The sequence below is a fragment of the Rhineura floridana genome, chromosome 1 (assembly GCF_030035675.1).
Source record: "Rhineura floridana isolate rRhiFlo1 chromosome 1, rRhiFlo1.hap2, whole genome shotgun sequence".
Classification (NCBI taxonomy): Eukaryota; Metazoa; Chordata; class Lepidosauria; order Squamata; family Rhineuridae; genus Rhineura; species Rhineura floridana.
In genome coordinates, this window is record NC_084480.1 from 33,755,409 (window position 1) to 33,827,497 (window position 72,089).

Here is a 72,089-nt window from a genome sequence, read left to right on the forward strand (position 1 = left end):
AAACTCTGTGGGAAAGGGTGACAAGAGCAGCCAAGCTAGAAGACACCCTAAACCAGTGGAACAATGGAACCACTTTCAGACTTGAGGATGAGATTGGAGGACAGCCTGCAGAGGAACAATTACAGGCTATCTTGTGCAACGGCAAACTCTCAACAAGCTGAAGCTCAATCAAACAGAAGAAATGAAAACACATCCCACTGCAAGAAGGAGAGGAGTGGGAGTGGGAGACTCATTATTGTGTGGGATTGAAATCCAAATATGCTGAGAAGACCCATGGACTCACCTAGTATGCTTTCTCCCTGGAGAATGGATTAGAGATGTGACTGAAGGGTTGCTATCATTCATAAAGCCCTCTGACACATACCCCTTTCTTCTCATCCATGTGGGAATAAATGATACTGCCAAGCAGAGTATCATGTCAGACTTTGAAGCTCTGGAAAGGAAACTCAAGGACTTTGTGGCCCAGATAGTTTTCTCATCCATCCTTCCAGTACTTAGAAGAGGAACAGACAGGGGAAAAAATATTCTGAGCTATGAAGGTAATGCCAATGCGAGAGATTTGGATTCTGGGACCAGGGGCTACATTTTCTGGAAGATGAACTGCCGGCAAGTGATGGTTTGTACCTCACAAGGACTGGAAAGAATGTGTTTGGCCACAGCATGGAAAACTTCATCAGGAAGGTTTTAAACTAAATCCTAAGGGGGAGGTAGATGTAACCTTGGAGTTAATGATTGATGAAGGCTTATGCACAGTAACTGAAATTGAGAAAACAGATCTAATGGGGCCCAGTAATAGTCTTCTTAAAAATGTGGGAAAGAAGGAAGGCCGTAAATCACATGGTCTTTGATGTCTATATAATAATGCCCAGGGTTATAGGAAACAAACAGGACTAACTTGAATTTTTAATACAGGAGGGTAAATACGACTTGATAGGTATAGCTGTAACTTGGTAGGATGACTTCCATGTCTGGAATACAGCAATTGAAGGATATAACTTGTTCAAAAAGAACAGAAGGAATAGCAAAGGAGGCAGAGTTGCACAATATGTTTATATCCCTGCACAGAAATACAAGAGGATGAGTTTAGTAGCTCCACTGAGAGTATCTGGATTAAAATTAATTGGGCAAGGAATAAAAGGAACATGATGGTTGGAGTCTACTACCAGCCACCCAATCAAGGAGAAGACGGGGATGAAACTTTTGCAAAGCAAGTTGCCGATGTTTCGAGGAGGCATGATGTAGTAGTAATGGGGGGACTTCAATTACCCCAATATCCATTGTGAGACAAATTCTGCAAAATATAGCCCCTCCAAGAAATTCCTTCCATGTTGCTGATAACTTTCTCTTACAAAAAATAAGAACATAAGAAGAGCCTGCTGGATCAGGCCAGTGGCCCATCTAGTCCAGCATCCTGTTCTCACAGTGGCCAACCAGGTGCCTGGGGGAAGCCCGCAAGCGGGACCCGAGTGCAACAACACTCTCCCTTCCTGAGGCTTCCGGCAACTGGTTTTCAGAAGCATGCTGTCTCTGACTAGGGTGGCAGAGCACAGCCATCACGGCTAGTAGCCATTGATAGCCCTGTCCTCCATGAATTTGTCTAATCCTCTTTTAAAGCCATCCAAGCTGGTGGCCATTACTGCATCTTGTGGGAGCAAATTCCATAGTTTAACTAAGCGCTGAGTAAAGAAGTACTTCCTTTTGTCTGTCCTGAATCTTCCAACATTCAGCTTCTTTGAATGTCCACGATTTCTAGTATTGTGAGAGAGGGAGAAGAACTTTTCTCTATCCACTTTCTTAATGCCATGCAATAGAGGAAGGAACTAGAGGAGCAGCAATCCTTGACTTGATTCTAACCAATAGAGATGACTTGGTGGATGAAGTGGCAATTACAGGAACTCTGGGGGAAAGTGACCACACTATACTTGAGTTTTTGATTTGAAAGGAAGCAAAAGCAGAGAGTAGCCATATGCATATCCCCAAATTCAGGAAATCCAATTTAATAAACTTGGAACAATGGTAAGTAAGGTTCCATCGCAAGCAACACTAATGAGAAAAGGAGTCCAAGATGGGTGGGAGTTTCTAAAAAAAAAAGGCACAATGGCAAACAATTCCATTAAGGAAAAAAGGGGGTAGAAGCCAATGTAGTTTCACAAAACGTGTAGAGATGACCTGAAAACAAAACAAAAAAGGACACATATAGGAAGATGAATGAAAGCCAGGCCACAAAGGAAAAGTACAGACCGGTGGTATGGAATTGCAGGGATGGCATCAGGAAGGCTAAAGCTGAGAATGAGCCGAGGTTAGTGAGGAATGCTAAAAGCAACAAAAAAGCTTTCTTCAGATACATCCATAGTAAAAGACAGAGAAAAGAAATGGTTTGATGTGGCTAATTTGAGTAGACAACCCAGACCTTTTATCCAGAAACAAAGTCTTGACCAGTAAATCCAACCTTCTTCCTCCCTGCTTGTTGGGGTCCTGGGGCTGTTATCTTATAGGGCACAGGCACACTTAGCTTCTCACAGGGTAGCTGTACCACCCCCTGGCCAAAGTTCATGACAGATGCTCTTGAAGGTCACTGATTCATAGGGTTGCCATAAGTCGTAATCGACTTGAAGGCACATAACAACAACAAACAGCCACTTCCCTTTGGAAAGCAATCTCCATCACCCCTCCTGACACCTGTATGCCTTTAAGGGCTAGGCCAGACCTTGGTGCCACTTGCCCATAGGCTCCATGGGGCGTTGTGATCTCTGTGCCTAAGGGTGCTGGGACCTGCCCTCCAGCAGGTATCACTACCCCTTCTGGCATGATGAGATCAGCTCCCGCACTCTCAGGTGTTGCCTGGAGGGAAAGCACTTCACCTGGTTGACTCTGCCATACCTGCAGATGTTCAACTGGTGTAGGTACTGTGAACCCAATCATCTGCTGTAAGGGTGTCAGACCCCTGCTCAAGGGATGACTATCAAGTTCCCCCTCAGTCTGCTGCACAGCAGTCCCCCCCTCACATTGAGCCCTCTTCTGTGTCATTTGGCAAATGAATTGCAGAATTTGGGCTAGATGGGGAATATGCTGTTGCCAGAAGCCCATCTGGCCCACCAAACACTGGGCTTCTGCCTTGGATGTTGGAGCCTGCAAGGTAGCAATTACACTGAGTACATTCTCAGGCACATGCCTCACAGATAGGGTTGCCAGGTTTAGGGCCTGAGACTGATCCTGTATCTTTAGGAGAAGAGAAAGTGAGCCAACTGCAGGTGTCCTTGCAACACTGTAATGGGAAAAAACACAAGGTGGAATTCTCCCTTCCCCCTGCCCAACTTTTAAAGATATGGAAGACCTCTTGGTTGCCAGGCCTGGCCTCCAAGAGGACTTCTGTATCTTTAAAAATACAGGAAGGGAGAATTCCACCTTATGGTTTTTTCCATTACAGTGCAAGAACACCTGCACTTGGCTGACTTTCTCTTCTCCTAAAGATACAGGATCAGTCTCAGGCCCTGAACCTAGCAACCCTACTCACAGATTCTTCCTAGACCGCTGCTTGGAGCTGCACCTGCTGTGGAAGCCCCTTTAACAAATCCATTCCCATAACACCTTCTGGGATGTGTGCAATTAGGACAGTGGCCCACCTTGGGGACAATTGCCCTAACGCCAAATGCAAGCACATTTGGGTAGTGCGCAGCTCTCCATCTTCATATTCACTGATGTATACTGTTATGTTTGTCTGGACTGCCATGAGTTAAATTCACTTCTGTCCCTGTATTTGACAAAGCCCTCACTAGTTGTGTGTTGCTCTTTAAAGGTAGGTGTGGGCACAGGTCTCCAGGGATAGTTGTCTTTATTAGCCTCATCTCTGGAGCCGTGCCACACCCCTAATCTAAGGGCTGGGGCATCTCCTATCCCCCCATGTCCATAGGCAGCGGGGGATACAACTGTTCTGCGGGTGGGGCTGTTGGGGTAACACCCTTGTCTTGCTGCACCCCTTTCCTCACCCTCTTTTTATTAGCACACTTTTCTTTCCACTTCTCATACAGATCAGCTTGGGGAAGCCCATCAATATCAGCTTTTAACACCCCAATAAATCTGCAAACATTTGTTTCCTGTTCACTTTATCCTTCTGAGGAGGCTGGCTACATTGTGACTGCCCCCCCTCTACTTGCTCTAGTCTGAGGCTTGTGCTCCTTCTCTCTTTCAAGGTCTCCTAGGTGTCCAATCAAGACAACCACCTCCCCCACACTGGACCATTGTGCAGGCGCCAGTAAAGCTAGTAGAGCTCCCCACATGTGATTTGGGGGGCCCTTCATTAATTGTGCTCTCATGCCAGCAGTAAGCAGCTCAGCATCAGGTCCCTGGAACCCAACCTGATAAATTCCTGCCTGCATGGCCATAGCTCTCAATTGATCTGTGGCCTCATCAATCGGCTTAATTGCTGTAAACCGCACAGAGAGCTTTGGCTATGGGGTGGTATATAAATGTAATAAATAAATAAACTGCTCTTCCCAGTCCATTGGCGCAGGATATCTGGTCTGTGCTGCAAGAATGCACCACTCCAGTAACGTGCCCATTGCCCCTGGAGTGGGGTTTCTAATAAAACTGGTTGATTAAAGAGTCCTTTGACAATGCTCCCAATCCAGTTAACTCTTCTGCAGTTATATGAATACTGCAAGTGCCTTGGTCCCATAGTCTCAGCAACCACGAACCCAACCTCTCTCCCTGGCACTGTCTGGCAGACTTAGTGATCTCTGTCAGCTCTTGCTGGGTAAAATCCCTCACAGTTCTAGTCACTTGAGCAGCTTGGGGATTTCTAGGTGGCCCCTTAGATTTATTGGTCACTAAGGGCCTCACTTCCACCTAGTGTTCCTCCACCACCACCTGCTGATCTTCATCAGACTCCTCTGATGAGGAGCCCACATGTTTTCATCCCAGGCTTCAGGAGTTCATCCCTGGGATGTGATAAGAGCTCTAACTTTCTGTGGGTCAGGTATACACCCACACTTTGCCTGCTTTCTATGTTTCAGTTTAACAAATCTAATAGCCATTACTGCAGCTCACCCCTCAGCTTCTTCCCCTCTTCCCTGGGCCATTTTCACAGCACCCCTCAGGAGAATCTGCTGAGCCTTTAGTGCAGCAATTTCCTTAGCCTGTTCCTCAACCTTCTGCTGACTGGCCTCCACCCTCTCTGACATTATGTGCAATGCAGTCAGCAGGACCCAACCAATCCCTGCTACTGCTTTTTTGTCACATTTCTTCTCACCCACGCCCAGGGCCTGCAAACATTTCACCAAGGCACTGGGAGTAGGCTGTGCCAGATCAGGCTGCCAGTCCATAGGCAGAACTAGCCTCTTCAGCACTTGAGCTACTGGCTCCCAGACACTGTTGCTGGGCCAACCGGGGATTCTGTGGCTAATCTCCTGCTCATTAGCCTTCCCTTTCTTACACAGCCAGGGCATGAACTTTTGAAATCCCACCTTTGTCACCATATGTAACACCAAATGCCTAGCCTTTGCCAAGCACAAGACTAATAAGTTTGGAATTTCAAAAGGATCATGAACACAGCTAGCAGCGGAGAAATTAAAGGCTTTATTACAGCAGGATTTACAAATAGCTATCTTTTGCAAGGAAGAAAACACTAAAGTGAAACTAATGGCAAATGGGCCTCTGCATCCCCCCCCAATCTGTCTTTGATTGCTCTTACTTTTGCCCTGCAGTGAGGATTCTCTTGCCTGGGAGGAGTTGTGGCTCTTGAGTCTTGTTCTTGAATCTGGATGTCTGGAGGCTTCTTCAACTCCTCTGAATTCTTGATCTCCCTGATCTAGGGGTCCTGTATTTATCCCCCAAACACTCCCTGGGAGGGGCACCATACACCTATTAGATCATTATCTTCCCATCATTCAAGTAGCTGGTTCCCTCTCAGGTGATGTCTCCTGATCCTGTCCTTGTGACATCTTCAGCTTGAGAATACAGCTGCATTCTCAAAGTTGACTGCTTGTTTTGATTATCAAGCTACTTGTTTACATTAGCCAAGTGAGAACATTCATAAGCCAATTAGCTCATCATCCCTTCAAAGTCTGAGAAAGCCATAAACAATCCAATCTGACATAGGAGAAGCATGGGACAAGTTGCATTGGTTTGGTTACTTGAACAAAACTTCTCAGACTCTGTGTTTTGAACACAGAGGCATAGGGACACTTCCCAAATGCTGTAATTGTGTCAGGGAGCCTGCATTTTGAACTTTCCAGGCTCTAATTCTAAGCAGTAATAGTGTGCAAAGCAATCTGAACCCCAATAACTCAAGGGGTTGGGGCATGAACTTAGGGGAACAGAGGCCATTCACATGCCACTGCTAAGCTTCCTCATTACATCTAGATTCTTCCGGTCATGTGGTAATACATAAGGGAAAAAGTATAACCTCTGAAACTGAGGCAGCAGTGACAGTAACACATATGGGAGTGATGGGGATCCACTTGTTGGGAATGGGTGGTGCCAACTTGGCCCAACCTTCAAACATCGTAAGCATCCGAAAATTGGCAGTTGGGTTCATAAGCTCGGTAAAACATCATGCCAAAGCCAAGGCCACCCTCTGCATTGGACCAAACCTACAACTCGGATTCTAAAAGCATATCTTGCTTCCAAAATGAAACCACATTAAATTCCTGCAAGAAAAAAAAAGTGAACCACATACTTATGCCATCACGCATACTGGCAGTCACTCATATTTCCTGATGCCTGCACTATATCCCATGCATAGTATTGCACAGTCTTCTCAAGAATGCCCTCCCCAGGGATATGACTGGCTGCAAAAACCAGGTGTCCTGCTCATTTGTGCAGCCCATGATGTTGATTCCTTGTCCAGTGCAGAAATCCTAATAATCAAATCACCAATTATATTAGTCTTGGGAGCCTTATGTGCCACCCTCACGCTGAGGGGCAACTCTGGCCATCAGGTCACAATAGTGATCAGACTCAGCTGCCTTTTGCGCAGATTTTCTTGCCGGTGAGGCTGAACTTAGGCCAGCACTTGGGTTCCTAGGAATCACTTGCTCCTTCTTAAGGGCTTCTAGTCATGCTAATAAGGCAAAGACAGACCCCAAGTCCACCTCTTCAACAGAAAATGGAAAATCTTCTTGCTGGAGTGGCATGGCAAAAAAAAGTGAGCCTATCAGGCTTACCAGACAGCTAAAGCTGACAAGGCTGAAAAGGAGTCCTCGCTGTGCCCAGCGCCTGTAAGGCATAGCAGACCCACCAGGTATCAAGGTGATTCCCTGTCCTGGCAACCCCACAATTCCTCCTAAAGGTAACACAGCCAGCCTGAACATCGTACCCTGCCTGGGTCTGCACCACAAAACAAATGCCTGGTTATGAATTCCCACCCCGCACTATAAACCCACTGGTAGCTCTGGAAGGCTTTCCTGAATCCCTGCTGATGTAGGAACAAATTCTGGTTGAAATAGGTGTGCAGCACCCAGGTCATGGTCTTGGTGCTCGTCTTTGAAGCCAGCCACATGCCAGGGCGGGAGGTGCACTAGAGCAAAGCTGGAGAGCCACACTCTTCTAGAGAGTCTCCTCATCACCACAAGCCTTAAGTGCTGCTGCAGCTTCACCTGCAGCTGGCTTGGGGGGGGTGAGTGGAAGGCTGCTAAAACAAGGCCAAAAAGAGGCCCCTGGTCCTCAGACAAGTTGCTTGTTTCTGCAGGCTTCCACCACTGATGCTGCCGCTGCTGCCACACTCCACCTGTGTGCTCTGATGATCCATTCGCTACCTCCCTCACAGGCTCAGTCTGGGCCTGCTTTAGTCTTGGTCGACGCCCACAGCCAACCACATGTCTTTGCCAGGCACAAGCCGAGCCATAAGGAAGACCAGTTAAGGCTACTGAGCTGCAAACCTGAGAGCATGGCAAGAAAAAGGGGGTTGGGGACATGGTGCAGCCTTAAATACAGAGGTGGTTTACCTCTACCTATTGGGCTCCTCGGCCCACATGGATACCTGTCTCTTACCTGAGAGATAGCACCTTCCGGTACGATTCTTCCAGGTAAAGGAGGGTACAGCAAACCTGCCCCCTTTTATGGCAGGATTAGCATTGCCCTCAGGTCCTGCTTGTGGGTTTCCCATAGGAATCAGGTCGGCCACTGTAAGAACAGGATCCTGCACTAAATGGGCCATTGGCCTGATCCAGCAGGCTCTTCTTATGTTCTTATTTGGCAAGCATCCTTGCTGGAAACTTTCAGACATCTCTTCAAGACTTTTAATGCTGACATTCCTATTCAGTTTAATTTTTTTTCAGAATGAGCCAATCATTTTTATGATTATTTTATACTGTTTATATTATTTTATGTTTTATTGCATTTGCATGTGTTGTACATGGCCTTTATATTTTATGAGTGGGCGCTATATAAATATTTGCATAAATAAATAAACATATTCACAGTTATGTTAAAATGGGATCCTCCATTGATAACCAGCTGAAGATAGATATATTCAGTTCAGTTGGCTGGCTAGCCTCTGTTAAAGACAGAGATGGTCTGATCCCACAGTGCTGACCCCACAGATTAGTCAAATATTGCATAAATGGAATTCAACTTTCAGGGTATTAAACCTATACAAATTTTACTTTGAAATTCAACTGTCACATTTAAAATATCGACAATCTTAACATTATTGCTTAAAATTCATCATCAAGCCTAACAATAGTACTGCATTACAATGCTGTCTTCTTCCCTCAAAAAAGATTTTGAATTTTGGCAACCAGAATCGAGAAGTGAAAGTTGGATTCCCACCCCTTTCACATTTTGTTTCAGCTGTAATGTCTGTCTTTTCTTCTGTTCCTCATGGATTCTCCTGTTCCAGTCCTAAGGGGCTGTTTCTCCCCACCCCCATATAGAAAAAAGTGGTGTTCATTAATGCAGACATAGTCCAGAGAAATATAGTACCATTGAAATGACTGGAATTTAACCATAGTGTTAAAACTATAAACTGAGATTTAGAAATGCCTAGTTTCTTTTGATTATGACCCATACAAACATACACATGCTCTCTCTCTCTCACACACACACATGCACATCTCTTTGTGAATGATCTCTCTCTCTCTCTCTCTCTCTCTCTCTCTCTTCTCTCTCTCTCTCTTTCTCGTGTGTGTGTGTGTGTGTGTGTGTGTTTTGGGGGCAGCTACCCAAACAGTCCAGTATTCCATGTTTCCCAATGGGGGTACTCCCTTGTATGTATGCATCCAACATTAAATGTTTTAATTTTTTTTTCACTTTCCATTTCTTATTCATTTATTTTTTAGAGTGGTACAGTCAACCCTTTGAAACTGCTTCAGAAAGTCCACAATAAATAAATAATGTGGGAGTTCTACTCTGATTAATGATGTTTAGCAAGAAGGAAACAAGAAAAATATCAATTAGTTTCTTCTACCAGTCTGCAAGTGTTATTCTTCTCCCCTTCACACACATACAAAGGTAGTGTTTGTCCTTTCTAGAACTTCACTATTTTTGTACTAGCCGGTATAACACCACCCCCTACTGTTCATATTCAACATGTGATTTAAACAATAGTTTCACATTCAGTATATCAAGTTACCTTAGAAAGAGTATGCCAAATGAAATTGGAAGAATAAACATCATTGTTATATTTCCAGTTAAGTATTCATTGAACTATCCATTTTCAATTAAATTAGTCATTATATAATTTGCTTGCTAGATAAAATTTCTGGATAACTAACACTGTAATCCTATACCTGTCTACTCAGATGTTAAGTCCCACTGACTTCAGGGAGACATACTTGCAGGTAAGGGAGTATACCATTGCAAGGTATCAATATAGATAAGGGAGACTAATGTAATTTTGGCTTACTTCTTAAGAATAATAGACTAGAACATAGCTTCATGATTTGTCTTTAGGATGGGATGGACTTTGTAAAATCATTGGTATGTCATACTGTAAAAATATTATCTGGCTATATTCACAGTATACATTTATTCCACTGTTATTCCACTTTAAACACCCATGGCTTCCCCAAAGCATCCTGGGAAGAGTCATTTGTGAAGGGTGCTGAGAGTTATTAGGAGACCCCTATTCCCCTCACACAGCTACAATTCCCAGAGTTCTCTGGGAAGAGTGACTGACTGTTAAACCACTCTGAGAATTGTAACTCTGTGAGGGGAATATTGAAAGTTAACAACACTGCCTGTCAGAATGCCCTGGAATAACACTTTGTAAAGGAGTTCCACTGAGGTTGTTCTTCCCCATAACCAATGCCAGATCAGTTTTAGTGTGCTGACCTTGAAAAAAATTGAGTATCTGCAGAGGTGATCATAACCATAGCCTGAACATCATAACAACAAAACTGAAGGTAGCCATGATGATGACTGTAGAGAATCTGTGCTACTTGAACACATTTTTCACTGAACGTGCTAATGTAGCATTATTTTATTTATTTATTTATATCCCGCCCTTCCTCCCAGCAGAAGCCCATGTAATGTAGTTACATTATTTCCGTGTACATCCTTCGGGCTTTTCTACAACATACTTTCAGTTAGGAACATAGGAAGCTGATGATAATAAGTCACATCATTGGTCTGTATAGCTCAGTATTGTCTGTAATGATTGGCAGCGGTTCTCCAGGGCTTCAGACAGGGACCTCTCCTAGCCCCAGCTGGAGATACCAGGGATTGAACCAGGGACTTTCTGCCTGCAGAGCATGATCATTGCTTTATTGTTTTACAGATTTTTTAAAATGATTTATTGCAAATGTTCTTTTTGTAAATGCTTTATTGTTGTTGCTCTGGATTTTAAACTGTATTTTAAGTTGCCCTGAGATACATGTTTATGAAGAACAAAATACAAATGCCTCAGATAAAGTAAAAATAAAGGATAATATCCAGTCTAGAATTTGCATGTCTGGCTATGCAAAAAAGGAAGGAGAATGGAAGGCAGCAATGTAGTAATTTCCCCTCTATATTTTAATCTACTGCTGCATTGGGAGATTCAGCAGCTATGGTTTCAGCTACCCATTTATCCATCCACCCCAACCCCCATTCCATTATTTTATCATCATTTCATTATTTGCCTCCTTTGCACAGGCAGGATTCTACGAGTCCCACACGGCAGGTGAGAAAAGAAGGGGACAAAAACACCCAGATGGGCAAGACAGGTGGCACAAAGTCTCATCTTATGATTCAGCAGCAGATTGAAAAGTCCAGTGGAAATCTCCATGTTGCATCCTGCCAATCTTACTTAATTTTGGGGAAAGCTAGCTATGATCTTGTGTAATCCTGAATGATTAAAGCTGAACGTAGGAGACTGATGAGGAAAGACCTTGCAGGCTACAAATGTGGGGGCACCATTTGGGTCATTTCTCTAGTATAGGGTATGAATTTCCCATTCCCTTTTTTTGAGGGAAGGGTTTACTGGGATCAACATGTTGTAGTGACATTCTAATATTGCTTTATTATTATTTGGGGGCTAGGGAGGTGGTGCATAAGGAGACACCATTGGCAATGGTGGAAGCACAAAGGTGTTTTTTTTTAAATGTCTTCTCCAGTTCTCCAGGTAAGCTAGCACCCTCTGAGGCTGTCCAGGCAGCAGTCTGAGGTAAGATGAGAGACAGGAACCAGGAGCCAGGAACTGTGCCATGGAATTGGAGTTGAAGGATGAAGCAAGGAGTCAGAACTGGAGAGCAACTCCTGATTAAAGGAAACTAGGAGGCAAGACCAAATAGCAAGCTAGAAGTTGGGTCTGAAGAGCAAGCCAGAAGGACGTAAGGAAAGAAAACAAAGCTCAAGAAGACCATGTTGCTAAGACAAGGTGGAAGTGGAACAGGAAGCCCCCTTATACTCTTTCCTGTCTAGGAGGGTCCAATGGCCAGTCTGGGTGGATTTAGTCAGTCCAGAGCCTGAGGGCTCCTTGTCTAGATCAGGAATGGGAAACCTATGGCTGTCCAGATGCTGTTTGACTCCATTTCCCATTAGCCCCAGCAAGGGATGGAAAGATTGGTCTGTTTCAGTTCTCTCAGTTTCATTTTTTCCAATATTAAATTCCATTCTCTACATTTCTACAGCGATCTGGGAATTTTTTTAAAAAAAATCCTCATGAAAATTCTCCACCATTTTAGCGTGAATTTCTCCAAATAAACACATTTTTGTAGGCAGTTTTGACAGAGCACATTTTTGCAAGCCATTTCTCATCATTTCATGCCTTTCTGCATGTTATTTTCAGTCATGTATTCATTTTTATGCACACTTTCCCCTAATATATACATTTTTGTAAATGTTTAGTTGGCGAACTGCATCCCGAAATTTGAATAAATGCAAATTTCGAAGGATGACTGTGTTTCAGTTCTCATATTGTTTCAGAAATTGTGAATTTAATAAATTCTGCTTGAAATGTGAACTGAAATGAAATTCTTACCCATCCCTAGCCCTAGCCAGCATGACAAGTTATGAGCTTGGAAAAGTTACTTTTTAGAACTACAACTCCCATCAGCCCCAGCCAGCATGGCCACTGGATTGGGCTGATGGGAGTTGTAGTTCAAAAAAGTAACTTTTCCAAGATCTGGTTATGATGATGATGGGATTTGTAGTACAAAACATCTGGAGGTCTACAGGCTTCCCATCCTTGGCTTAGGTAGAGGCAGCAGCATTTATTTGCCTGTCAGCTCTAGTAGTGTCTGAGTTTTTAGCAGTGTCTCTTTTCAGTTTGGAGCTGTGGATGTCTGCATTACATTCATTGTCATTCTTCAGTATGGATATAGGATTATCCTTTAAATGGGGACCCCATTGGTTTACTACTGTTGATTTACCACACTGGACAAACTACTGAGAGGCAGGGCATCACTTCCAGTATGTGCATGTGTGAAATAATTGTTTGTGATAATGGGCTACTGAAGGAAGACCAACTCATGGTCAAAACATCTTTGATGTTTTTAATTTACGAAGTGTTTTTATTACTTGTTCTACTATCACATTAAGTGTTTTGTTTAAAACATCTGTGGCTATCAAGATTACTTTCTAAAGCTGTAAGATGTATTGTACATTTTTGATAGATATTTTAATAACATATGTCCCAAGTTGGTTGGGTTTTTTTCCCTCTCAGTTTTTGTTGTGGGTTTGATTTGCTTCTATTTATTTATTTATTTATTTATTTATTTATTTATTTATTTATTTATACCCAATAGGTAAGCCAGGATTTTAGGACCTGGTGTGTGTATGTGTGTAACACACCAGGTTGTAAAGTGTTCTGTAAATTCATGGAGAAACGTTTTTGAAAGGTAAATGAGGTTACCACAGCAAGGAAATTCATTGAAGACTCATGAGCAAGCTCTGAAGTGAAGCTTATATTTTCCTGACAGTGATAGAATCCAGGAACTTGTTTTAATGTTTCCACACTCTAATTTTTCCCTCAGGCTTCAAAGCAGTCTCCCACGTCTGCCTGAGTGTTACATCAATATGCACAATGTGACTTGGAAAGTAAAAGCAAACAGAAATCTGAAGAAATTGAGGGAGCGTTGACCACTAGGATGGAGGACATACCACGACACAGGACATTTCCTATTCAAGATGTGAGCCATTTGCACAAATTTATTTAGTACCTAGCATTATTTCCCCTCTTTGTTACTTGAATTTGAATTTTGGTTCAGATGAAAGTGTGTGGAGTTATAAATAGCCATTGTGGTGTAATGGTTAGAGTGTTGGATTATGACATGGGAGACCAGGGTTCGAATCCCCACTCGGCCACGAAGTTCATTTAGTGACCTTAGCCCAGTCACCATCTCTCAGCCTAACCGTGGAGTTCCATGGAGAAAAAGTGAGTCATGACTATTGGGAAGAGCCATAGCTCAGTGGTCCCAGGTTCAATCCTCTGCATCTCCAGGTAGGTTTGTAAGAATTCCCTGCCTGAGATCTTGAAGATCTGCTGCCAATCAGTGTAGACAAAACTGAGCTAGATGGACCAATGGTCTGATTCAGTATAATGCAGATTCCTATGTTCCTGTGTTTAGGACAACAATCACCAGAAGATTTACAGTAAAAAAATAATTGTCTTCATGTTTCCATTTCTAGCATTGAATGAATACAAATTCTTCCGACCCCCCCCCCCAAACTGTGCCCTTCTCTCATTCTTAGAGATGGTCAGCTATACGGTCTGAGCATTCTTCCTCTGGCCCTCTCAGCAGCTTTCAGTACCATTTTGAGTATGGGAGGCTTCTGGATAGGCTGTCTGAGTAGGGAGTTGGAAATGACAATAAACAAATTCATAGAGAAAAGGGCGACTAATCACGATGGCTACACCGCTTCTCAGATCTGAGGCAGCATGCCTCTGAAAACCAGTTAATGGGGAACAACACCATTCATGTCCTACTTTGGACTTCCATACATTTCTGGTTGGCCACTGTGCACAACAGGAAGCTAGACTTGATAGGTTTTGTGTTTGATTGAATTAGCAGGGTTCTCCTAGTGTACCATGCTGGGGAAGGGCTGTAGCTCAGTTGCACAGCATCCGTTTTGCATGCAGAAGGTCCCAGGTTCAATTCCAGACCTGCCCTGATAGGACTAAGAAAGTCCCCAATCTAAAACCCTGGAGAACTGCTGACAGTCAACGAAGACAATACTGAGCTAGATGGGCCAATGATCTGACCCAATATAAAGCAGATTCCTATGCTCCTGAGCTGGTTCTCTTCCTGCTTATATGAATCTTAAAAATAAAGAAAAATGAAGGCATACATTTTTCTGTATTGATGCACAGTTAATCCGTGCTGTATAGATGAATCTATCACAGAGATGATGAGTAACCCATTAATTGTACCTGGTGCCCTTCAGATATTTTGGAAAACAACCCATATCATCCCTGAACATCTTCTATGCTGGTAGGGACTGATGGAAGCTGGAGTCTAACAACATCTGGAGGATCACAAACAGAAGGTCCATGTAACAGTTTTCAATTTTCCGCTTACAAATCATTCAGATGAATTGTTGTGGAATTTAACTGTTCTAAAATATAGAAGAGCTTTCTGAAGTGCACAATTAAATGTGCTGCCTTCAGTAGTACTTCAGGGTAATTTTAAGAAAACTCCAGTCCAAAATCGTATATGTCCATGTGAAGATGGTAATACTTAAACATTGGCTCATGTGCTGCTATATTGAACTTTTTACAGAGATTTATGTAAAGAGTTAATCACATTATCATTATTATCATCATTTCATCCAGGGCATTCAACTGATTTTTATGTGACTTTTCTCCTTGTGGATCAAAATAAGCTAGTGATAGCAAAGAAAATGACATTTCTATCAGCTGCCATTAAAATAAAGGCCATGATGATGCTCTCTGAGTTTTAATTTGTATATTTTAAATTTTTATTTAATAATTTTAACTGCTTATTTGTGTTTATATATTTGTACTTTGCACACAAATTGCAATGGCTGGTGGCTGATGAAATAAATATCTATCTATCTATCTATCTATCTATCTATCTATCTTGTCAAATGCTTTGCTGAAATCAAGATAGACTATGTCTATGATATTCCCATGATCTACCAAATTCATAACTACAAAAAAGGAGAAAAGAGTGGCTAGATAAAACTTGTTCTTGTAAATCCATACTGGCTGCTAATAATCAATACATTATTTTCTAGATGCTCAGATATACAAATTGTTTATTAACAATTAATAAGCCCCTCCTTATATCATCTGTTCTATTCCCCCCATGATAAACACAATTGATAAACACACAAAGAGGCAAAATAGGAGTTAAGGAATTTCATATTCTGTCTCCAGTTAATATTTCTCCACCTTCCCTCAGTCAGTAGAGCCACCCCATCCTCATCCTCCTTCTCACTACAAAAATTGCCAAAGAAGTGCTTTCTGTTGTTCTTGGCATCCTTCACAAGCTTCAGCTCATTCTGGACTTTAGCCTTCCTGACACAATATTTCCAGATTTATTTATTTATTTACATTTATATCCCACCTTTCCTCCAAAGAGTTCAAGATGGCATACATGTCATGGTTCTCCCCCCTGTCCATATTATCCTCACGACAACCCTGTGAGGTAGGTTAAACTAACAGATTGTCGCTGAAGGCCACCCAGCAAATTTTGTGGCTTAGGGATTTGAATTCTGGCCTCCCAGCTCCTAGTCCAACATTCTAATTGCTACATGCTAGCTCTCCTCTTAGTCCAAAACTCTAACCTCCATAGATGGAGGACGCTCTTTTGTATTCATCCTTGGTTGTATGTCTCTCCTTCCATCTCCAAGATGACATGGCCACTTTCCTCCATGGTTTCCACCACTTCCACTTTTTCACTGTGATGTTCCATTCTTTTCAGAGTTAAACTTGCAGCAGATGTCAGAATAGTTGATATACCCCATTGCTGCTATAGTTCTCCTCTGTGACTGTTCTGAAATCTATTTAAGGGAAGCATCAGCCATGTCTTTGGGTTGACTGGCCAGTCTGTAGTATACCACCACCGCAATATAACTTTTTTCTTTTTGTAAGGAAAATATGGGTTGTTGTGGTTTTTAAAAACAAGATTGTCCTCTGTTTCTTTATTTTCTTTGAGTAGAATTGCTGAGCAGACTAGTGGTGGTGGTGGTGGCAGTAGTAGTAGTAGTATTTATTAAATTTATAAGTTATCAGTTTAAAACATTCTAAAATCAGTTACAATTAAAATCATTATTTCAGGAACAGTCTTCTTCAACCATTAAATACCTGGGGAATGTTTTCAGATTCCTCGTAAAAGTCAATAATGATGGAGACAGACCTCATGGCATTCCACGAACAGGGAGTCACCACGGAAAATGTCCTCTCATGGGTCACCACCAACTGGGCAGCCGCCAGCAGCACCACCACCAACAAGGCCTCACCGACTGAACATAGGGACCAATATGGTTGATACCGGGGAAGGTGTTCTCTCAGGTACTTGAGTCCCAAGCCATTTAGGACTCTATCTGCTAGTACTAACACCTTGAATTGGGCCTGTAGCTCACTGGCAGCCAGTGCAATGCTTTCAGGACCAGTAACACATGGTTCCATCAGGCTGCCCTACTTACCAGCCTAGCAGCCATATTCTGCGCTAGCTGCATTCTCCATACCATCTTCAATGGTAGTCCCACATACAGTGTATTACAGTAGTCCAAACAAGAAGTCACCAGAGCATGGCCAACTGAGACCAGGCTATCCCAGTCCAGGAAAGGCCATAACTGGTAGATCAGCCTAAGATGGGCATAAGCATTCCTAGCCACAGAAGCCACTTGTGATTCTAGTGACAAAATAGAATCCAGGAGTACTCCCAGACTACGATCCTGTTTCCTCAAGGCGACTGATAGTGACTGTCTGGTGTTACAGTCTGAGAATCATACAAATACCAGACATCTCTGTGTATTCCTAAATGTCCTTAGAAATCAGTATACTGAGCCCACCATCCTTCTCTTCCCCAAGCCAGTGGGAGAAAATATTGGGTTGCTGGTCAGGGAAGGGATTTTATGGAACAAATTTGTATCTGGTTGTGAAGAGGCCAGCTCCATCACTCCAAACATACCTGAATTCTACTGCTGCCATCACTCAGAGCCTGGTCTTGGACATGGTACTTTGAAATAGAGAGGCATACTAGAAACATAAGTGCTAGATGCCTAGTCCTGATGGATGGAGCTGGAGAGGTACACTGCAGAAGCTGGTAAGGTTCAGAAGCTTGACCAGGTGAAGCATGGGGCATTCTAGCTAGACCATGAAGATACAAAACGACAGCTTCTTGCTACAAGGGAAATGTTCCACTCAGTTAGCTCCAAGTACACTGAGATATCCTTGGGGTGGGAAACAGAGAAAATTCCTACAAACTGATTCTAAGGAGAATAGAGAAGCCATGGGAAGATGACAAACCAGGGGTTGAATTCTGGACCAGTCTACCTGCAAAGGGTAGATAAAATCCGCTTAGCAGCAGCAGCTTCTTTAGTTCTGGGTGTGTTACTTCTGGAGGGCTTGAGAATAAGGAGAGGAATAAAAAAAACCCACCTGCCAACATCTGATAAGCAGGGAGGAGCCAAGCTGACAAGGATCAAATATGTGTTTGGAGATACAACATGGACATGAGTAGAGAGCCTGATTTGAAACACAAGCTAGCCATTCTTGATTTAAATTAATTGAAATGCTTTTACTAATGTCCTGCTATGACTTAGACATTTGGATACAGGAAGGAGAGAGTTCTCATCAGAAAAACCATGGCTCTGGAATTCATTTCCCTTGTTGGTTTGACAGAGTCTGAAGCTGTTTACCTCCAGGGCACATGTAAGCCTTGCTTTTTTCCTTCCTTATTTCCCCAAGGGCTTCATGCAGGAAGCTTTGTCTAATGTATCCTAGGAGAACACTGGCCACCAACATGAGGGATTTTGTTGTGTGCTTAAATTATGCACACTCTCAGATAATACTTTATGGGTATGGTTCAATATATCTTATTAAGGCTGCATTCAGACACGGAGTTTATTGCGTTAGTTTTACTTATTATAGTGGTAGCACTTCTGTCCTGAGTTCTAACATTCCTTTCACACTACAGTACCTGTTGCATTATGGAATTGTGGCTTTTTTTGACCAATTCTAAATGTCATTCTAAATGTCATTCACACTAGTGGGCATGGTGTGACACCACAATGATCGTCATTGGGCATGTCACTACTCCCCCACCCTTTCCGCGCATGTGCACTTCTGTTCCCCTATGATTCCCCCATGAAAACAACAGGAAAGAACTGTATGTTGGTATACCACCCCAAATTTTGTCACTTTACTCTTGCAATTTTCTGGGTTAATGGGGTTGCAAATGGATTTTTTCTAGAAGTAATTACCACAGAAATGAATGCTAAACTTCCACTATATTCTGTTAGATTTCCTGAAGTGGTTTTTACATTATGTGAAAGAGCAAATGAAATGTGGAAATTGTCAGGTAAGGAAGTGCCAGGAGAGTGGAATGAACTGCTGCCTGAGTGCAGCCTAAAGCTCTGAAGTTTTATATTTCTATCAGTCTAATCCACTGTGGTCCAGCAATATCTAATGTGTGGCATTTGGACTCGGACAAACCTCATACAGATATTTATTATCCAGTCATCAAAACATATCCAGTCCACACATGCACATGCACACATACAAACTCAAACACTAGTTATTTTCAAGTCAAACAAGTCAAGTTTATTTTCAACTCATCCACTACTTGCTTCAACAGGAAGGCTTTGTATCACTTTTAATTATGTTTGAGCTTTCTTGGAAAAAGTAGCTCCAAAATGGGGTGCATTAATACACAGAACCTGTCTTAATTAGGCCTTGCCACATCAATGGTAGTTGTAAACTGGCAATGGCAGAATCCACTTTATAGGTTGTTTTGAGAATGAAAGTTGCCAAGACTGATATAGCTTCTCTATTCTCTTTTTGTTTTATAGTGCCATCCTGCCCCATACAGTAGCTTACAATATTTTGCCATTTTTAATCCATTGATTGCTAATTGTCCCTATAACATATCTTCCATTCAAACAGTGATCTCAACTTTTGGGAATCCACTCCCTCAACCTTTCGCCTCATTCATATCTCCCCTCTAATGCAAAGACCATGGCATCCCCTACCCAGCTAACTCCCAGATTTGCAGCCTGTGGTTTCATCAACCCAGCCTATTTAATTCCTCTCATTCACATCCAGCTCTACAACAAGTATTAAAACCAAGATCTCATCCACCCACCCAACAGTACAAGATGCAAATGCTCTCCAAATATACAACCCTATTTGGCAGTCACTGAAGATGGTCTCCTCCTGGCCAGTAAAGTCTTAAGGCCTCTGAATGAGGAACAGGACAGGATAAGCTAGAGCAGGGCTGGAGGACTTTGGGGCCTACATATGCTGTTGGATGCCAATTCCCATCAGCCCCAGCCAGTACGGCCAATAGTTAGGGATGATGTGAGTTGTAGTCCAGCAACATCTGGAGGGCCAAAGGTTCCCCAGCTCTGAGGTAGGGTAACTGAGGATCCTGTCAATATATCTCCCTCTCCTTATGAAAAGTACATAAGAAATTATGAGTAGTACCCGTGTTCTGATATTTTATTTATCACATTTATATCATAGGCTTCCACCTAGAATATCAGAGAGCATACACAAGGCCATTTCTGTTGTATCTTCACAACAATCCTCAGATGTAGGTTAGGCTCAGAGAGAGGGATTTATCCAAAACCATACAGGGAGCTTTTTGGATGAGCAGGATTTAAATGGTTCCTCCACAGATGCCTCCATCTATAGCAACATCCAGGCAAATGAAATGCTTCTCAGTGTTGCTATCTTATTTTTTTCAGTGTAAATAACAGAGGGAGGTTAAAGAGAGATTCCCAGTCCTTGGACCTCAATTCAAACTGGCAACCAGAGTCCTGTGAAGGGAAAGATGCACTCATGAAAGCCACTGTTTCCTCACTGCATCAACTCATCACCATTGAATTCAGCCATGCAGTTTCTTCCAGCTGTGCTCACAATTAAGAGCCTTCACACATACGAGCACTCCGTAGAACAGGGCAAAAATATTTTGTAGTTGCTGAACATTTCTGGAGCTTGCAATCAGGTTTTCCTATCTGCACAGTTTTCTTATCCATGCTGGCTATGGTTGACGAGTTGTAGTCTAAAACATCTAGAGGGCACCGGGTTGGGGAACGCAGTGCTATAGCACTGGACTAGGTTATTACCTTAAAGGTAAAGGTGTCCCTGCACTTATAGTGCGAGTCATTTCCGACTCTTAGGGTGACGACTTGCAACGTTTACAAGGTAGACCGTTTATATGGGGTGGGATTGCCAGTTCCTTCCCCGGCCTTTCTTTACCCCCCAGCATATGCCGGGTACTCATTTTACCAACCACGGATGGATGGAAGGCTGAGTGGACCTCGACCCCTTTTACCGGACATTCTACTTACTCCTTCCATTGGAATCGAACTCTGGCCGTGAGCAGAGCTTCGGCTGCGTTACCGCCGCTTACCTCTCTGCACCACAGAGGCTCTAACTATTGTTGATATCCATGGAAATGTCAGTATAGGACTTTTTTAAAAAAGAACCTGTCTGTAAAAATACTGTGACTTTTTTTTTTTACTCGATTAAAACATCTAACTTAAGATGATGAACAATCTTCTTTTAAGGGAGGGAAGAGAGGAATAAAAATCTAAAATATTTGTACACGTGTAAGATTTACCACATGTTCCTCAGTCTTAACAGATAGCAAAAGAGATCCCCTGCTCTGCCATATATGCTTTTATGTTGGTGGCAGAAGGCTTTTCCTCCTTCTCCATTTGCTTCTCAAGTGAAATGCAAAACAGTCAGAGCTGAAACTATAGCAAAATGTAAATATCTCATAGAGTGGCCATAAATTACGAAAGAAAGTCACTTGTAACTTATCCTCCTGTGCCTTTTGAGAAACTTAGCTCCTTTTTATGACCAAAACTTCAAAGGACAAAAGCCACTTCATAAAAAAGGTCTAATGTCCATTCTAAACTGCTGAGGATAACTCTAAACGTTTAAAAGTTTTATAGTTCTTAAATGATTACAAGAAACCCAGCAAGTAGTACAATAGGCATCATTGTTTTTTAACCAAAACCAGATCAAAAACTACTGTATATGATTTGGATTATGAGGGGCTGACCCTCATGGAGTTCAGGTTTTTGTGAACCTGCCCAACTATTTTTAGGTTTTACAGGCGAATTCAGATTTTGGAACTTTTCTTCTGGGATTGAACTTTGTCATTTTCCCAAGTACTTGTGTATAAGTAAAGAATTAGTGCATGCTATTCACAATTATATGCAATAATAATTTAGGTTGAATTGAATGAAATAGGATAGAATTTCATGTTAGGGAACATTAGCAGTAATGGCCTGTGTGTCACCAGTGTCACTGCAACATACCTGGATGTGGATGGGATGGGGCAGGGCAGCGGAAAGAATGGGGCTGCATGGATGTACTAGTACGAGAGCCACCCCAGCTTTGTCCTGGTAAGCTAAAGCTCCATGGCTGTGCCCCACCATGCTGACTGCTACTGATCATTCTCTGAAAGAAACTGAATTACCAATATCATAATTCTTTATAACAGGGAAAGGGCCATAGCTCAGTGGTAGAGCATCTGCTTTGCATGCAGAAGGTCCCAGGTACATTCCCCAGAATCTCCAGGTAGGGCTAGGAAAGTCTCCTGCCTGAAACCCTGGAGAACTGCTGCCGGTCAGTGTTGACAGCACTGAGCTAGATGGACCTATGGTCTGACTCAGTATAAGAGAACTTCTTGTGTTCCTTATGTTCTTATATAAACCAATGGCACAACCGCACTTGGAATGCTGTGCATAGTTCTGCTCGCTGCACCTCAAAAAGGGATATTGTAGAACAGGAAAAGGTGCAGAAAAGGGCAACCAAAATCAATCAAGGAGCTGGAGCAACTGTCCTATGAAGAAAGGTTACAATGTTCTGGATTTTTTCATTGAGAAAAAAGAAGATGAGTAAAGGGGTGGGTGACAGAGGTATAAAAGAATGTTGGAAGGCTCAAGATAGACAAAAGAAAGTACTTCTTCACAAAGCACAGAGTCCAACTATGGAATTTGCTCCCCCAAGAGGCAGTGATGGCTTTAAAGTAGAATTAGACAAGTTCATGGAGGATAAGGCTCTTCGTGGCTACTAGATTCCATGGGCATCCAATTAAGCTGAATGTTGGAAGGTTCAGACAGAAGAAAATACTTCTTCATACAGCACATGGTTAAACTATTGAGTTTGCTCTCACAAGAGACAGTGATGGCCACCAAATTGGATGGCTTCAAAAGAGGATTATTATTTATTTATTTAGTATTATTTATTTATTAGATTTATATCCCGCCCTTTCTCCCAGTAGGAGCCCAGGGCAGCAATTAGACAAATTCATGGAGGATAAGACTATCAGTGGCTACTAGCCATGATGGCTATGCTCTGCCTCCATAGTCAGAGGCTGTATGCTTCCAAATACCAGTGGCTGGAAACGTCAGGAAGAGAGACTGCTCTTGTGCTCAGGTCCTACTTGCAGGCTTCTCATAGGCATCTGGCTGGCCACTGTGAGCACAGGATCCTGTGCTAGGTGGGCCATTGGCCTGATCCAACAGGCTCTTCTGATGCACTTATGTTCTTGTGAGGGCTATGTTCTATGCCTACTAAATACTAGTTGCTGGGAATCAGAAGTTGGAAGACTGCTGTCGCACTCTGGTCCTGCTTACAGACTTACAGGCTTCCTATAGGCATCTGTTGGGCGCAGCCCACAGTGAAAACAGACTGCTGGATGAGCTTTAGTCAGATCCAGCAGACTCTTCTTACATCCTTATGCAAGAGCATGTTGCCCTGTTTACATCTCTGGTTGCCCATGCAGCAGGAGTAATGTTCAGAGAAGCTCAACTCAAAGAGCACCCTAAGATTCCCCACCCCTGCACTACAAGATGGCAAAGGGAACAGAATGTGGCTACTTTTTTTTTATGCTAGCTGTTCAGAGTAACTACCCATATATGCTGATTCTACAGATATTGCCAGTCAGAGAAGGATAAAAATGAAGAAGTAATCTACATAAATGTTTTATTTTTTTCACTCCACATCTCTCTTAATCTTGGTCAACTACTCCATGATGCACAAATCACTAGGTATATTTCTCTGCTACAAATTCATATTAAGGATACTGAAGAAGCTTTTTTCTTTGAGAGAAGTAGTACTCAAGTCAGCTTATACCGGTGAGTGAGCAAGAGAGTTGGGTCAAAGAGCTTCATCCCCTCCCCCTCCATTTCCCAAAATTTGTGAACAGAACCTATTTTAAGGAGCACTCAACAGAGCAACAAGCTGTCAAGAGTCACTCTTCTTCAGCTCCAACCTGTACTGGAATGCAGGTTTATCTGCGATTCCCCTGCTCCATCTTCCCAGAAGGCCCAGTGAAGAACGTTGGAGACATCTGTCAGCAGGAAGGTCAATGACTTCAGTTAGAGCTTCCTGCCTACACCTGAGTGCTATTCATACTCCTGGCCTGATTTGACCCTTGGTGAATCTGTACCTCTTCTCTATCTCACCTGGTCTACTCGCCTCTTCTGTGCCCATTTGTGGTTTTGGCTGTTACCCTCCCCTTATATATTTGCACCACCAACCTACTCTATGGTTAAAATTTATGGGGATGGCATATCACAGTAACCATTATCTGTAAGCATGGGCTAACTGAATCCTTACTGAGCTGTACCTAAAGGATGTTTGAGGAACTGGATATTTCTGAATTCCTCTATGAATTGACCTAATCTCCACTTCTCAGAGAATGTGGTGATAGGAATTTAGCTATCCATTGGATTTAATAATTCTTTGAATGTTTTGACACAGTTGCCAGCAGTTTAAATGTTTCAAAAAAGATTTAAATACATATTGTTATGAGCATGGGGGTTGGAATGGATGATCCCTGTGGGTCCCCTTCCAGCCTCTGATTTGGAATCCTGTGCCTTGGAATGAGGAACTCACTCTGCTGGTCAGATGAGTCTCTCTTTTGTTAAGCTAATAGAGTGGCCAGGTAGGAGAATGGGTCTATCAGTTGCCCAGCAACTGGTGAATGGGCCAGGAAGACCCTTTTGTTATTGAAACTCTTTCCCCCCTCCTGGCTACTAACAAAAGTTTGTGCTTTGAGTGTTTTTAGAAGTGTCTAGAGAATGGCTGGGGCTGGAGGCAGGCAGAGAGGCTATCCCTCTGCACCATGGCTTTAGGATGCCTCCTGTGACACTGATGGAATAGCTGGATATTGAACTGCTGATGCCTTGAACCCCTCCATCCTAAGCTCAGGTTGGAATGTGTGTAAATAAATAAACCATATTTCATAAAGACACTGCAGTCTCCTCTGATCTTCCCAAAGGAAAGCAAACCCTGGATGAGCTCAGGGACCCCGGAAATCTCACCTCTTGGAGATTGGGGAGGCGCGCAACAATATTTTGAGAGGCAAGACACCTTTAAATATACATTCAAAGAGAAAACATGCATTTAAATACTAATTTGAGAGCCCTCTCCCCCCTAAAAAAATTACAGATTAATATGGAAAAAGAACAGAATGGGTAAAAACACAGAAAATTGGCTTTGATACAAAACAGATGGATTTGTCCGTGCCTCATTGTATCTAAGGTATACCTAATAAAATTTTGGCAGGTCAACACATTGACTTACTTGAAACAAATCAATGCATATACATTAAACTGCCATACATGCTTTGTAACATCATGGACTGACTACTGCAATGCATTCTGTATGGGTCTGCCCTTGAAAATAGCCCAGATATCTTCAGCTGTGGAAGAATATGGCAGCTTTTCTTTTATACAAAGAAAATGGAGGAATCACATAAGATCAATATCTCAGCAACTGTATTTTTTTTAAAAAAAATAACAAATGTAATTTCCCCACTTAGCAATATATTCAATTTATCATGTAAGTTGTTATCCCAAGTTGCCCTAAAAATATCAATAAGTATACTAAATGGTTAGGGTCAGGGCCGGTTCTAAAGGGCGGCCAGGTGGAGTTACAGAGGCCCCTCCGCTCCCCTTCCATGATCCATAGGATCAGCTACGGCTCACAGGACAGGAGCTTCTGAGCCACCCACCATCCCCCCGGTTCACCTACCTTTCCGCTGTTTTTTGCGGTTTGCCATCAATTCAGATGGCAGCTGAGGTTTCCCTAAGGGGCTGAAGCTTCTGCCGCCATCTTGGTTGATGGCAAACCTGCGTGTGCAGTGTGCGCAGCCACAAAAAACAGTGGAGAGAAAGGTAGGTGAAGCAGGGGATGGTGGGCGGCTCAGAAGCTCCTCTCCTGCGAGCTGCGGCTGCTTCCGCGGATCGCGGAAGGGGAGCGGAGGGGCCCAGGGCAGGCTGGGGCCCAAGGGCCTCAGCATGCCTGGGGCCAGCCCTGGTTAGGATCAACAACAATTTTAAGGATTTCCATGCAGGCTGATTGTTTTAATCCTTCCCCTAATAATGTCTCAACAGAGAAATGCCGTTATTATATACATGAAAGTTAGACCTGCCACAAAATAAAAACTGCAGCTGACATGCTGAGTAACATACTTATTTACAAAAAGCAGCTTTAAGCTGTCCTTCACAGATCATTAGCTTCATAGGATTAAGCATGAACCATACACAGATTTAGCACTGAATTCTTTCTTTTCAGGATATTGTAACAGGTATGAAACCCCATTCAAGCCATATGGTGGCAGAGGGCAGCATTCCATCCCAAGGGCCTTGTCAGACTTACCCACAATCTATTGTTGGGCGCTGTTGATGAAAATTGATACTCACTTAGTTTAGCTCAACAGAAGTCCCCTTGAAGATAGTATCAAGAGTACAAAGATCACACCAACTGCCTCCCATTTTATGTCAATCTGCCACATGTTTCTCTTCATACTGGTGCTAATAATACCATAAATTGGATGCCTTACTCCTTTCATTTTAAACTGCATGCTGCTTTAGCAGAGCAACTCAATAGCCAGGCATTCTCCAACAGGAAAATGGGATTTCAGTAAGTGTAGAGAAATATTTCTCATGCCAACAACTTTGTTTATTTGGGCAAGGCATTTAGTGCAAGCTTGCACACGCTTGAGAAATACTATGAATTTGAACTGCCAGGCAAATATATTTAATGGTATTCTGCCCACAACCATTCTTCAGTCATATTGAACCATGATTGTAGCTGCTGTTCCTTCTTGTACAATTGTTAGATGGTGGTGGTGGTGGTGATGATGTATTACTACTATTATTACTATTTCTTCTTGGTAGTACTGGTGGTTATTATTATTCTGTTATCTTCTAGGGTGCCTAAGTTAACAATGTGCTGTGTATAAATCAAAATAAGAGGCACAGTTCCTATCTTCAGGCTAAAAGACCAGACATACAAGTGCAGAGGAATAGAGGGGAAAGGACTGTAGTTTAGTGGTAGAGCATCTGTCTTGCATCCAGAAGGCCCCAGGTTCAGTCCCCAATATCTCCAGGTACGACAGGAAGAGACCTTTGTCTAAAAACCTGGGGAGCCACTACTAGTCGGAGTAGACAATACTGAGCTAGATGGATGAATGGTCTGATTCAGTGTAAGACAGCTTCCTATGTTTCTAAGGGAGATCAGCTTAACAATGCCAAAATAAATGCCAGTGGACTTTTTAAAATAAGTACTGTATTTAAATCTAGTCACAGCCAATTGGATCTTTCCTTGTTGGTGTTCCTACTCTGATGGAAGTTATGGAACTGTTCAGCAAGCCTCATCCTCCAGCTGATGACTGAGTCTAGATTAGGGATGTGGCCCTCCAGATGTTGTTGGACTATAACTCCCTTCAGCCCCAGCTAATATGGCTAATGGGGAGGGATGATGGGTCCAGATTGTCCTCTCTTTCTTCCTTCCTTTCTTCCTTCCTTTCTTCCTTCCTTTCTTCCTTCCTTCCTTTCTCCTTCCTTTCTCCTTCCTTTCTCCTTTCTTTCTTTCTTTCTTTCTTTCTTTCTTTCTTTCTTTCTTTCTTTCTTTCTTTCTTTCTTTGAGTCAGCAGCCACAGGGCAATGGAGTTTGTTACTTTTGTTGACTGTGCATAGAGTTCTTGTTTGCAAGTACTGATACAATACTAATGCAAATGTCTGAATCATTCATTACACTAGATGTCAACAAACATCCAATATCCTTATATTTTCTGTTTGAAATGTTCACTACAAATTAAAAAACAACTCAACAACCCATTTATAAAACCAACAACGTGAATCCACTGAAATCTACATTCTTTGTTAATAAATTAATGATATTCTACGTAAAATACAGGTAGAATAAATTTATTCTACTTGGATTACAAGAGTGTATTATAGGTGGAACTGCCTTTGAAGATGATTCAGAAGCTTCAATTACTATAGACTACAACTGCTGGAATTTTGACTGGTGCTGCTCAGTCTGATCACATTTGCCAGTTCTGAATGAGTGCCTGGCTGTCACTAACTGTCTGTTCACTTCCAAATCCTATTCAAATGCCAGTGCTTACACTTACCACCATAAATGGCTTGGGTATCAGTTATCTTGTTGTTGTTGTTGTTATGTGCCTTCAAGTCGATTTCAACTTATAGCAACCCTATGAATCAGTGACCTCCAATAGCATCTGTCATGAACCACCCTGTTCAGATCTTGTAAGTTCAGGTCTGTGGCTTCCTTTATGGAATCAATCCATCTCTTGTTTGGCCTTCCTCTTTTTCTACTCACTTCTGGTTTTCCTAGCATTATTGTCTTTTCTAGTGAATCATGTCTTCTCATTATGTGTCCAAAGTATGATAACCTCAGTTTCATCATTTTAACTTCTCCTGATGATTCTGGTTTAATTTGTTCTAACACCCAATTATTTGTCTTTTTCGCAGTCCATGGTATGCACAAAGCTCTCCTGCAACACCACATTTCACATGAGTGGATTTTTCTCTTATCCACTTTTTTCACTGTCCAACTTTCACATCCATACATAGAGATTGGGAATACCATGGTCTGAATGATCCTGACTTTAATGTTCAGTGATGCATCCTTGCATTTGAGGACCTTTTGTAGTTCTCTCATAGCTGCCCTCCGTAGTCCTAGCCTTCTTCTAATTTCTTGACTATTGTCTCCATTTGGGTTAATGACTGTGTCAAGGTAATGATAATACTTGACAAGTTCAATGTCCTCAATGTCAACTTTAAAGTTACATAAATCTTCTGTTGTCATTACTTTAGTCTTTTTGACATTTAGCTGTAGTCCTGCTTTTGTGCTTTCCTCTATAACTTTCATCAGCATTCATTTCAAATCATTACTGGTTTCTGCCAGTAGTATGGTATCGTCCGTATATCTTAAATTAGTGATATTTCTCCCTCCAGTTTTCACGCCTCCTTCATCTTGGTCCAATCCTCCTTTCCGTATGATATGTTCTGCGTATAGAGTAAATAAATAGGGTGATAAAATACACCCCTGTCTCACACCCTTTCCAATGGAGAACCAATCCGTTTCTTCATATTCTGTCCTTACAGTAGCCTCTTGTCCAGAGTATAGGTTGTGCATCAGGACAATCAGATGCTGTGGCACCCCAATTTCTTTTAAAGCATTCCATAGTTTTTCATGATCTACACAGTCAAAGGCTTTGCTGTAATCTATAAAGCACAGGGTGATTTTCTTCTGAAATTCCTTGCTCCATTCCATTATCCAACATATGTTTGCGATGTGATCTGTGGTGCCTCTTCCATTTCTAAATCCAGCTGGGACATCTAGCATTTCTCACTCCAAATATGGTAAGAGCCTTTGTTGTAGAAGCTTGAGCATTACTTTACTTGCATGGGATATTAAGGCAATAGTTGGATAATTACTGCGTTCCCCAGGATCCCATTTCTTTGGAATTGGGATGTATATTGAATGATTCCAGTCTGTGGGCCATTGTTTAGTTTTCCATGTTCAGTTATTCTAAAGAGCACTTAATCCCAGAATGACATGCCCATACTTTTGCATCATCAAATTAGGGATGCGCTTTTTGTTAATTCTGATACAAACTGGCCTGATCTTCACCTCCCAAACGTATGTGTGACTAGGGGCTCATCTACATAGTGGTTTACTGTATGTTTGGTGATATTCACATGTGCCTTAAATTTTCATGGTTCACATGACATTACCGGAAAACAGAAGCTATCACACAGTTTTCCCCTTGTAAATCCTTACTAACCCAGTACAAAAAGTGGAGAACAGAAGTCTCCTCTCCATTTCTCTAGTGGTTGCAGATGCTTCTCTCCAATACTTTTAGGTGGGTGTGTTAAATCTTTCCCCTCTCCATGCTCACTATCTTCTCCTCCCTTCTTTCATTTTGTTTCCTGTGGACTGACAAGCAACTGCCTGCTGCTTTTCTCCATTCTGCTGGCCCTTTTTATGTTGCTGCAAACAGTGTCTTCATTTTCTTTTTCCCCTAGCTTGTGTGCAAAAGCCTAACACGGCTCAAACAAAGATGTGTAATTCAGCTGCATCCTACCAACATAGTCAGGGAAAATACAGATATTCGCATTTCTGGATTTTTTTAAAAAAGGAACCTACTGCAACAGACTGGGCATGCTTGGTCAGCTAGCAACCAGAGGGAGTGGAAATGTATAATTAGAGGACAGGGCCACAAGGAAACAGCAAGACTAATCCTTCCCAGATAAATGCCTACTTGTGTGAATGGGGGGAAAAGATTGACAGCTACCATTGAACAGGAACTGCAGATGGTGCAAATCAATAGCGAAGATAAAAGCAGTGTATTTGCTATGAAGAAATGCTTCCATGTAGATGAGCCCTAGAACAGATTTTACTTTTCTCTAAATTTTGCAATAGATCAGAAATGTACCAGTTTTTTTCTGGATAAAATATGTTTAGGAATGCATATTTTCTTAGAAAATACATTCAAGACATGTATAAGCTTTTGGCCAATTCAGATGCTTGAGAATTTCTTGTGCCCCAAGCATTGGGCCAGATGCAATTCTATTCCATCTCCCAGAGGTTTGGATTTATGGTTATGGTTGGCCCCAAAGCTTATTGTGAGGACATACACACACACACACACACACACACAGAGAGAGAGAGAGAGAGAGAGTCCCTTTTTCATTGCTACAGAGTGATATTGGCTATTATTGGCATGGGGACATCCATGCTTGAGAATGGTCTTCACCTAGATTAAGCATTGGGCCATATGCAATTCTATGTCATCTTACAGAGGACACTCTCCCGGAGGTGTGGATGTCTGATTTTGGGTGGCCCAAAGCATATTGTGTTGTACTCCCCCCCCCCAGTCCTTTATCCATTTCTATACATATTGATTATTATTGACATGGGGCATCAAGCTTGACCAAGCATTTGCGCAGATATAGCTTTATTCAGTTGTTCAAAGAACAATCTTCTGTGTTTAGGGGAGTATGATTTGGAATGGCCTAAAGCTTTTTCTGGGGTGAACAAAATTTCAAAATTTCTATATTCATTGGTAATTGTTGGCATGGGACATTTTGTTTGACAGTATCTTGTGCTGTCAAAAATGTCACATCCTCTTTGGCTGGAACATGACCCCTGCCCTTCTCAGAGCCTGAGAAGTGGACTCAGCAACCACATGAGGCTTCTGAAAACTTCACAGGAGTATAGCCTGAATGGCTGCTCCTATCTGCCCTGAAATGAGGCCATGTTTGAAGCAAACAGGACATTGCATTAAGCTAGACATTGCAACTTTTATGTGCTAGTTCCTGTGTTAGTATTTTAAACTTTGCATGGTGGTTTTGTTGTTGTTGTTATCTTTACTGTGGGATAAGTAGATAATGTCTCATCATGTACCAGATTGGCCTTCTTGAGATTAGTCCATATTTATATTGAGGGGGGGAATGTGTTATCTGAATACAAGTGTTCTTTTCTCATGATCTCCCTGAGAAGAAACAACCTGGTGTTTACTAATTCATGTCTCGTTGCCATGGATATGATTGAAATTTTATGCCTTGGCATCATGACTTCAGGATCAAATAAAAGAAGGGGAAATACAGAAGAAAAGATGGCCTAAGCAAATGACATAACCTTTTATATATATGTATATATACTAGAATTTTTTTTAATTAGTCACAGTGTCAAGGCTATTCATTTAAAACAACACATGAAAGGCAAATGGGTTTCTACTTCAATATAATACATCCTGAAGATTTTATGTCATGCCTATAGCAATCCTCTTGAAAGTGTCTCCATACCTAACAAGTGGAAACAAGCAAACTTTCTTTTCCTCTTAGATGATTTAAACTGAACAATGTTTTGAATCATACTTTGTAACAGTGGCAGATGGTGGTGTGTAACTCTATCGTTTTGAGGGTAACCTTATAGGTCATACTCTTGTGGCAAAGGAAGGTCAGACAAGGATTTAATCCAAAACAAACTCAACATGGCAAATAAAACAATATCTGTTTTGTGTAGCAATATCTCAGTAATTAAAAAAAACCTAACGTATTAATCTACACTTTTCAAAGTTAATATTGGACAATCTCATTTACTCCAGTAACCTACAATACATCAAGCACATGGGAATCATTAGAGGTTGGCTACAGAAAACAGCTAAAAAACTTGGCCAATAATTAGAATAATTTAATGAGTAGGTCAGTAATCAAAATGGTCCACAGGATGGTTGAAAGCAGGGATGGGGAACCAGGCCCTGGGGCCATATGTGGCCATCCAGGACTCTCTATCTGGCCCTTGGAACTCTCCCCAACCACACCCCTCACTGGCCCTGCTTCACCCTGAGTGTTTTTGCCTGGCTGGCTGTGTCCTTGAACTCTGATCATGGCTGTTGCTTCCCTGGATGGAAGACAGAGATTGGATGCATGAATGTGTATAGAAAGTAACCAACTATACAAAGGTAAAAGATGCATTAGTTGCTCTGCCCACTTTTGCCCACCCACCACTGGCATGTGGCCCTCAGGAGGTTGCCCAGAAAGGGGTGCTGCCTTCAGGCTGAAAAAGATTCCTCACCCCGGTCTAAAGACATAAAAATGTCAGCCTCTAAAAAGCCACTTGCCAATCATCACTGCACTGTAAGGCAGCCAGAGATTGCCATAAGAATGAAGGAGAATATTATTTGGTCCACATGTTTAAGAAAGCCAGCCTTATTTGCTCGTCACGGACTAATGCATGGATCGTAAGATAATTATCCTTCAAATTTCACACTTCTCCACATTTTGTGATAAAGTTTTCAGCTCAAAAAACCAATATACAAAAATATTTTTAAATGTGTATTTTAGGATAAAATATGTTTAGCATATATTGAGACAGAGTACAAGTTTAAATTTACATTTGGATTTTTGAATGGATTTTTTTAAAGTCATAAGTTAATATGGAAATTGGCAGAACCAGTTCATGAATGAACACATATGACATTAACACTGACCAGAAACAGACTGATCCATCCATCCCTGGGTTGCCACCTTTTTTCCCCCAAAGCAAACTGCAAGTTGCATGACTGATTGCAGTTCAATAATTTCTGACTCTTAATCCAAAAACTCTGATTGCTTTTTGGAATCTGCCATGATTCCAATGAATCCACTCATCCATTATGTGACCATGAATTAGTGTTAAGGATGCATATAACAGTTGAATTCTTATGATATTTCAGCCAATAGCACAAGTCATCTTCATTCTAGCAAACAAATAAAGTAATGTGAGCTTCCCTGAGAAATAAACAAATGATCAAGCACACAATCCAAAGCATAGATGTGAGAAGGATAGTGAGAATGACTATGCATGTCACAAAAGACACTACAGTAAATGGTTTCTTGCCTGTTACTGAAGAAAGCATTGCTTCTATAAGCACAGTGACAGTGTGGCAAATGGAGCTGCATTCAATGTAGCCCCAAAGAGATAATCCCGTCAGTGCAAGCACTTTTACTTGCCCGATAGAACCATCTCCCCTTTTCTCCCCCTGTGTGCTGTTTGGGGGGGGTGTCTCCTGACCCCTGGAACAGATTTGGGGGGCACGGGGTGTGCAGGGAGAGATTCCCATTGCACTAGCAGGAATCCTTGCACTGGTTTCAGCTAGAGCAACAAGTTAGTTGAATATAGTCCATGGGTTTTCTAAGTCTTTGAAAAGGATTGGGAAAAATCAGATTCTTTCCACAAGTTTCACATATCATGCTTCTTGGGAGGTGGGGAATACAAGTAGAAGGCCCCTTGACAATAATGCTGCTGGTTGGGGTCAGAGACTTACAATTGAACAGTGAAGTAACTGACTATAGCAAGTGGCATTGGGCAATTACCAGCTATCAGTGTCTGGTCACACTACTACAGGGCTTTGAAGAGGAAAATTACTGATTAACGAAAAATTCAGAAATGGTTGGCGCAGTGGCGTCACTAGGGTTGGTGTCACCCAGTGAGGTAACTCATGGTGTCACCCCCATGGACCTCCTCCCGTACTAGACCATACAGAAACCTTAGTAATGTTTTTGTACTAATGTTACTCATAAATTGTATATATTTCCCATATATCACTGAATGTAATGGCAATAGTAGTAACATAAACAACTAGCAAAATTAAAATTACACCTTTAAATTACAATGTCATGCGCACAGCCTAAATGTATTTACATTTATACATAGTTTCATGTGGTTAAAGTGAAAATTCGGTAAGAAAACAATAGAATTTGAAGTAAAAACATTTAAGAACTACATCAAAATTATGTTCATTTTAACATTAAGCTTTACCGTTACATCAGATACATTAATGGATTAGGTTTGCATAATCAATAACGGCCCAAATAATGTAGAAATTGTAGACAAATGCATATGGAAATATACTCATAAATGAAATAATACCAAAAAAATAAACAGGAACAAATACACAAGCATTTCAGCACTTAGTGAACATCTCAACTAAATCAAAACTTTCCTTTCCTGGCCTTCAAAGCTGCAAACTTGTGAATCACTTCATCGAAATCAATGCCTTTCGCCAACTCACTTTCAATTGATAATATTGCAAGATTGGAAAGCCTTGACTGTCCCATGGTAGACTCAGAAGTCCCATTAATTTACAGCACAATCCTAACCATGTCTACTCAAAAGTAAATCCTAATGAATTCAATGGGGTTTACTCCAGGTACATGGGATCAGCATTCCTTTACTCCCAGAAAAGCAAGTATTGGATTAAAGCTTTCATATTGGAAAGGTTTTCAAAGCACTGCCCTCTCCAACAGCCCAGGGTCTAACTGCGTGCTACACACAAGAGAAAAAAAACTTTAACCCATATTCTTACTTACTCAAACTGAAGACCTCAAAACCACCATTTTGACGTTGCAATGAAGCCTAAGCACTGCCTGGGTCAACAAATCACCAGCCTGGCTCCCCTTTTTGGCTACAATCCTGAAAGGGTGGGATTAGAGGCCAGAGCTTGGAAAAGTTATTTTTTTGAACCATAACTCCCATCAGCCCAATCCAGTGTCACCCAGTGCGGTCCGCACCTCCCGCACCCTCCTAGTGACGCCGCTGGCCAGGGGATAGTGATACAGCAAAGATTTTGCAGGAGGACTGTGGATTTGGAAAGACACAAGAGACATGGCTGAGTGGGTATTATTTATTTATTTATTTACTTCCCTTCTGAAATGACCCAAAATGGTTCCCACATAACAACTAAGACAATGTCAGTAAAATTCATAAAATATAGGAAAACTGTACGCAATAAAACACTAAACAGATCAATACAGCAACACAAAAACAGAACTGAGACTGAAAAACAATGTAAGCATGGTGTCCAAAAGCAAATAGGTTTTCACCATATGGCAAAACCCCATCTGTATTGTGGCTATCAGTCCTTCTAAAGGGCGGGAGCTCCCTAATTGAAGTGTCACTACAGAGAGGACCTTACTCTGGGTCATGGGGCTCATGGTTGCACCAACAAGTGTAGTTCATACACTTGCTGGTGGAACCATGAACACCCTGTTGGAAGTGGGGCAAGAGCAACTCCTGTTTTGTTCTTTTGTTTATGCTCCAGAAGGGAGATAGAGCTAGGGTCCTCCAGATGGATAGGCTTGTTTACCTTTACCTGTGATGCTCTGACTGACTTCCTTCTGTTGCTAGACTGTTACATCTTTAGGGAAGCTTACCTGCCCCTCCTCCTTCCACCCTTTCCACTCCTTTCCTTCTCTGACTGTCTGGGAGAGAGGAGACATCCTTTTGTCTTTGCTCTCTCTCCTAGCATGGGGCTAACTCCCACACCTGGGCGTTATGCCTCCAACTTAGCTAGTTAGTTAGAACTAGGTTTGCTTTTCTATCTACAATGTATTTCTATAAATAAAGTAGCTTTTCTTATTTTACTAAGTCTCAAGTCTCAGTGATACTGATGCAGGATAAAAGCCTGCTTTCTTAGGTAAAATGCACGAATGCACATGCTGGCACACTCGCATTTCAACATCTGCTGTTACTCTGCTTGCTGTGGTGCTGCTTTAAACGAAATTAAGCAACACAAACACACACAACCAACAAGGGTTATGGGCCCAGCAAACTAAGTTGAATGCAAGTTGTAGCTGAAGCGAAAAGTGCTTGTGTGTAATTTACAAAGGAGACTTTAAGTTAGAAAGAAAAGCAGAACAAAGATAGAAAGGATGGCTGAAGTATCAACACTCAAGAGACACGTTCCAAGGCTTGAAAAAGATAACTATGATCTGTGGGATCTAAGATTCAGAGCCCTGCTTGATGGAGAAGGTTTGGAAGAAATTCTGATGGATCCTGAACCATCGGCTGAGGATGCGAACGCAATGGCTTCGTGGAGATGTAAGCATGCAAGAGTAAAATGTCTGCTCATTTCTGCTCTATCAGATGAAGCATTAAATTTCTGTGTTGGGTGTGACAGTGTAAAGGAAATGTATAACAAACTTGGAGGAGTCTATAACAAGAAAACAAAGAGCCACATCATGTATCTTTACAAAGAGTTATTTTCTCTGAAAGAAACTGCTGAGAGAGGCAGTCTGAATAAATACATAGAAAAGTGTTCAGAACTTTTGGCAAAATTGGAAAGATGTAGGAGATTTCTGGATGAAGAATTAAAGAAAGGATTGCTTTTAAGCTCTCTTAATCAGGATCATAAATTAATTCCCTGCATGCTAGAAAGTTCTGATGAAAGTGAGTCAGCTTATATTGTATTTAAAAGACCAGGACTTTAGAGAGAGGCAGGAATAGAAAGGTCTGTCTCAAGAAGCAAACCTTGCTACAGGCAGACATGATAGGGACAAAAGAATGAGTCATCGCCCCAATCCACAAAAGGGCAAAGACAGACAGAATTTGCATTTTAAATGTGACCCTCCAAAACATTTTCAAAGGAAATGCGATACATGGCAGACGACTAAAAGCCTGGCTTCAAATGGGAAGCCCCCAGGCAAAGGCAAAGAAAGTCAAAAATTGAGAATTCTAGCTACTATGTGCCTCATGAAGGCAAGAGTGATTCTAAAAACAGATTTTTAATTGACTCAGGATCCACCTCACATATTATAATTGATAGAAACCTGTTTAAAAGTTTTAAAAATCACAGGCAAAAGATACTTACAGTGTGCAGAGTGCAGTGATCAACTAGATATAGAAAGGTAAGAAGACCTTTCAGGTATCCTGGTTCCAAGCTGTATAGGGCTTTGTACACCAAAACCAGAACCTTGAACTTTGCCCGGTAGCAAATGGTCAGCCAGTGCAATTCTTTCAGCAGCAGGGTGACATGTTGTCAATACTCTGTCCCAGTGAGCAGTCATGCAACCGCATTTTGCACCAGCTGCAACTTCCGGACCAACCTCAAGGGCAGCCCCACATACAGTTCATTACGGTAATCCAGCCTGGAGGTTACCAGTACATGGACAACAGTGGCTAGGCTATCCTCGTCCAGAAACGGCAGCAGCTGTCTTAGCAGCTGAAGCTGGTAAAAGGTACTCCTAGCCACTGAGGTCACCTGGGCCTCTTGCGACAAAGATTAATTCAGGAGTACCCCAGACTTTCAGAGGGAGTACGACCCCATCCAAACCAGGCAACTGACCAATTATCCAAACTCAGGAACCACCAACCCACAATGCCTCCAGCTTGCTAGGATTCAGACTCAGTTTACTGGCCCTCATCCAGCCCACCACCAAGTCCAGGCACTGTCCACAGTTTGCATGGCCTCTCCCGATTCAGATGTCACGGAGAAACAGAGCTGGGTATCATCAGCATAGTGCTGACACCTCACCCAAATCTCCTGATGAACACTCCCAAGGGTTTCATATAGATGTTATACAGCATGGGGGACAGGATGGTACTCTCGGCACCCCACAGGACAACTGCCAGGGTGCTGAAAGACAATCACCCAATGCTATTCTCTGAAAATGAACCTGAAGATATAATCAGAACCATTGTAAAACAGTACCTCCAATATCAATCTCAGCAAGTCAGCCCAGAACAATACCATGGTCAATAGTATCAAAAGATGAATAACAGGGTTGCACTCTCCCTGTCCTTCACCTGATAAAGGTCATCCATCAGGGCGACCAAGGCTGATTCAGTCCCATAACCAGGCCTGAACCCAGATTGGAATGGGTCAAGATAAATCAGTTTTACCCAAGAGTGCTTGCAATTGCTGCACCACAACCCTCTCAATCACCTCCCTAAAAAGGGGATATTTGGGACCGGGCGGTATTCATCTTTAACCAATGGATCCTGAGTGGCAGTTTTCAGGAGTGGTCAGATCACAGCCTCTTTCAGGGTGGCTGGGAACACTCCCTCCCACAATGATGAGTTGACCACACCCTGGATCCACTCAGTCATACCCCCTTGGCAAGCTTTAATAAGCCAAGAAGGGCAAGGGTCAAAAGGACACATTGCTGGCCACATCATCACAAGCACCTTCTCCACGTCATCAGGCCGCATCAACTGACACTGGTCTCAAGAAGTTATAGCAGACATTGGACTGGACACCTCACAGGTGACTATAGTAGATGTGGATGGGGCATCAAGATTGCTATGGAGGTGAGCAACTTTACCCTCAAAGTGCCTTGCAAACAATTCACAGTGGGCCTCCAAAGGGTCTAAAACTCCATTTCCTGGAGTTGATGTCAACAGACCCCTGACAATACAGAAAAACTCCATTGGACGGCTACTTGAGGATACGATGGAGGCACAGAAGTAGGAACATTTTGATGATATTTTACTCATGCCCGATCAGCCTCACAGCACATCTTTCTCCACTTGCACTCTAGCCATCATCCAGCTTGCTTCATTGCCCTTAGTTCACTGGTGTACCAAGGTGCAAACCGGGCTCCACAATGCTGGAGAGGGCGCTCAGGGGCAATATGATCACATACATCAGCTTTCCCCAACCTGTTGCCTTCCAGATGCTTTGAACTACACCTCCTATTGTCTCTGACCATTGTCCATGCTGGCTGAGGCTGATGGGAGCTGTAGTCCCAAAACACCTGGAGGGAACCCAGCTAGGGAAGGCTAACCTAAATCTAGCAGTTAATCTTAAACTGATGCTTCTTGCTGGGATTCCCTGCTGCAGCTGAAATTAGCTTTGAAGCCAATAACAGATCAACATAAGCTCCAAAGATGTAGTGGGGCAGGCCAGAATCTGACAATCTTTTTTTTTATCATGATTGGTTTTCTGCATCCAGGTAGTGCTCCAGTAAGCAGCTGTTACCTATTCTTCTGCCCTCCAGATGTTACTGATGAAATTCCATCCAAAGCTCTCTCGCTCTCGCTCGCTCTGTGTGTGTGTGTGTGTATGTCTGTGTGTGTGTGTGTGAGAGAGAGAGAGAGAGAGAGTGTGAGAGAGAGAGAGAGTAAATGTGTGTTTTCATATTCAGTTAGATCTTTATAATTTAGGAATGCCACGCAGCTGCTTGCAGTTACCCATCACTAATTGACAGCTATGCCTCACTTTAGAATGAATACTTTTTAAAAAACAGGAATTGTCTTAAAAGCCAAGTTACACTACATGCATTAAATTGCCCTGCATTAGCGCTGATCGGATGTTCTAATTCATCCTCCATTTGTATCATTTTACTTTTGAGATTTGTTTTAACAGAATTTATACTCTCTCAGATTAATGGCCTGGGTTGTAACTTCTCGGATATGTGTAGGCAATAAACGGCCAGGCAGACAGCAGATTTTATTATCACCCTGCACAGATGCAGGTTTGAAAGCTTTCTGAAAGAATAATAATAATAAAAAACTCTTAAGGAAGGTGTTGTACAGTGGGACCCAATATTGCTTGCAACTTATCAATTTAGAGTGAAATAATTCACCATATTCAAGTAGGGGGGGCAAGGGGAATTGTTCTCTCTCATTCCTAGAACTCCTTCTTCTAATCAGATCAGTAAGCATTCTCTCTTTTATAAATAATAAAGTCCTTTTGAACTAGTACCACAGGTGATCTCCACTGGTGTGCTCAGCCAACACACCTTTCATCCCAAACAAGTGGTTGTTCATGTCGAAGTTGGTCATAATGACCATCTGTTCAGCATGCAGGACTGTACAGCTCGCTAAACACATAGGAATGGGAGAGAAGTTTGATTCATATTTAAAAGTGAGCATCCCTAACTCACACTTTCCAAAATAGCATGTGAACCTACACAGCCATACTTTATTATTTGTACGTCACCAACTTTGGCAATGCAGTTCTCTAGCCAAGCAATGTGTTCAAAAATGTATACAAATGCATACATTAGTGAAAATAACATACAAAATCCACTATATTGATGAAAATTGCTATGCAAAAAATGTGTATATTAAAAATTACATAGAAAGACGTTGTGAGAAATTTGTCCTAAAATGCAAATTTTCATGAGGACTTTTTTTTAAAGTAAACTGACATGGAAATGTGAAGTACTGAATTTTAGAACTGAAAAATGAAAAACTAAGAGAAACTAAAAGCGGCAGATTCACCCATCCCTATACACACAGCAGCACATGCATAACCACTATGGAACAGGGGTAACAAGCTCCACCAAGCATTGCACAAATATTTTTTCCTAATCATGCTGTGCTCTCATACTTTTGGGATTGTTTGGAATTATGTATTTTAAACTTCTAACACTGAAATCATGACCATTGTAGAGATACACCTACCCAAACATTTTTTCCTTATCATTTGTGCACTTGTAATTTTGATGTGCGTGTTTTTAATCTGTTAATGCTGAAATCATTGTCCACTGTATAAACTGTTATATTTTTATATATACCCATCTGGAAGAAAGAGTCGTTCGCATGAAATATTGAAACATGCAAACAACAAAGCAAGTAGGGCTACTCATTTTTGTCCGACACACACACACACACACACACACTGGTTCGGGTTTGCTAACGCTACTATTTTCTAATTGCAAATGAGCCTTACACATTGGCGCCATATAGCCTTATGACAACGCCACCAAGGTATATTCCAATTATGCAAATTGTGGTGCCGTGACATTCACTCAGAGAAATCACTCTATATTCATTGGCAACAAAAGCAGTGTCAGAACAGCATGCCCCTGCTTGGCCACTTCTTTAATAGCGTTCTAGCTTCTGTCACATACTGCCTGCCCTTTTCTTCTGCAGTTTGACTAATCTGCTGAGGTCCTACAATTATTTTGTCATTGTGATGGCTGAAGGAGGTCTGAGAAGAGCTTACTGGGTTTCATCTTGTCACTTCACCCCATCCCCCTCAGTGCCAGTTGCATTTTGGCAGGTTGTACAATACAGCAAAGGAAACGGTAGCTGCCTTCTACTGAGTCGGGCCAACTGGTCCATCGAGCTCAGTACTGTCTACGTTGACTGGCAATAGCTCGCCAGGGTTTCAGACAGGGCTCTTTCTTGACCGGTGGCCCTTCCCTTAAGACATAGGAACATAGTTAGCTGCCTTCTACTGAGTCAGACCACTGGCCCATCTATCTTAGCATTATCGACACTGACTGGCAGCAGCTCTTTGGGGTTTCAGGCAGGGAACCTTTCACCGCACAACCTGGAGATGCCGGGGATAGAACTTGGGACCTTCTGCATGCAAAGCAGTTGCTCTGCTATTGAGCTGTGACCTTTCTGCATAAACCTTGCTCGCATTACTACTGATGGTACTTACAGGGACTGATTTCTCCCTTTCTCTCTCTCTCTCTCCCTTTCAAAGTCTAAGGGCCTAATGAAACTGTACAGATAAACTGATTGAGAGGGTAATTCACCACCACCACCACCTCCTCCTCCAAGAAGAAATACTAGATAGAAGGTGTTCTTAATACTCGATGCTGTAACTTCACCCATCTTCCCAGCCAATTTTCTTTTTCTGGGGTTCTAGATATGTGCTTGTGAAGGTAAAGACCTGGTCTATGTGTGGAAAGCATCTGCGCATGCATATGTTGCAGGAGAAAAGTGGCAAGTGGGAAAGAGTTAAATGTCTCTGTGTGTTTCTCTGTGTGCATGTTTCTCTCTCTCTCTCTCCCCCCCCCATGTGTGTGTATATGTGTGTGTGTGTCCAGTGGCTTTTCAGACCCAGCTGCTGCTGTCAGATTAAGTCCATGGCCAAGAGGATGGGCTAAATCCATCAGAGAAGAGGCCCACTGGGTGAGCTCCTTGTTGATGTAGGGGTGGGGGCTCCAACCTGGAGATGCTCCTGCTCTTCTGCTCATTGGATTGTTTTCTGCTCTTGTTTGCACCAGTTAGGGATGAAAAACAAAGGAGCAAAAAGCTGCGGATTTTTTACAAAAGTTGTTGACTTGGGCTGTAAACACACTAGTTGCCAGAACAAAGCATTTCTATTAGTCACATCTGGAGGGGGAACAGGTTGATCTGCTGATCAGTTGCGTAATCTCTTTGAACCTGGAATTAAAATGCACTCAAGCTGCTCCCACCAGGTTTTACAGTAAAAAGGGGTGGGCTTTGACTAGCGTCGTGTGCCCCCTTTTTCAAAAGAGAGAGGTGGAGACTGTGACGCCCTCCCCTGGTTCTCCCTGTCAGGTTCCCACCTGCTTGTGGCTACTGCCTTTCACTAGGCACCACCAGGGATACCACCAGTCTGGACCGTCCTTTATATGGTTTCTCACTCCGCTCTAGCACAGATCTCACTAGATCCCCCTGCTAGGCAGCACCACCAGTCACGTCCTATAACCAATACTCCCAGAGACTTTGCCTGAGTCTCTCTCTAGCTGGTTACTTTTGTGACTGCGTGCTTATGCTGTTCCCAACCCCCTTGTATCTTTATAGATAACGCATACAACTCTGGGTTGCTCTGGATACTTGAATTGTTATTATTCCTCCCTTCACCGCTGCCACCATTAGATACTGTTTCTGTTCAGCCTTGGTAATTACCTTGCCCTCCCTTCTGGTATGTATATCCCCCAGCCAAGGATCAGGCCTTTGGTAAACCAAATAAGTATTTATTAAATATCAGAAATAACAAGATTAGTTTTAGAATGTTTCACAAGCGTATGGTTTCATCTATTCCTGTTTTGTACTTGACTTATTATTAATCAAAACTCCAACTCCCTCTTTCTCCACACTCCTGACCTCCACCCTCAAACACCTCTTTCTCCACACTCCCAACATCCACCCAGATTCAACTGTCATTCTTCCATTTATACTCCCAGCCATTCAAACGCTCAGCCAATCATCCAGCATTCTACTGCTCATGTACTCCCCCCTCCTCTTTCACTCCACTTACCATATGTCTTCTATATAAACAGCACTTACCATATTTACACTATAAGCAGGAACATCACAGAGACACACTGGAACTGGCAGAACAATGAGTATGTTTCTACCCTCAGACTCCAATCCATCCTCTGAATGTGATCAAATCTGAAGCTGAAGTTGGTCAAAGGGATGTTATTGCAGGAGAGTTGCTTGTGTAAGCAAATCCTGGGAAAGGTGCCAGTTCAGAGGGAAGAGCTCTAAGGATTAGTATGAGCTCAGTGTAGAACACCTGTGTGCATCCCTGGATGGAGACAGAACATAAGGAACACAGAATCAGAACTGGGATCCTTAGTGGCAATTGTGGGATTCTACAGTACTTTATAAATTACCCATAGACTCTATTGATTTAGCTGCCTATAAACCATGTGGGTTTTTGTTTCTTTTCTGTGAACATTATAGTGGAATATGTTAGGATCTTCAAAACATCTATTTGTGATATAATTTAGTATCCTATTCTGTTTTCAGTAGAGGTTGGAAATCATGAATTAAGATATATAATTTAAAAAACCCTAGAAAATATGTTAATCTTCCCCCTACTCTTCTGATCCAGAGATTTAAATAGAAATTTAATATTGATATTGCAAGACGTTGAACAGCAGACAAACTCATTCAGCAAAAGTGCTCTGTCTACATATTAACTACTTTAACTCCTCAGTGCAGCAGTCCTATTTACCTTTCTGTCAACTATCAGAGAGGATTCTATTTCTCCCCCCCCTCAAAAAAAATTCTGGCCAAGCTATTGTTGTGAATGATATTCATCTCAGCAATATGTCAAGCCCTGATATATTTGGTTGTAGGAATAGGTTAGCAAAATCCCATGTTCATTTGAAATTAAAAATTTAGTGTAATAATTTTAATTAGTGCAAGACACCCAAGCAACTCACCTTTTACACAGTGGACTTTTTACCCTTTTTTTACACAGTGGTAGGAGTAGGTGAGAATTTTAATTCAGTTTGCATTTCAAGCTGAATCAAATTAGCACTTTCTGAAACAATATGAGAACCGAAATATGTTCCAGACATGCACTTATTTGAATTTTGCAATGCAGTTCACCAACTCAATAATGTTTACAATAATGCATATGTTAAAGGAAAGTGTGCATACAAATGAATATATGATGGAAGATAACATACAAAATGCATTATTTGATGAGAAATTGCTTGCAAAAATATGTACATTAGCCAAAACTGCATACAAAAATGTGTTTACCAGGAGAAATTTGCACTAAAATTCTGGAGAATTTTCATGAAGATTTTTTTTTTAAAAAAATGCAGATTGCTGCAGAAATGTGGAGAGCTTAATTTAAGATTGGAAAAATGAGAAGTGGAGACAACCAAAACTGAGAGATCTTTCCATCCCTGCATAGTGGATGTCCTTATGATCATTGGAGCACACACTGTTCATGTTTGCAGATCATGATAAACCATGATGTTATCATGATATCCATGGCTCAGGCCCATTTCCCCACTTTTCCTATGATTTGGCCAGTCGGAGGAGGATTTCAGAAGCTTTTCATTTCAGTTTTAATAAACAAATATCTTCCTGTTTCATCTGAACTGAGGATCATGGTTTAACAATTGTTGTTTTCAAAACAAGCCAACTTCAAACCATGGCTTCTAAAGGTTCTAGCTGAGGGGACCATCAGAAAAGAAGTGATAGGTGCACTGAATGTTTTGTAGCTTAAGCTACTCAACTAAAAGTATTACTACACAGAACTGATAAAATCCACTGCACTGGCCGCCAGTAGGTGATTGAGCCCAATGGAAGAAGTAGTGTACAAAGCCCTGAATGGCTTAGATCCAAGAACTTGATGGAGTGTCTTCCCCAATACCAAGTTCCTGAGGTTTTCAGATCTGCTAGAAGGACCTTTGTTGAGTGTGGTCCAGGGGGCTACTACATGCAGCAGAGCTTTCTCAGTGATGGCAACCTTTATGGAACTCCATGCCAGTACAGCTCTGGCCGCCCCCCACTTGATATTCATTCCGGTTACAACTGAAGACCTACCTATTTATGCAGGCCTTTGGAGCATAGTGGGAGAGGTCCTATTTGTTTATCTGTGATATGTTGTTAGGATCATATTTTATGATGAATTGTGTTTTGAATTTCATGATAGTGTTGAATTTTATAAATGGTGCTAGCCTCTTTGGGCTTTGTATGAGGAAGCACAGAATACACGAAATAAATAATAGTTGATAATAAAAATTCAAAAGGCATGTGGTGCAGCTAGGAATGAGGGAGAAATTTGATTTTGTTTGCATTTTAGTGAGAAACTACCTAACCCACAATTCTTAAACTAACATGTAAACTGACACTTAATTATCCTTCAAGAGTTGCAGTTGCTATGCAGTTCTCCAACCAAATAAGGCATACAAAAATGCATATGTTAGTTAAAATAACATACAAAAACATATTATATTACAGAAAATTGCTTGCCAAAATATGTATATTAGTCAAATAGGCATACAAAAATGTATATATTGATAGAAATACACAAAAATGCTGATGAGTTTTTATGAGGATTTTTTTTAAAAAAAACTCAAATAGCTGCAGAAATGTGAAATTAATTTCTAAAAATGACAGAGAAACTGAAACTGTCAGTTTTGTCCATCCCTAAGTGTAATCAACCTGAGATGGCAGTCCTTCAGAGGGCACTCTTTTCACATCACCCTTCCCTCCGCAGCTACTAGCTCTGATAAACTGGCTGGTGGCAATACTGGGTAAGGAAGCATGAGACATGCACGTTGCAGAGCACTCTTTTGCTTGGGATAAAAAAACAGTTCCCTGACTGAAGAAGAAGAAACCTGATGGATCTGTTTTCCTGAATAGAAAGAAGATACTAACAGTGCAATTCTATGCATGTTTACCCTAAAGTAAGTGCCCCTGAGTTCAATGGGGCCAACTCCCAGATAAGCGTGTATAACAGCCAGTGTAGTGTTGTGGTTAGAGTGTTGAACAAGGACCTGAGAGACCAGAGTTCAAATCCCCGCTTGGTCATGAAGCTCACTGGGTGACCTTGGGCCAATCACTGTCTCTCAGCCTAACGTTGTGAGGATAAAATCGGGAGGGGGAGAACCTTGAGCTCCTTGGAGGAAAAGTGTGATGATGATGATGAATAAATAAATAGATAAATAAATAAATAAAAGACTTGTGGCTTCAGTGGTGCTTCTTGTAAAGGGGAAGCAAAAAGCAAACATTCCTAATGGGCATTGAAAATAATTCCTTGACTGAAAAATACATTCTGATGCTGGATTATGCTTGTCACGCATGCCTTTGATATACTGTCTTAGTCCTTTTTGTTTGGATTTTAAATTTTGTATGGTGTATGTTTTTAAATTTGTTTTATATTTTATGTTTTTAAAATGTGTGGCAAGTCACCTGGAGACTCTTGGTATAAGGAGACTAATTAAATGAAGAAGAAGAAGATGAAGGTGAAGGTGAAGAAGAAGAAGAAGAAGAAGAAGAAGAAGAAGAAGAAGAAGAAGAAGAATTGTGGACATTTATGTCATTAGTACTGAGCATTTTTAAAGAGAGATTTAATATATGCCAATAAGAGAGAGAGAGAGAATCAAGTCTTAGAAAAAGACATATCACGACATATCTGGTGCTATGCCGTCCAACAAGATCAGCCTCAAAAGACCTTCTCTCTATCCCATCAGTCAAAACAGCCAAACTGATGAAGACTAGAGAGAGGGCTTTTTCAATTGTGGCTCCCACCCTGTGGAACTCCCTCCCAAATGATCTCCGCCATGCCCCTTCTATGATGAGTTTCTGCCAGGCTGTGAAGAGCTGGCTCTTCAGGTAGGCTTTTGGGGAGGGCTAGATTTTATCTTCATTGTTTTTAGATTTTCAATGTTTATTGTATCTGTATACAATATGTTTATTTTGTATGTCTCCCAAAGTGGCTGGATAGCCAGCCAGATGGGAGACTAAGAAATCCAATAAATAATAAAACTGGCTGGAGGGAGAGGTGGAGTTGACCCTACTGGCTCTCACACCATCTATATGTTCATCTGAAACTGTATTTACAACTGTCTGTGTCTGTGTCAGAACTGCTTAATATGTTTTTTAATAATGTTTTAACCCTTTCAAAAAGTTTTTTAAATGTTTTTAACGCTGTTTTGTCTTAATGTATTTTAAGATTTGTTTTTATGATTTTTTAAAGTGTTTTAGTGCCTTGTTTGCCGCCCCGGGCTCCTGCTGGGAGGGAGGGCGGGATAGAAATTAAATAAATAAATAAATAAATAAATAAATAATATATGGATGGGGGCTGGGTCAGCAAGTACAATTAAGGGTGGAATTTTCTGAAAATCTCAGTGTCAAACTCATAATTCTCATCTTGCTCCTTAATCTCAGTGAAAAGTGAGTCGTCTCTCCCAGTTCCATTAAAAATAAGAGCAATTGTTGTGTATTATATGCATTATTATATATACAATAAGTGCATATACACTGCAGGTTTCCTTAAATAACCAATGCAAGCAACAATACAAATAACTGGATAAAATATGTATGCATTAATATACTGTAAAATTATATTGTAGAAATACAGTATAGCATGGGACTGGATGCTTTTTTCATATTTTAATATACATATTATGCATATAATTTTGCATATAATTTGTTGTGCTTTTAAAAAAAACCCTGACAATGCAGGAGTGGCTCAAACATACGTGGACCCTCAATGCAAGAGATGGTCTGATGCACGCAAAGTTCAGCCAGATTAGAAATGGCAATGTCTGTTTATACATTTCTTGAAATTTGATTCTTTCTCCATGCCTAGGTACAATCCCTTTCTTCCCTACCCCATCCACACAACTGTGTCCCTGGATAGGACACATCTGTAGGCTAACGAGACAGATAAATTGGAAGAAGGGTCATTAATATATTGACCTCTCATCTCATTTAAGTCTTTTTATGCAAGATTGCAGGTAGGGAATCACATGGTTGAATGCCTCCCTGTGTAAAACTAAACTAATAAGTAAGTTTACTTACCCTGCAAGTAAAAAGGGCATGGAGCAGACTGAGTGGGCTCTAATCTTTCTGCTTGATATCATTTATTTATTTAAAATATTTCTATTCCCTCCTTCTACCCTGTAATAGGGCACTCAGGGTGGCTTACAAAAATAAAATCAAACACGTACATAATAAAATTATAAACAATAAAATCACAAAACAGTAAAATAATAAAATACATAAAATACTATACACAGAGAGAGAGAGAGAGATACATATATAGGGAGTATATATACATATACATAGGGAGTGGTACTAAAGGGGACTATAAGGGTAAAATTTAACGTAGAAGGCATAAAATCAGTGTCAGGCTCTACCTTCAGTCCCTCCCAAAGACTCTCTGGAACAAGATCATTTTCAGAAGTCTCCGGAAAACCATCAGGGAGGGAGCAGAGCAGACTTCTTGGGGTAGGGTGTTCCAAAGCTTGGGGGACATAGCTAAAAAGGCTCTCTCCCACGTGCCTGCCAGTCTAACGTCTTTCACTCCAGGTACACAGAGGAGAACAGAGGCAGATGATCTTAAATCCTGGGTAGGTACATATGGGCATAAGCGGTCCTTCAGGTACATTGGTCCAAGGCCATTTAGGACTTTAAAGGTCAGAACCAGCACTTCGAATTGGGCCAGGAAGCAAATTGGGAGCCAGTGGAGTTGATAAAGCACAGGGGTGATATTGTAGAATTTTACTGTCTTTGTGTTTTACATGGAAGAGCCATTCACAAATGGTTTCCCACCACTTCCTGGAGTCTAAAATACTATAGTCTACCACCTCAGAATTTTACTGTCTCATTTTTCAGTATAGGTAGAGGAAGCCTAACACACACAAAGAAAGATAGAAATATGAAAAACAAGTAGTTTTTTATTTAACAGAAATAAACCTAATAAATTAATAGTTTGTGAGCCAGTGCTAAAAGCAAAATTGTGCACCTGTAAAACCATCATTTCGTTTAATAATGTATGATCTTGAAATGGTGTGTTAATGAATGGTGCACAGAGCTAGCTGTAAAGCCTTCTGTACAGTCTCTTCTTTCTTGTACATCTAACCCATAAATTATCTTGGAAATAATCACAAGGACTCCTCAAAGCAAGACTGTGCCCCCTTGTGTTCAGCAATATCATCCATGCTGGAGGGTTCTGTCAGAAGAAGCAAATTGATCCCCCAAACCATAACTTGAAGCTCACAGCACAATCCTATACATGTCTTCTCAGAAGTAAGTTCCTTTGATTTCAATGAGGCATACTCCCAGGTAAGGACTATAGCCTTGGTCAATTACTGTACCTCTTTCTCATCATTCTAAATGATAGCATTTCTCTGATGGGTGAATGAATGCACACAGGAATGAATTAGCCACACAGAGGCATGCAGTATTCCAACAAAAAGAATAATAAATTCATGAGAAACAATAGTTCTGTTTAATGAATATCAGCTTTTCAAAACAAATATCAGAAATACCCTGAAAAGAGTGAGGTGGCAAGATAATTCAATTGCTATTTATATTCTGTTCAGGAAAGCACTAACCAAACAACCAACCATAACCATTTTTTATTAGTAGAAATGATAGTAGGTAAATCTTAACTTCTGGGGAAAAGTGACTTCTAGAGGCATTTGGGAGTAAGGCTTATGAATGTGATTTTTAATATAATGCCAGTATGCTATTTTTTTCTTCACCTCATTTTTTAATTTGTTTTTAAAGCAAAGCATGACAGTTTTGTAATATCAGTCAGATTTTATTTATCTCTGTGTGTTTTTTCATATACTACCTTAGATGCAACCTGTGTAGCATTTGGGTGGCTCTATTGGGAGGAAGGGCGGGATATTCATTCAATTAATAATTAATAAATAAATAAATTGGAAGCATGGTGGCTCCATCAATCCAGTGGCAAAGCTGTTTGTGTGCAGCTTTGGTACTACAGTGTTGCAGGGCTTGTCTTTCAGCATTTGCCTGGAATCATTGCTTTTCTGGCACTTCCCAATATATACCTAAAGTGTAATCATGCAATTAGCAGTGAGTGTAAATGGCTGGACACCGGGGGTGATAGCCAACAAAGTGGTTCCACTAACACAAAGTTTTCTGCCTGCACAACTAAACTTCTCCCTCTCCCCTCCCTGTGCACTCCCATGCTGTCTCCAAATCTGCTTCCAAGGGTTGGGATGAACAATGAAACAGAGTTATGGGGGATGGGGGGTACACTAGAAGAGGAGAGGGAGAAGAAGTTTCTTTGCACAGCAAAAAGTCCTTGCACTAGTGGAGCCACTTGATTGCATACAGCCCAGGTCTACCACCTGCAAGCTTTTCAAGGATTTCCCCTACAGTTGCTCACTGTTTTAACATTTGCTGCTGCAAACTTCCTAAAATTATAGCCCAAGAGGCTGGAGTGTGAACAAGTCAAACTTTTTCTTAACAAATGTATTTCATTTTAATTAGCAGTACTGAAACAGGCGGTGGTGAGACCACTCCTAAAGAAACCCTCCTTGGACCCTGAAAATCTTGACAACTATAGACCGGTAGCAAATGTTCCGTTCCTGGGCAAGGTTTTAGAGCATGTGGTCGCTCACCAGCTCCAGGCTCTCTTGGATGAAACTGATTATCTGGATCCATGTCAATCGGGCTTTCGGCCGGGGTTTGGTACAGAAACAGCCTTGGTCGCCCTGTATGATGACCTCTGTCGGGAGAAAGACAGAGGGAGTGTAACTCTGTTGGTTCTCCTTGATCTCTCAGCGGCTTTTGATACCATCGACCATGGTATCCTTCTGGGACGTCTTGCGGACTTAGGAGTTGGAGGCACTGCTTGGCGGTGGCTGTGCTCCTACCTCGAGAATCGTCTCCAGAAGTTGGTGCTTGGGGAGCATTACTTGAGTCCCTGGATACTCCAATATGGGGTCCCACAGGGTTCAGTTCTGTCCCCCATGCTCTTTAATATCTATATGAAGCCGCTGGGCGAGGTCATTAGGAGATTTGGAGTGCGTTTCCAGCAATATGCTGATGATACGCAGCTCTACTTCTCCTTTTCATCTTCTTCAGGTGAGGCTGTTAATGTACTAAACCACTGCCTGGCCGCGATAATGGACTGGATTAGAGCTAATAAACTGAGACTCAATCCTGACAAGACAGAGATGCTGTTGGTGGGGGGGCTCTCTGCCCAGATGGTTGATGTCCGACCTGCCCTAGATGGGGTTACACTCCCCCTAAAGGAGCAGGTCCGTAGTTTGGGGGTCTTATTAGATCCGCTCCTGTCACTGGAGGCTCAAGTAGCCTCGGTGGCACGGAATGCGTTCTACCAGCTTCGGCTGGTAGCCCAACTACGACCCTATCTGGATAGGGAGAACCTTGCCACAGTTATCCATGCTCTGGTAACCTCTAGATTGGACTACTGTAATGCACTCTACGTAGGGTTACCTCTGAAGACGGTTCGGAAACTTCAGCTGGTGCAGAATGCTGCGGCCAGAGTTCTTACTGGGACAAAAAAAATTGATCATATAACACCTGTCCTGGCCCAGCTGCACTGGCTACCAATATGTTTCCGGGCCAGATTCAAAGTGTTGGTTCTTACCTATAAAGCCCTTAACGGCATCGGACTGCAATACCTGGCGGAACGCCTCTCCCGCTATGTACCTACCCGGTCGCTGCGCTCGACGTCGAAGGCCCTTCTCCATGTCCCAACGCATAGGGAGGCACGGAGAATGATAACTAGAGCTAGGGCCTTCTCAGTGGTGGCCCTCGAACTATGGAATGCCCTCCCTGATGAGATACGCCTGGCGCCTTCTTTGTTATCTTTTCGGCGCCAGGTAAAGACCTACCTCTTCGCCCAGGCATTTTAAAAATTTTAAAATTTGAATTTAAAATTGAAAATTTTTAATTATGTTTTATTGTGTATTGTATTTACATCCACTTGTATTTTAACCTGTTTTATTATGCTGTACACCGCCCTGGGAGCTTATTGCTATAGGGCGGTCTAAAAATGTAATTAAATAAATAAATAAATAAATTATATACTACTTAACAGGGAAAGTGGTTTACATAAAATAATATGAAATGTTCATTTAAAAATCACAATAAAAACAGACTTTAAAAACAGTAGACCAAATAAAATTATGATAATATAGATAACAATTTAAACAACAAATATACATAATAAAATTACGTGTCTGGATAAGCTAGGCTAAACAAAAACTTTTTTAGCAGGTTTTGAAAACTGTAGATCAAAGGCACCTGTCAGATAATAATATATCTTACTATTAATATTGATTTTAATATTAATAGGCAGGGAGTTCACAGCATAGGTTCTGAAGGCAAGACCAAAATATAGATTTCTGGCAAGTGTGGAATTAACATTATGTGGCACTTGCAAAAGTGCGAGTTTCTCAGATTGAAGTGGTGGAATGGGCAGATTAGAGGTAAGGCAATTCTTGACATACTGGTCCCAAGCTGTTAAGAGCATTATATACTAACTGTAACACCTTGACCCTTGCCCAGTAACAAACTGGCAACTAGTGCAGATCTTTGAACAGAAGTATTATATACTGACAGAGTCTTACTCAGAGCTTGGAAGTAACTCATTAGAAATAATGAGTTACTTGTAATTTATTACTTTTTTGCGTAACAAGAGGGTAACTTCGTTAAATTTTGCTTGTAACAGAACGACTGGTAATTTCATTACTTTTCAGCTGCAACTGTAACATTTCCACGTTACATTTGGACTTTACTGGGGGGAAAAGCAGGGGAAATCTTCTGCTGCTGTGATTGGTGGAATGGTGGAGGAAAGACACGTGCCTCAAACTGGGCTTCTGTGCAGTGTAGCTCTTCCCTCATGCTCTGTGTTAGGAGGCACGAGGAAGTGGAGAGCCAGACTGTGCCGGAGGGCAAGGATGAAGTTGAAGGCAGAAGCAGAATGGAGGTGAAGAGCTGAGGTGAGTGACATGGTGTGTGTGTGTGCCCTCTGCTCGTCCTGCCACCAGCCTCCCCCTCCTGCCTCCTCTCTCCTGCTGCCACCTCTCCCCTCTCTCCTGCTGCTGCCTCTCCCCTCCCTCCTGCCACCACCTCCCCCCTCGCACCAGTCACCCCTCCCCCCTCATGCCTGTCTCCCCCCTTGCACCTGTCACCCCTCACCCCTCATGCCTGTCTCCCCTTTCCCCCTTGCACCTGCTGCCCCCTCCCCCTCTCACCCCCCTCATGCCTGCTGCCCCCTCACCCCTCACACCTGCTGCCCCCTCACCCCTCGTGGCTGTCATCCCCCTTGCTCCTGCTGCCCCCTCACCCCTTGCACCTGCTGCCTCCTCCCCCCTCGTGCCTGTCTGCATCAAAATGATGATGCATCAAAATTAATTTGCCTTTTAGCAAAACCAAACTGTAACTATTTGGAACAAGAGGATTTCATCCCATTACTGCAGGTCTGTGTGATTTGCTAATAAGTGTCCTTTTATGTTTACAAAAATAATTTATGTTAAGCACATAAAAAACCTGGGGCTGTATTGTCAGTAAAGCAAATGCCCCACTGTGTGCATCTTTTGAAAACAATATTTGTTGCAATTTTTTTACTTTGTTCTTGTTGCATTGTTCTTGTATTTGCATTGTTCTTGTTGCATTGCATTTTTACTGTATATTTTTTACTGGTTATTTCTTACGTAATTTTTTTTGGTAATCTGTTTTAATATGTTGTTCACCACTTTGGGGGCCTTTTGCCCAAAAAGTGGTATATAAATAAACTATAAACTAAACTAAAACTAAACTGTCACCCCTTCCCCCTCGCGCCTGTTGCCCCCCTCACGCCTGTTGCCCCCCTCATGTCTGTTACCCCCTCCCCCCCACGCCTGGAGGTGCCCTCTTACTCTTGTAACTGTGGAGGTAAATGTAGTTAACCTTGGTGGAATTCTGACTTCTATCACTAAGCAATATGCTATGCTAGATATCAAGCCAGACCAAAACCTGAAGCAAATTGCATAGGTGCAATAGTGCACATTTGCTCCTCCTTCATGGCTGAAATTAGCCGTACACATAAAGTTTAGAATTGTACATCCAGATTTGAAATGTGTGTTCACCAACAGCATTACACGAGCATGTAAAACAGTGCTCCAATTGTCTAAGAATTCTTCTTTACAATACTTCATGGTGTTCCAGATCAGTATGATATTTGTGTCATAATAATTCTTAAGGCTGAAATAGATCTCAGAAATACTTCAAAGTAGCCAGGGGGGAGGAAGGGGTTGTAAGGTTGACTGGAGCGATGGTGTTGGAGAGGGGAGTTAGCAGTTCCCCTATTTGCTGTTTTCCAGACCTATTGCCCCTGAAATAGCTATAAACCCAAACTGTGCAAAAAAAAAAAAGTACTGCTATCATGCCTGCATTTTTTTTCACTGAGATGCTCACTGGAGCTTCAGGGGTGATTTAATGGTATGGGGCAAAGGGTTAAATCACATTTCCTCCTGTTGCTGCTGTTGTGTGTGCATGTATAACACAGTTGCCTGTATTTTTGGATTTACGTTGCAGACGCAACTATAGGGGCTGTCGTGATGAACTCCTGTACTTCAAAATTTACTACTACACCACTGGTTGCTGCTCCAATACAAATTGTGCAAACATAGTTGCTTTTAAGTGGGGAAAAACTCCTTGCAGATCTCCTGCATCATGTCTGTTTTGGCCCTTGCAACAACCCAAATCTATTGAACATTTCCCAGGACACCACAGTTAAATGAAATATTAATGTACATGAGGTATTCCAAGTGCACATGGTGTTTGAAACTTTGTGTACTTAGCTATCATGGCTAACAGACTTCATGCATTTATCTAATCCTTTTAAAAAAGCCAAATAAGCTAGTGGCCTTCAACAGATTTTATGGCAATGCCCTGCAAGTGAATTATGCTTTGTATGAAGTTGTTCACTTTTTGGTCCATTAGAGCCATTATATGGCACCATTGTTTATCTTAATTTGTGCATTTCTTTCCAAAAGATATGGCAAATATTGGCTTGAAATCAGTTAGTCTCTTTGATGCAGGTTGGATTGCCAAGTATTCAATGAATAGCTGGCATGCATGTGCTCTGGTGGTATAGCTCATTTTTGGAAATTCTGCCTTTAGAATGCAGATGCACAGCTTTACACCAGGCTTCAGTTGCTGCTTGACATGTTGATGAACAGCATTTGAGACAACCCAATAACTTTTAAGAACCCCAGTACATTACCAGCTATCACCCCCTCAAGAAGTAACATAACTTCATAACATAACATAGGTTCATAACTTCATTGTAGATGTTTACCAGTCTTTGAAAATATAAGCATTTAAGACTGTACCATCTATGTCAGGCAGAATGGTATTTACTTTTTCTATCAGATTTTAACTCTTTTGTAAAAACTGTGCCATGCTTATAAGGATGCTTTTTTCAGCGTTGAATACCAAAATGTTTACTCCTTTAATGATGATCATTTAAGCAGGGCTTTATTTCTAGAGAAAAGAGGGGCTGAGTCTTTCAAAAAGATGGCATATCAGTTCCTGGGAGGATGGCATATCACTCTCGGGGGCACTTGTGGCCACATTTGGAATGCCCACACAAACAGCCACTAGGCTTTTTGGAGTAGCTGTTACCTCTGTGTGTGTGCGTGTGATTTTGAAATAGAAAGGCAGCACTTGGACCTAGGGAAGAATGAACCTGTTTCAGCTTCTCTCAGTTTCTCGTTTTCCAGCCTTCACTCCATTTCCACATTAATTTGTGAATTCATATACATTTTTGTGCAGCTTTCTCCTAATATACACGTTTTTACAATCATTTTCCTTTAATATAATGTAGTTTTGCTCATTATCTTTGCTAATCTATGCATTTTTGTGCACACTTTTTGGTTGGAGAACCGCATCACAAAATTTAGAGAAATGCTAATTTTTGAAGAATAGTTGTGTTTCTGTTTGCTTATTGATTTGAGAAGCGCAGATTAGGTAGGTTTGCTTTAAAATGCAAACTGAACAAATTTATCTCCAATCCCTATTTAAAATCTGTATTTGATAGTTATTACTTTTGAATTTTAATGTGGCATTTTGCTTTTGAAAGCTCTCAAACTATGAGACAGAATGGAATGGACTAGGATAGGAAGGAGTGCCTATGCATGAACGACAGCACATACCGGTATGTTGTTATGTGCCTTCAAGTCGATTACGACTTATGGTGACCCTATGAATCAGTGACCTCCAATAACGTCTGTTATAAACCACCCTGTTCAGATTTTGTAAGTTCAGGTCTGTGGCTTCCTTTATGGAATCAATCCATCTCTTGTTTGGTCTTCTTTTTCTACCCCTTCTGTTTTTCCTGGCATTATTGTCGTTTCCAGTGAATCATGTCTTTTCATTATGTGTTCAAAGTATGATAACTTCAGTTTCATCATTTTAGCTTCTAATGATTTTATTTTTTTATTTTTTTATTTATATCCTGCCCTTTCTCCCAGCAGGAGAATGATAGTTCTCGTTTAATTTATTCTAACAACCAATTATTTGTCTTTTTCGCATTCCATGGTATCTGCAAAGCTCTCCTCCAACACCACATTTCAGATGAGTTGATTTTTCACTGTCCAACTTTCACATCCATACATAGAGATCGGGAATACCACGGTCTGAATTATCCTGACTTGAGTGTTCAGTGATACAGCTTTGCATTTGAGAACCTTTTGTAGTTCTCTCATAGCTGCCCTCCCCAGTCCTAGCCTTCTTCTAATTTCTTAACTATTGTCTCCCTTTTGGTTAATGACTGTGCCGAGGTATTGATAATCCTTGACAAGTTCAATGTCCTCATTGTCAACTTTAAATTACATAAATCTTTTGTTGTCATTATTTTAGTCTTCTTGATGTTCAGCTGTAGTCCTGCTTTTGTGCTTTCCTCTTTAACTTTCATTATCATCATGGTCTGTGGGTGACAAGGGAGGAGATGGAGAGTGAGATGGGGTGAGTGGAGAAAATTGTTTTAAAAAATGGAGTGGAGGGGAAAAGGAGCAGGAGGGCAAGGACATGGATAAAGGAGGAGAAGGAGGCAGCAGCAGAATGGAGATTATTATTATTATTATTTATTTAATTTATATACCGCCCGACTAGCAATAGCTCTCTGGGCGGTGAACATAGAAACATAGAGATAAAGAACTGCGGAGGTGAAAGATGACAACATGTGTGTGTGTGTGTTTGCACGTGCGTGTGTGTGTGTGTGAATACTGTGTTTGCACTTGGCACACAAAGTGTCTCTGGCTACTGTGCTGCATTTGCAGTATTTTAACTTTTTTGCATCCCAGGAGAAAATGTTTGCTTGGGTGAGTTTCCCTTTGTTGGTGGCAGGGCAGGGTCCGGGAGGTGGTTAAATGAGAGAGATTATGCTTGCTGGCTGAGTGGGGGGTGCACTTGGTTTGACATGCAAATATCTAAGTAGTGGCCTCTGCCTCCCTCTCCACCTCCCTTACCAGAGGAGAGACCACCATTGCTATCATGGATAAAAAGAATTATTCTACTACCTCTGTATGTATGTGTTTATTTTTAATGTTGTTTTAGGCTACTTAGATGTGCAGCAGCCAAGGCCAGCACCTTGTAGGCATTTTTAAAAAAAAGTAACTGAAATGTAACTGTAGTGATTACTTTTGAGAAAAAGTAATCAGTTACTTTCAGAGCAATTGTAATTGTAATGGTAATTACTACTTTTTTGAGCCATGTAACAGTAACTGTAATTTATTACTTTTTAAAAGTAATCTTCCAAGCTCTGGTCTTACTTCTGTCAGCGATCATGCTGCAGCATTCTGCACTAACTGCAGTTTGTAGGCCAAGTGCAAGAGAAGCCCCACACAGAGTACATTGCAGTAATCTAGTGTTAAAGTTACCAGTGCCTGAACTACTTAAAATGTCTGCTGCCCTTGGTTTTGATTCTGTGTTGGTGTTCCCCAGAGCTGTCTCTCTCCATGCCCCCACATGTGGAAAACTTTGGTTCCCATTATTATACATTACCATGCCTAATTGTAAAAATCCTTCCTGAGGGCACACAGTAACTTTGGCCATATGGAGAGCTCTTCATCCTCAGTTTGGTGTGTGTTGGTAACAGAGGTAGCAAACATGACACCCTCCAAATGCTGTGAACACCCATCAACTCCAGCTAACATGGCCAATAATTAGGGATATTGGGAACTGTAGTCCAGCAACACCCCATTGAATACCCTTGAAATAGACTATGTGGCACCATACAATGCCAAGACATATATGGGCATGGAAGACAGTAAGTTGAGTGATATGCTCTATGAGGGGCTGGCCTGGAAGTTGGTTCAGGAACTTCAGCTGGTTCAGAATACAGCTACCAGAGTCCTATGAGGCTGAGGCAGTCAGCATGTTACACCTTTATTATATCAGCTGCTCTGGTAATCAGTGCATTTCCAGTCCAATTCAAGATGTTGGTGTGACACACTTCCCTGGCTCTCCCTGTCAGGTTCCTACCTGCTCGTGGCTACTGCCTGTCACTAGGCACCACCAGGGACTCCACCAGTCCGGACTGTCCTTTTTTATGGTTTCTCTCTCCGCTCTAGCACAGACCTCACCAGATCCCCCTGCTAGGCAGCACCACCAGTCACATCCTATAACCAGTATTCCCAGAGACTCTGCCTGAGTCTCTCTCAATCAGGTTACCTCTGTGACTGCGTGCTTAAGCTGTCCCAGTCCCTTTGATCTATATAGAATGCATATAATTCTGGGTTGCTCTGGATACTTGTGGTGTTATATTCTTCCCTTCACCGCTGCCACCAATTGTTACAGTTTCCCTTCAGCCTTGGTAAGTACCTTGCCCTCCCCTCTGGTCTGTATATTCCCCAGCCAAGGATCAGGCCTCCGGTAAACCAAAATAGTGTTTATTAAATATTAGAAATAACAAGATTACTTTATAAAGGCACATAAGCATATGGTTTCATCTATTCCTGTGATACTTGTCTTAGTATTAATCCGAACTCCACACTCTCCCCACATCCACCACCTAACACCCACCTCCAAACACCTCTCAAACACCTCTAAAACCCACCAACGTCCACCCAGATTCAACTGTCATTCTTCCATTTATACTCTCAGCCATTCAAACGCTCAGCCAATCATCCAGCATTCTGCTGCTCATCTACTCCCCCCCTCCTCTTTCATTCCACTTACCATGTATCTTCTATACAAACAGCACTTACCATATTTACATTAATACAGGAACATCACAGTTGGCTCTGACCTTTAAAGCCCTAAAAGGTTTGGGCCCAAGCTTTTTATTGGACCACCTATACCCATAGGTCCTACCTTGTGATCCTTTTCAGAGGTTCTCCTGGTGTGCCCACCCCCTCAGTCAATAAAGGAGGTGCCACAAAGGTGAGGTCCTCCTCTAGAGTGACCACACCACTATGGATGTCCCTTATATTGCACCCGCGCCATATGTATATACCACAGGCTATTTGGATGGCCTTGAAGACTTATCTTTTTCAACTGGTCTTCCAGGTATGATGTTTGTTAGGTGGGTGATGGTCTGACTCAATGATGTTCTTTCCAATTCTGTAATATTTATGGAAAGCATTGCTCTGTAGTGTTACATTTCAAAAGTTTACATTTGTACAGTTTTTATCTTTTGTTTTGTTTGTAAGTTGCACTGGATAGGCATAAGAAAAGTAGCCTAAAACATTTTAAATAAAAAAAATATTCTCTTGTGTGCTTGCTTGCACTGTCTACTGTTTATTGGGAAGCTCAGTCACTATGCACTATGTTTTAGTTGCATGTCTGCACAAGATGCTTAACACATCACAATTCAAGATAATCCCTCCTCCCCGCTCCCTGGACAAGTATGCTTGAGATAAGTAAGTGCTGCAACAGTCATAGGTGGTGAATGTGGACGATCTGCCCACCTTTGCACTTCACAGTGGCACAGAGCTAAATGAAGTATCACTTGGGAGAGCATTTAGCAGACTTTCAACAACTATCCATGGGCGTCAATTGACAGCTGACATGGAAACTGAATATAGAGTTCAACGCCAGTGACAGTAACCAGTTGGCTTCAGCGAAACAAAAGATATCTAGCACACTTTATAACTTGAGTTTGTGTGAGCTGTTTGTTGGCACAGAAAACTTTTCAGCAAATGCATTGTTTTTTGAACTCTGAAACTTGTGAAGTTTAAAGAAAAAACACTTTTTATTGTAAGATTTCTATCCTGCTTTTCAATATTGGGCCCCCCAAGTCAGCTCACAACAATTTAAGAAAATACAGAAGAAGTCCTGCTGGGTCAGACCAAAGGCCTATGTTGTCCAGTGTGCTGTTTCCCAAAGTGATCATCCAGATGCCCCTTGTGTACCCACAAGCAGTGACCGCCGGTGGCTCCATGTCAGTGAGGTAGTGGAATCCACGCTGGGGTTCAGTCTGAACTTTTGAGGATCTGTCCAAGGTGGAGCCACCAGCCAACGCTGCCCATAAGCACAACAATCCTTTCCTGCTGTTGCTTCCCAGGAATGGGAATTCAGAGCCATGCTGCCTCTATCCTTGGAGCTGGTACAGCTCCTTTTAAGATAAATTTGGTGGCCATATGAAAACCAATATACAAAAAAAATAACAATAACATATCATTAATAACAGAGAGCTAGAGAAACCCTGGAACAATAGCCCATCCTATAATGACAAGGAAAATAATTAAGGCAGGGCGAATGGCTGATGAAACAAGAATATCTTTGCCACTGAAGCTTGAAGAGAGGAAGCCAACTGAATTCCCCAAGGAAGAAAGTTCCATATTCTTGGTGCCATTGTTCAGACAACCCTGTCCCATGTCTCAGACAGATAAGCTTTGAAGTCCAAGGAATGTAGAGAAAGGCCTCTAACGATGAATGTAGTGCTCAGACTACACTTTCTGAACAGAAACCTCCATTATAGTGAATCAGACTATTAGTTCATCTTGATCAGTATTGTCTACACTGACTGGCAACAGGTCTCCAGGGCTTCAGACAGGAGACATACCCAGCCCTGATAAATAAATAATAACTGGAGATGCCAGGGCTTGAACCTGGAAACTTCTGATGCAAACAGATTCCCCTTTCATGGGGGGGGGCATGGTCATTCACAGCATAGCTAGATCCAAAGCTAATCATGTCCAAAGCCTAACCAGACCGTCGAATTGTTCCTTTAAACAAATTGGAAGCTAGGGCAACTCACATAATCCCAGGTTAATGTGCTCCAAAATACTTACCCCAGCCCAAACTCTGGCTGCTCCAGATTGGACAGATCAGTCAATTTCCAGTCCATGCCAATTTTGCATGTGTTTATTCATCATAGGGCCAAAGCCCAAAACTCAGACCTAATTGGGCCAGTTCAGGGGGATCCAGGCTTTGGTTGAGTTGGGTGGATACAGCACTAGATCACCATGGGTTAAGTCACCCAGAGCAATCAGGGGCAATCTGGAGGCAGCCCTGTAGCTTGGAAAGGAAGGGGGCTCTGTCCCTCTGAGCTGTGCTTTGCCCCCCCCCGACATTTTTTGGGGGAAATTATCTTCTTTTTAATTTGTGGCATGACAGACAATGACAACCTAAATTTATAGAATAATAGCTTGTTTTAAGAACATGAGCAATTTAAGAATAGGACTCTGAAAAAATTCAATGAATAAGGCAGGGTGAGTGCACAACATTGGCTCATTTGGAAGAGCCCCCAAAGCCTGCTCACTCAAGACTTTCCCTGACTAAGGGTGGATTTTTCATGATCACAGCCACTCTATAATTACTTACATGGACCTGAACAAAACAGCTTGTAAAAGAACATGACCCTTGAAGAGTTAAATATTAGAACTTTGTAGTATGGACTACAGTTAGACTCCACCCCTTGGACTTTCCTTTGCTCTGCTTTTCCGTTTCCATTTCCATTGTGTTCTCTATCAAGCCAGCAATAAAGAAGTATATTTATTTGCCTGCAGTAAGAAGTAGGAGTTTGTTTATTCTGAAGTTATTATAATCTGTAAAGCAGAATTGGATGCTTATTGCTAAAGGGTGAAATAAAGAGATGTTAGCTTTTACTCTTTTAAAGCATTCACTATACTCACAATCATAGTGGCTATTATTTCTTTTTCTTGAGTACCTCATTGATTAAAACAGTCAAATAGAACTGTACACTATAGTTAGGTAACTGGCTGGCCACTTTAACTCAGGCCTAAATCCTGATTTTCCCAATGTGTGCAGCTTAGCATGAGGCCTTTTCAAGATAGATAGATAGATAGATAGATAGATAGATAGATAGATATGACTAGAAGGAGGGACTCTGAAGGAGGAGTAAACAAACAAAGTATTTACTTTCTCCCTGCCCTTCCCTAAACTAGTATGGAAAAGTTTGGTTTTTTGGGTGAAATCTAAAACTGAGATACCTCATACAGCATCAAGGCCAAGCTCAGGAGCTCACTGTCATTACCAAATTAGCTCAACTTATGAAGAATCAGAATACAGGGACAGACCATAGGTGAAAGAGGACAACAGCTATAGGCAAAGGCAAACTTTTGACACCAGGTATTCCTGGAGATCTCTCAAAAAGAAATTAGACAATTCAATAGATAAACTTCATCCATGTAAGTTAACACACTCTCAGCATGGAGGAGAAGGGTCACTGCATTTCCCTTCCCCTGGCCTGGTCCTCACGTCCTCTCTGTCAGTGGGAGGCGGGGAGACTGGCAAGCACTATGCATCTCTCTCCCCATCATAAAAAAAAAGTCCTACCTAGAAATGTGGCTGCCTCACCTAACAGGAAAGGCTGGCTACAGGCTAATTCAAGCTTTAAGCCTCAAACCTCATCCCTCAGATTGATTTGGGATGGATCTAAGGTAGGTGGTCCCTGAGTCAGCCCAGGTTGGATTAGGAGGCTGTCCACAGCCCTAAATCCATTTGTCTTGGTTTTCTATTTATCTGTCCTGTTTCTGTGTTAAACTGCAAATTTAAAAATAATTGTATGACAATTCATATTTGAACACATGGTCTATCTCAATCTATGTATTTCTAAATTTACTTTATCCTAAAATGTATTGTATCCTAAAATACATATTTGGGTACATTTTTTGAGCTGAGCTATATTGCAAAATTCAGACAAGAGCGAAATCTGAAAGATAATTACATTGCCAGTTGTGAATTAGTCCAGGAAGTGTGTATGTGATCCGTTTGCTTAAATGTGTGGTCCGAACAAAATTCTCCTCCATCCCTATTTTGCACCACCTAAAACTCTAAATGTTCTTCAAGGGCTGCTAAAAGCTGGATGCCGCATGAACATAGGACACAGCTACCTTATACCTGATCAGGCTTTGCACCTCCAGCCTAGCACTGCCTTTTCTCACTAGCAGCAGTTCTCCAAGGTCTCAGGAGAGATCTTTCCCAGCACCTGCTGCCTGATTCTTTTTTAAAATCTAGAGATGCTTGAGATTTTTGATAGGGAAATGCACTCATAAAAAATATTTCTCATCTTATGATGGGAATTTCTTACAAAGGATTTTTTGTTATTAATTAGACTTTTCATAAGGTTACTCTCCTTCTTTGGCACTGCATTTTCTTGAACAGTAAGTAGGGAACTAGCCCCATTCCATGCTGAAAATGACAAGTACAGGTATTTGTTTCAATGCTAAACACCTCTTTAGCAATATCAGGATGAAATTCTATATTCAACCTTTAGCCAGAGCTGGATTAAGATAAGAGCCAACATAGATGTGACTGACATTAGACATTGGACCAACTAGCCACCCTAATTTGGCTTGGATATGATGTCTTGGGTGCCAGATATGGATAGGGGTAAGGAAAGAATGCCATGGATGGCACAGCTCTTCAAGATCCCTAGAATCATCAGAATCCCTCACTACTCTGAGAACTTGAGGATCCCTTTCATTACAAGATCCTTCCCTCTCTTTTCTCTAGTGTAGTGGTCCCTTCTTGACCCCATTAGTCTTTTTTCTCATCCTTTCTGGCTCGCCAATGAGGTTAATGGCCTCAGACGTTTCTCTATACCTCCCATGTTCCTCTTTCAACTTTTGCTTCCTCTAAGACAACACTGCTTCTCTCTTGTCCGTTTCATTTCCCTCTTCCATGCTTCCCTCTCTTGTCCCTTTTTCAACATGTCTCTTCTCTGCTTTCCTTATCTACTTTGTGTCTCACGGTTCCCAAATACTAAAACTGACACCTGCCCAGTAGTGTAATGGCAAATTCAGAAGTGCAGGGTCCCTTCCTGATAGTCACAACATGCACCCTTTTATGCTGCTGGGTTGAAAATGAGATCCTTGTTAATGCCTTCTCCCACAACAACAGATGTGTGTAGGAGCCAATCAGCTTGAAAGGAGGGAGTGTTAGCCACTGAAAAGAGGCTTCTCATTGGCTGACTCACTACCATTCACTCTGATCAGCTCCAATCAGCAGGAAAGGACAAGGAATCTTGCTGATTGGCCTAATTACACACTTCCTTTTCATGCTGATTGGCTTGTAGGATGCTGGAGACATAGGGTTCCTGCTGTACCCTGCTCCCCAAAAATAAGGGATCTAAGACCCCCAAGATCCTGGATGACTACACCCCAGCACCTGCCTCTGACACACCCACAGCTTGTTTCTTACACTATTGTGATGAGTGTCCCAAGACACTCTGATACCCATCTAGGGATGGGATCTGTTTGGTGGTGCTTATTCAGATCACATTCTGCCAAAGTAGCAAGTGGTGATGAACCATTTTCATTATTTTCCCTCTATCCTTTGCTTTTACTGATTCGGGGTTTCTTCTCTGCTGAAAAATTATAATATTGTTATTATTATTTCTAACAATTTTTCCTTTCAGAAAGTAAAGTGGCTTTCTCTCTGCCCTGTGCCCAGCCAATCTCTCCTCCTCCTCCTCCTCCTGCTTCTGAATTGTATTGGGAAGCAAGAGATTGCCTGGTCAGTTACCGCGAGAGAAAGGGAGAGATTGCCTGGTCAGTTACAGCGAGAGAGAGGGAGAGATTGCCTGGTCAGTTACAGCGAGAGAGAGGGAGAGATTGCCTGGACAGATTCATGTTAGCAAAGCAAAGGCTCATACTGGTCAGTTTTATGTTAGCAAAGCAAAGTTCCATGTTGGTCAGTTTCACCTTAAGAAAGCAAAGATGCTGATCAGTTTAAAGTTTGCAAAGCAAAGACCTATGCTGGTCAGCTTTACCTTAACATGGCACAGGGAATACAGTGATCATAATATTATTGTATTTTATATGGTTTTTTTAAAAAAACATGTTGGGAAAAGCTGAAGAAGACTGCAGAATTCAGGATCAGTCCACAAATATAGCGAATTTGCAAACTATGGTGAAGTCTGGTGCCAACAGTTTGATTTTAGCGAACTTCTCACCCATTCCTATACCCATCCCTAGTAAATCACTGTTCCTATTTTGTCCTTGGTTTTGCCTTTTGGGTTCCCTTGTTAAAATTTTGTTGGTGTGGGTGTCTTGATAGGAACTGCATCTTGTAACTTGGAACAGAATTATTGTATGTGCATTAAGGCAGTCCTTCCTCAGTCAAGGGGAAAAGACGCCACTGAAGTAGCAGGAAAAACCTTTCTCACCCAAATGGACCACAACCAGGCTGGTACCAGCCCCCAGCATCTTTGGGAAGCTGTTGGAGCCCTTGTGTCCCAGTAGAGACACTGACCACTGGGGGCTGCCATTTTAATTTCCACAGTGACATGGAGTCTCACAGGGGCCTTGTGGGAAATTTCAATGGTGGTTAAACCCAGCAGCCTGACACTGCTTGGATTGCAGTTGCTGCTGCCCACCACCAAGTCAGCCTACTAGGATTTGCCAACGGGAGGGATCCTCTAAGAGGGAACCTGGCCAAGGTCCTTTCAAACCCTTACCACAAAACCTCAAGCAGCGGCATTACAAAAAAAAACACACTCTCACTTTTTTTAGTCTAAAGGCAAGAATCAACCAACAGGCTGTGACTAACTTAAGACATTCAGGATTCAGACATGTTATGTTTGTATGGCCTAATTTTAATGAAAATCTAATGAAAATCAAAATGGCAGGCACATCAATGAGTGTTCAACTCTACATGAACATAGAAATGGAAATCAGCTCACAAGGGGAGGAAATCTTTAAACAATTGTATCCTTCTATAACCACAATAACATCCAACCAACCACTTAACTATATCCATAACTGATAAATTAATGAAATGTCCATAAGAATAAATTCTCTAAGAGTCAAGGTTATGCATTTTGCCAGAGTAGCTTTTCCATCTATGTCTTTCAACACTGGTTACCTTTCATAAGAGGCTTTGACAAGGTTATAATTTGTGTTACTAATGGAAATTCTTTTTAAAAATTAACCTCTAGGCCATAAGGAATGACAGATATATTCAGTTTATTCTCAAATGAGCATTTGAATTGAAAATGTCTATTCTCTTGAATTCCCTTCCTCCACCCCAGCCCAGCTTCCATCCTGCCTTCCAGTATGTCTCTCACACACAATTGAATTCTTAACAGCTGTCACTCAAAGGGGCTACAGAGAGACCATTTGACAGTAATATTTTGCGCTGTGTGACATCTCATTTTTTTCCTTTGGAAATCATAATTTTTTTACACACCTAGTAGTCTTCCTAACAGGAAACCAGCTCTGCCTGTCATTCTGATTGGAGAGAAACCTTGTTTTCCAGGTCACCAGCCTGAATCTTGGAGACAAGATATTCATGAGGGATGTGTGTGGAGAATTTACATCTCGCCGCAGAGTTTTCCTCTCCATTTGTCAGCATGCCAGGTCAGTGAGCTGCTCCCTTGTCAGAGGGAAGATAATGGCTGCTGCATTGCCTCCTACTTATTACACACTCAGTGCACCTGACCTTCTTGTGAGATCCCCCCAAAGCATTTGGATTTTTGGCTACCTTCATATAGAAATACAAGCCCCTTTCAAGTGAACCCTACAATCTGGATTGGAACTTTCAGTGACACTGGCCTGCCCCTAACAACTACCTTTTAATGTAAGATCCTCCACCACCACTTCCACCATCACGTACATGCATACACATGCCATCCTCTCCTGTACCAAAATGATATATTTTTATACATAAGTGATAATATGAATGTTGATCTATAGTACTCAAACTGGGAGGTGGTGGCCATTGTTAGTTGATGTGCAATATTGCCTCTCCATAGACAAGGCCATATTTTAGGGAAAGGCCACAGTTCAGTAGGCGAGCATGTGCCTTGCATGCAGAAGGTCCCAGGTTCAATCTTCAGCAGGTAGGGCTGGAGAGATTCCCTGTCTGATACCCTGGAGAGCCAATGCCAGTCAGTGATGACAATACTGAGCTAGATGGACCAGTGGCTCTGACTCAGTATAAGGCATCTTATTCCTAAGGTCCGTTGTATAAATCTATGGTGCGGCCGCATTTGGAATACTGTGTACAGTTCTGGTTGCCTCATCTCAAAAAGGATATTATAGAGTTGGAAAAGGTTCAGAAGAGGGCAACCAGAATGATCAAGGGGATGGAGCGACTCCCTTATGAGAAAAGGTTGCAGCATTTGGGGCTTTTTAGTTTAGAGAAAAGGCGGGTCAGAGGAGACATGATAGAAGTGTATAAAATTATGCATGGCATTGAGAAAGTGGATAGAGAAAAGTTCTCTCATAATACTAGAACTCGTGGACATTCAAAGAAGCTGAATGTTGGAAGATTCAGGACAGACAAAAGGAAGTACTTCTTTACTCAGCGCATAGTTAAACTATGGAATTTGCTCCCACAAGATGCAGTAATGACCACCAGCTTGGATGGCTTTAAAAGAAGATTAGACAAATTCATGGAGGACAGGGCTATCAATGGCTACTAGCCGTGATGGCTGTGCTCTGCCACCCTAGTCAGAGGCAGCATGCTTCTGAAAACCAGTTGCCGGAAGCCTCAGGAGGGGAGAGTGTTGTTGCACTCGGGTCCTGCTTGCGGGCTTCCCCCAGGCACCTGGTTGGCCACTATGAGAACAGGATGCTGGACTAGATGGGCCACAGGCCTGATCCAGCAGGCTCTTCTTATGTTCTTATTGATGTATGACTGGTTTGGGGAAAATCACCTTTCCTCCCATTGTGTGTTTAGGACTTAATGAAAACCATTACTCCAGCTAGTAGTAACACTACCTAATCCAACTTGCTGTGACTTTCCATTGTCCCAAATGTTGACTCTTCCCAAGATTTGTTACCTGAGACCCTGTTAACTGGATATGTCAAACTAGGACTTGATGTATATAAAATCCAATATGTCTGGTATGACTGAGCTATGACCTCTTGCCAGTGCCGGATCCTGGTCTCAATAGGGTGGCCAAATGTCCTACTTTACAGAGGCCAGGCACCATTGATTTGAAGGGGCTGTTGAAACGGTATTGTTTCTTTATGGGTAATAAAGGAGGCCAACATCATGGTGGCAGGAGTAACAGCTACGGGCGAGGGAGCTCCGCAACAAACAGCTTTTATGCGGTAATTTCTCCTTTGTTGGAGGTTACAATGCATTGGAAAATACGGGGTAGCCTCTCCCCTCTCTTATGTCACCACCCTCGGACCCGACCTGGATGCCAGCTATCAGAAATACGATGTAAGACTTTCACCTACACTGGGCTGCCGCCGCTGCCGTTTCCTGGTTGCCGGATCGGAGCTGGGGATGAGCTGCGGCCCTTCGGCAAGCCTGGGGCTGCGGCCTCTATTCAGGAGACAGCGTTGTTTGCCACGGCAGTCTTCCGTTGGCTGCTGGGGTTGGGGCACGCCCCTGTGGCCTCCGTTGTCCTGCCGTGCTGGCCTTGCTCGTTTTGCCTTGTGTCAGCCGTGTTTTGACTCTCATCGCCTTTGCTTTTGGCTTCTCGGGGAGAACTTTCCTGTTGGCCGTGTCTTCGTGGGGCCTGTTTGTGCCGCCTCTCGCTGTTTGCTACGCTGGATGCTGGATGCTGAGAATGAGAGGAGATGCCGCTTTCGGTTTCACAAATGACGCACCTTGTGGACTATACGGGCCAGAAGCTTTATTGAACTTTATTGTAGTAACCTTTACCTGTTGTTTTAGTTTTATTGCTGTTTTGATGTTGTGATACTTATATATTATGATTTTGTACATCGCTCAGAGTGGCTCGGTTTCCAGCCAGATGGGCGATAAATAAATCGCAGAAATAAATAAATAAATAAATAAATAAATAAATAAATAAATAAATAAATAAATATCTTTTTATGTAATTCCCATTGAGTAATATGAAAAATTAAAGCAACTGGGTTTTTCTGTTTCTTTTTTCCCTTTTCTTTATAGTTTGTAGAAGCAGAGTTCTGTTGTTGCAAGCAAAGTTTGTCAGTTAATAAAAGTAAGCTGTGTTAAAGAAGTCAAGCTTCAGAGGAACATAATTACTGTTAAAAAGACCTCAGCTGTTGCAATAGGGCCATTCAGGCCAAGTCCATTCAAACGATAGAAAGACACAAGGTGGGAGAGCAGCAATCACTAGGGATGGAAGGATCTGTCAGTATTGGTTCTCGCTGTTTCTCATTTTTCCAAACTTAAATTGGGCTCTCCACATTTCTGCAGTGATTTGCAATTTTTTTAAAAAAGAAAATCCTCATGAAAATTCTTCAGAGTTTTAGTGCAAATTTCTCCAAATAAACACATTTTTATGCAGTTTTGACTAATGTACACATTTTTGTAAGCAATTTATCCTATAATGCATTTTATGTGTTATTTTCACTCATAAATTCATTTTTATGCACACTTTCCCCTGATATATGCATTTTTGTAAACATTGTATGGTTACACAACTGCATCACAGAAATCAGATAAGTGCGGTTTTAAAAGGATTGCTCTGTATCAGTTATCATATTGTTTCAGAAAGTGCAAATTTGATAAATTCAGCTTTAAAGGCAAACTGATTGAATTTCTCCCCCATCCTTCGTGATCACCTCACACACACACACACACACACACACACACTGTGTCCTGTAATCCTGGCCAGTGCAAATTTTTGTCTTCAAACCTCCATCTTGGCTATACAATGTACCATGTTAGTGTTATGTCTATAAATGTGCAGAAAGACTCTGTCTAAGTTTTTGCAATCCCTACATTTCCAGTTTTGGTGTTGTCTGTCAGTTTTGACTGGTGACGTCCTTGGTTCCAAATAGGGATGGATGAGAATTTTGATTCAGTTCATATTTGAAGCCAAATCTATCAAATTTGCACTTTCCTAAACCATATGAGAACTGAAACACAGCCATCCTTCAAGGTTTACACTTATTTAAATTTTGTGATACAGTTCGCCAACCAATGAATGTTAAAAAAATGTGTATATTAGCGGACAGTGGGCATAAAAATGAATATATGAGTGAGAATAACATACAAAAATGCATTATATGGTCAGAAATGGCTTGCAAAATGTGTACATTAGTCAAACCTGAAGTCTTTTTGGCCAATAGTCATGCCAATTCTGATTTTTTTTAGCATAACCTTTTGCTTCCAAATCTTTCTTTTTCATGGTCTTCAGATGTCAGGTTTCCTATTTGCATTTTGCAGAATTTGCTTATAATAACTCCTTGCATACCAGTACTGGACAAACACCTTTCTTCGCTAACTATGGATTCCATCCCAAGGCTTTCCCCAGCAGTACAGGGAGTACGCCTGTACCAGCCACAGGGGAATTTCTGCAGGAGCTTCAGGCGGTGCAGCAGATACTGAAACAACAATTAGATGAGGCCAAGGTGGAGTATAAACGAGTTGCTGATCAACATCGACGGGAGGGGACCCCCCTTCAGATAGGAGACAAGGTATGGTTGTCTACCCGCTTCTTCCAGATGCCGGGCAAATGCAAGAAGCTGCAGGATAAGAGAGTGGGACCCTTTGAAATAGAGGTGCAAATCAACCCAGTGGCTTATCGTCTGAAGTTGCCAGATACTTTTAAAATACATCCTGTGTTTCATCGCTCCTTGTTAACGAAAGCCGCCCCTCCCAGTGAGTTAAGACCGGTGGAATCTCCAGGGACACCATTAATAGTGGATGAGCAAACTGAGTTTGAAGTGGCAGAGATTCTGGACTCAAGGAGAAAGCGTAATAAACTACAGTATTTGATTCATTGGAAGGGTTATGGACCAGCTGACAGATCGTGGGAAAATGAGAGCGATGTCAATGCTCCAGACTTAGTAAGAGACTTTAAGAACATAAGAACATAAGAAGAGCCTGCTGGATCAGGCCAGTGGCCCATCTAGTCCAGCATCCTGTTCTCACAGTGGCCAACCAGGTGCCTGGGGGAAGCCCGCAAGCAGGACCCGAGTGCAAGAACACTCTCCCCTCCTGAGGCTTCCGGCAACTGGTTTTCAGAAGCATGCTGCCTCTGACTAGGGTGGCAGAGCACAGCCATCATGGCTAGTAGCCATTGATAGCCCTGTCCTCCATGAATTTGTCTAATCTTCTTTTAAAGCCATTCAAGCTGGTGGCCATTACTGCATCCTGTGGAAGCAAATTCCATAGTTTAACTATGCGCTGAGTAAAGAAGTATTTCCTTTTGTCTGTCCTGAATCTTCCAACATTCAGCTTCTTTGAATGTCCACGAGTTCTAGTATTATGAGAGAGGGAGAAGAACTTTTCTCTATCCACTTTCTCAATGCCATGCATAATTTTATACACTTCTATCATGTCTCCTCTGACCCGCCTTTTCTCTAAACTAAAAAGCCCCAAATGCTGCAACCTTTCCTCGTAAGGGAGTCGCTCCATCCCCTTGATCATTCTGGTTGCCCTCTTCTGAACCTTTTCCAACTCTATAATATCCTTTTTGAGATGAGGCGACCAGAACTGTACACAGTATTCCAAATGCGGCCGCATCATAGATTTATACAATGGCATTATGATATTGGCTGTTTTATTTTCAATACCTTTCCTAATTATCGCTAGCATGGAATTTGCCTTTTTCACAGCTGCCACACACTGGGTCGACATTTTCATCGTGCTGTCCACTACAACCCCG